Raw genomic sequence first — 69,657 nt, forward strand, 5'->3', positions numbered from 1 at the left:
GTTGGGCACTAATGAATTTTGTAGATTATCTTACCCTGGCTCCCAAATAATCACACGTTGGCAACTACTAGTATCATGTTGTTGAATTCTCTGTATACACAGTGCACAAAATTACGTCTCCATAACGAATATAAAATATTTCATGTCTTCTAATGCTTACAGGCAAGCTCACCGCAGGTTGTTTTTGCTGATTTTGTACAAAAAAAACACTTTCATTAAAATGAATTCGATTTATGTCATTTATTAAAATGGCGGTTTAAACGTGAACTGATTATCAGTTACGTAAAATATAGTAATGGGTCTCTCAAAAAAAAATACAACAAGGCCCTGGCCATCAGCTCACGTGAGCACATCGGGCTTGAATTACTCCCCCCCCCCCCCTCCAAAAAGGCATTCAGAAAAAAGAATCTACACTACCTGAGGATGATTCCATATAAATATCAATAATCATAGCTTTGAAGTACTTGAAAAGAAGATTTTAAAAGATTTCCCTATATATCCCTATGTAAAACTTGGGTCGGCCAGCCCCACCCTTCCCGGGGGTCATGAAAACAAACTTGAATCTACAAAATGATTTCACATGAGTTTCATCTTTCCTGGCCCCTTGAGAAATTTTAAAAGATATTTCCTATATATTCCTACGTAAAACTTAGTTGCCAGGTTGGCCCCACCCTTGCCCCGGGGGTCTTTTGAACAAATTTTATTAATTATTTAATTCATTTTTTGGCCCAAGAACTGGAAAAAAGATTTTTAAAGATTTTTCCTATATATTCCTATGTAAAATCATTTACAACGAGAAATGAACAAACTTGAATCTGCACTACCTAGGAATTACAGTTTTCATCTTTCCTGGCCCAGCGGTTCTGGAGAAGAAGATTTTTAAAGATTTTTAATTATATTCCTATGTAAAACGGAGTCAGCCCCACCCTTTGGGGCATGATTTGAACAAATGAATCTACACTAAAGGATGCTTCCACATGAATCTTTCTTGGCCCAGTGGTTCTTGAGAAGAAGATTTTTAAAAATGCCATTAATTTTTTCACTAATTTTGATAGAGGAGAATTGCCCTTCATTTGAACAAACTTGAATTTTTCACCCAAGGATACTTTGTACCAAGTTTTTTTTAAAAGAAGATGAAAATGTGAAAAGACTTAAACATAACAACGACAACGACGACGACGCCAACGCCGAAGAACTTTTTGCATCAGAAAAGCTCACTTGATGTGCTCACCAGAAAAAAGTACATGTAAAACAAGACAATCGAAACATCATCAGAAAAAGTTAGCAAAAAGATGGCACATCAAAACAGTCCCCAAAAACAAATAAAAAATATTACAAAATTAGATCGACCCCTTCAAATTAACAAAGTGCGTTGTACTAGTAGTTGAGATTGCTGATTCTTTTCATATTTTATTTATTTATTTATTTATTTTTTGTAAAGAACAAAAAAGGTAAAACACTTGTAAAATCATTTACAGCGAGAAATGACGGCTTGGTAATTAGAATTACAGTTGGACTGAGACATTCAAGAAGGGACTCTTCTAAGTTTAATTTCCCCGGAGCCAGGTTTGGGGCTTCTCTTTTTTTGGCCAAATCTAGTTTTATATGATGAAATGTATATTTAAAAATGTGAAAACCTTGAGTAACAATAAAAATATTTTTCATAATTTTGATAGAATAATTTGCTCTTCGCGATTTTTGCAAAGTGTTCCCTGTCTCGTGTTTTAAAAAAAATAAAGAAGACTTAAACATATGTGACAAGATTTCAATGCGAAAACTTTTAAGTGCATCCTGGGGCCTTGACTCTGCATGTGCTCAAACTGCGAACAACAGCAGATGGAAAATCATCAAAACTGTTTTTTGAAAAAAAAAAATAAATTACCACCTATAGTGCATTTGGCTCTTATTTTTTAAACTCGATCTAAGAAATTTAAATTTTTGAAGCAGACGTCGGTCTTTCTGTTATTTTCACTGTTGTTACTTGTATTTATGAAGGTAATGCACTTACATTTTTTTTTAATTGAGACCCCACTACCCTAGCATTTTTCCCACTCCAGTACATTCAAATAAAAGAAAACATCATTTAGACTTCTGTAAGCACTGAAATTATGAGGTACACATTATCATGGTTTTTCTTGAAACTTCGTGCAGAAAAGGGCAAACTTTAAAAAAAATGCTTATACGTTGGCTGTATTAAATCAAAAATATATTTACTTAATTTTTATTAAGTTATGTAGCATAGAAATTAAAAGGCTCTAAGAAGACTGTTCAATAGTCATTAAATGGAGATTATATTTCATTAAATTGGACGAATCATATAGGCTTTGTCATATAATGATTTTATGTTATTATACCCGTCGCCTGAAAAGCGGGAGGGTATTTACATGTAGTATTCGGGATGTCCGGATCCGTCCGTCCGTCTTTTACGCTTTGGGGTACCCATCTCTTATCCGCAACTCCTCTCATACCACTGAATGAAATTTTATGAAACTGTCACAGAATCTTTATTACATATTGCCATTGTACACCTCCTATTTTACTTTTTATTACACATATTTTGGGTTTAAAACAGCAAAAATAGAACCATTTTTATATTCATTAGAGAGAGAGAGAATTTTCAGTGAGCTCATTGCTCACAGTACCTCTAGTTTCTTTATATTTGATAAATACTATTGACTTATTGACGAAACGTTTTACCTTTAATGGTTCCATTTCTCTAAAGGTAATGTAACTGATAATTTTTCACCGTAAACATTAATCTTATGTTATACTTTTCTATAATTTGTATGTACTATCTTCTGTCAATGATATGAAATATTTAATGAATATATCCATTGTGAAAAAAGAAAAAGAAAAATTCAATGTGTCTGTTGCCCCCCTTTACAACACATAAAAGACTATTTTTAAAAAAGTATGAAATGTTTAAATCATATTTTAACTCTGAACTATTATAGATCAACTTTGCATCAATTTCAAAATTGTCCAAAATGTGTATGTTTTAAACTTTGAGATCCGTTAACATTGTAACAATTAATCCATGTCATCCAAAAGTCCTCAAATTATTAATCATACCGATTATTTGTAAGAATATTCGTCAATCTTGTGTTAATGTTTGACACTTCCATTACATATGAAATCCGATTTTCAAAAATAATATTTCTTACATGTACCATGCAATCATTATACCCCTGAAATGTGGAAGGGTATATAATAATTGGGATGTCCGTCCATATTTGGGGTGCCCATCTCTTATTCGCAACACCTCTTTCACCATTGAATGAAATTTAAAAAAAACTTCCACAAAATCATACATGTTTTGGGTTTGCAAGAGCAAAATATGGACATTGCCATTATATTTATAATATTAAAGGGTATCCATCTTTTATCCGCAACTCCTATACAACTGAATATATTCCAGGTCTCCCAGAGCAAAGCATGAATTTTGCTATTATTTCTGTATGGGCGGCGGGGGTATCATTTAGTGATGTTATTGCTCATAGTACCTCTAATTTCTATTGGTTTCCTATAAACATGAATGATAACAGTAATTGTTACCAAATTATAATAAAAACAGTTCGTAATGTACAATAATTATTCATGGTAGTTAAACAGAATCCAATGTAGCTTCAAAACATTAAAACTTTGGCGATATGATATATAACATAGCGCCATTGTTCATCACGTATTTATATCCCCGCTTGAAAAGTGGGAGGGTATATAGTAATCGGTATGTCCATCTGTCTACGTCCTTCACATTTTGGGGTACCCATCTCTTATCCGCAACTCCTCTCATGCCACTGAATGAAATTTGATTCAACTTTCACAGAATCGTTATTACATATTGCCACTGTGACATCCTATTTTACTTTTTGATCCGGCACATTTTTTCTGGTTTCCCACAGCAAAACATGGACACTATATTCATATGGGAGACGGGGTTATCATTTATTGAGCTCATTGCTCATAGTATCACTAGCTTACTTTATGATCGGATACATTTTTTGGGTTTCACAGAGCAAAACATGGACACGTCCATTTTTTCTATAATATTGAAGGGTACCCGTCTTTTATCCACCGCTCATCCTATATCATTGAATAAAATTTAATGATACTTTCATAGATTCTTCATTTCGTAATGCCATATTGTTCACCTTCTGTTTTACTTTTTGATCTGACACTTATTCCGGGTCTTCATAGCAAGACGTAGACTTTTTCATCATAACCTTATGAGAGGCGGTAGGGGGTACGGTTTAGTGAGTTCGTTGCTCACGGTGCCTCTAGTTATGTCCCCCGCTTGAAAAGTGGGAGGGTAAATAGTGATCAGGATGTGCATCTGTCTGTATGCCCATATGTTACGCTTTTAGGTAGGCATCTCTTATCCGCAATTCTACTTCTACCACTGAATAAAATTTAATGAATCTTTTACAGAATATTTGATACATAATGCCATTGTGCAACTCCTTTTTTACTTTTGATCTGACACTTATTCCGGGTCTCCCAGAGCAAAACACTGACTTTCCATTATAACCGTATGGGAGGCGCGGGTATCATTTAGTGATGTTATTGCTCACAGTACCCCTAGTTTCTATTGGTTTTTTATAAACACGAATGACATCGGTAATTGTTATCAAATATAAATATACACAGTTCGTAATGTGCAACAATTAAGCTTAACTAATCTGAAGCCAATGTAGCTTCAAAACATTATAACTTTGTCGATATAACAACTATTTACCGTCTGATACGCTTTGGGGTACCTTTCTCTTATCCACAACTCCTCTTATACCACTGAATGAAATTTGATGGGACTTTTAAAGAATCTTTGTAACATAGTGCGATTGTGCACTTTTTAATCGGACATATATTTTGGTTTCCCATAGCAAAGCATGAACACTTCTTTTCATTCCATAATTCTTAAGGGTACCAATCTTTTATCCGCAACTCCTCTTATACCTCAGAATAAAAGTTTATCATAATTCCAAAGATATTTATTACAAAATGTCATTGTGCCATTTTGTTTTAATTTTTGATCTCACAATTATTTCGGGTCTTTCAGAGCAAAACATGGACTTTGCCATGATAATCATTGGGGTGAGGTTATCATTTAGTAAACATAGTGCACACAGTACCTCTACTCCCCATAAATGCTCATATTAGGACGCAACGGTGTTGATGTGAATTAACAATGTTTTACTCATGTAGCTTAAGCATTTAACTTAAAGAAGATTCATGTTCAATAGATTCTGTACCACTTACCTCCCTTTCACTTTTAACGTCTTTCTAAAATTTACTTAAGTTATCTGATTCACAATTAAAGCAATAGTATAATTTATGTATAAGGGATATTTAGTCAATAGCCAGAGAAGATTGAAATATGATTATATTGTTCAACTAGTGCAATACGAGCGAATTTAAAATATGAGATTATTTTATGTTTGCGATTATTTACGATAATAAATTTATCTAAATTTGAAAAAATAAGTTGAAACTTGGTAAATATGAAATCCCTGGAGTTAACTTTTTATGAGTTATGGCCAAAGTAAGGTTTTTTAAAATTAAGCGGGTCCATATTATTTATACCTATAGAAAGGTCTTGTCTTAATATATAAGTTCATGAATTGTTTATTAGTCATACTATTTTTAGGATGATTAATACGTAATATATTATTAATTATATAAAGATGTAGAAAATATAGGTTCAAGAATTGTTTAATAAATATACTATTTTGAGAATGTTTTAGGTGTAAAATGTATAATTGATAATGACGAAAATCCTGTGAGAATACTAGTGAAAGTGTTTTTTCAAGAGATTTTCAAATTTTAATGAGTAAAATCGTCGTTTTTTTTCTCAGATACTTACTTTTGATCTCGTCTCATGAGTAAAAGACGCGTCTCCATCGGACACCCACGGCTGGTCTCATGTGATGAGTAAAAGACGAAACCATCCGTTGGCATCTGACGTTTTTCATTGAACCTGACGGTTGGACAGATCGATACTCTAGACGCGCTACTTTGTTATAAACTAAATAACCCATATACTATCATCTCCGAAAAGTATTTAAAAAAGAGCTGTCAAAAGTAGCATAATGTCAATGTACAGTACACAACTGAAAATTCCAAATAAACCCGTTTGTTCCTTTAGCTTAAAATTGCTAACAAGAGTAAAACGGTCATAAACATTAGCAATAAATTACTAGTATTATACGGAACTCAGAAATGTTCATATCATTTGATCGGTCATCTAGAAAATTGTACAAACCATTCTCATTCTGATTCTACCTACATGTACTCCGAAGTTGGTATCAAAAAGATGCTTTAACTCCCGTATAGTATTCGGAGACCAGGGTTTCCAACAATCCATTGGAATTCCCGTTCATTTCATTCAACCAACCTGTTTTTATATTCTTATGAAGTGTAATTTATTCGAAAGCTTTTTTCACAAGAAGGAAAAAGACATATGTTGTAGTCTTCAACTCAACATTTAGATGTATAGATAATGTTTTATCATTTAACGATAATTACTTTTATTCACTTATCGACTCGATACATCCAACTGAACTCAAAGGAAAGACACTACAGAGTATGTCAATTTTCTTTAATATTTGAATATGTTAATGACCACTAGAACGTAACTGTATGACAGATGAGATAATCAGCTTTACCATCGTCATCTTCTGTTATTTACAAAGCAATCTTCCAACTTCACCTGGAAATGGTGTGTGTCTGTCTCCAAATGATCTGATACAGAAGAGCATGCTCTGAATACGATCATCTATTTTTAATCAAGGCAAACAACTGACAAATAAGTTGATGTTACAGGAATTTCAACAACTTGGTTTAATTTTGCTAATTCTACAGCTAATAATGACCTTGTTTGTGCCCTACCGCTGGAACAACCTTGTTTAATTATGCAAATTATACGAGGTTATATTAACCTTGTCTGTATCCTACAGTTGGGTCGTATTTTGTCTGTCATGTTTGATATCTTTTGGTAGATCATGTCTTTTATTCTAAATTTTACTACAGTGCGTCCACCTGATCAATATATCATAAATGAACGGTTGACATAGGATGCTTACTCCTTCTAGGCACCTGATTGCACTTTTGGTGTATACAGGGTTTGATCCGCATTTTCGCCCTTTTCACGATTTGTTTACTGGATTTACGATATTGGTCACTGTTCTTTATCTTCACATTCATGAATTTTCTTTAAATGTTTTCATTATTATTTAATATTTCAATCATTTAAACAAACAAATTAATAACTGATGTAAAATCTAACCTTTATTCAATAAATATAATTAATGAAAATATAAATATATCCAAAATATCACAGAACTTTGAACTACTGTACAAGACGTGGAATAATAGTTTTAAATATATAAATCATTTACGATTGTGCTTTAGTTCTCTGCTGATATATCACATCACATACAAGTTTATCAGGCACCTTTCTTCTTAAATTTCCAACATCTTTTCACACAGATTTAATCAATAACTTTAAGTATATAATTAGTATTTTTCTCACATTTTCTTGTACAACAACGTACGAATATATATTTTTCCTTTTTTAAATTCTAAAGCTCCTTGGCGAAAAAATGAGAAGAATATACCTTCTTAAAATTCTAATCTAAAACAGACAGAATCAAATAAGACAAAATATCACAGACTATTACATGGACGTCTATCGAATGTTGATCAAGGAAGTCTATTGTAGAACAGTAAAATTTGTGTTCCATCCCCTTAACTATTATAATACAACTTGAACTCTCTTTTGATCATTCCAGTAGCCTTTGGGAAAATATAGAAAGTACTTTGAATATGTTTAAATGTATGATATACTTCACGATTAATTGTAAATCAAAACCTTGACCATAGATTCCAGTTGCAATAAGAGTAATATGCATTCAACCCTTTTCCCTATTCCATATGGCAGTATATCAATTCAAAAATATCGAAATTTTTTGTAAATCTGTTGATATACATTCTGGAATGTTATGTTCATTACAAAGTTATACATTTGTTTAAGTGGACATGAAGTGATGACATCAGAAATGACGTAATGACAGAGACATTCTATGTTGTTTGGCAGCACTGACAATCTACAATTCCAAAGGTTATTTCATGTACCATGTTCTATCATCTCCTAAGTCGTTCAGGTATCTATCAATATCTACTTGGTTACGATCGTTGCTATGTCTTTGAGCAAGTCGATATATGACGTCATATGGTAATCCCATTCTGGCGTTTTCATTGTACTTCGTCGTTTGGTCCACAATTGTCTCAAACGGCAGAACTCCTAATTTGGAATGATTATATGATTAGTGCACAAATAAGCAGAGGAGTATAACTGTATCTGACTTATACAATATTCTCAGACATTTAACATCTTTTCAAATGTTTAATTTAAAAAAATCATTTCAGCTATCTATCATTAATATTCATCCATTGAAGATTTGAATTTGTTAAAGTTTTAAACGTCACGTCAAATCCTCTTACTGTTGATATGAAATTGCAGACACTTTTGAATAACCATAAAACAACTTAATAAAGACGTTATTTCGACGTTTTATTTATGGTATTTCCCCCTTACCACTAGATCTATAGCGTGTTTCGTTCAGGCGATACAGCTGCCCTGCCAGTTGGATGAGTTTCGCCTCCCAGGAATCACCCCTGGCGTTTGACTCGATGCCTTGTCGCAAAAACTGCAAACAGTCACAGGGAAAATGAACACACCTCGATCATGATACAATTAGTTTAATATTTAATTTAAGATTTTTCATAAAAGGTTTTCGTCTTTAAGATTATTTAAAATTTTGAAACAAATATTACATTTTAATTTTGTAATTAAAGAAGTCTACAATCTATATATTTGGTTAAGCGGACTTCAGATTCTTGTTAATAAAACAGAAATAAGAGATGGAGATGGAAAGATGTTAGAAAAATATTTCTTATCAGATAAAGATTTTTTAATCAAAATTTAGCCACAAACATTGATTTTTTTATTTAAAAAAATAATAGCACAAGACATAAAACACGAATGAACAAAAGCATGAAAACAAGATGATCCTTAATATTTTACCTGGATACCTGGAAGCTTTTCTTAAACGGTTTTAACTTGCAATATACCATTAATCCGTTACCCTCCATAAATAGGAGAAGAAATCAAGACAGAATAAAAACAGGAGACCTTCAGAAAACGTGCCTCAAAATCCAAACACATGTGCAGAGAAAAGAACACTTAGCAATGGAGACAAGTGATAAAACAAGGACAGGTTATAAGATAATTTCAGAGACCACAATTCTTGACCTTTCGAAACAATGTGCACACACTAGACAAAGACTTTTAAGAAAATACAAAGGGCCATCCCAAAAGTAACAGGCATGTAACTCAAATTCTTTCCCTTTCAGTGAACATATTTGTTGTGATGATATTCACTTAAGGGAAAAAAGGATATAAAATCTGTTCTTTTATTTAAGACACTTTGTATTTTCTTAGTTTGTCAAGATTTCAAAATGTTTCTTTGGGTCAAGGTGTAGGGTGTTTCTGAAATCAATCTTCTGATAAAACTGTAGGAGCAGGGTATACAGATCTAGGGCTAGCCTTGGCTAGGACTACCTTATTGCTGAATTCTAACTCATTGATTTCATCCTGGACTGTAGCAATGCGATGGGAAATATCCTTCTGAGATTGGCGATTTGTATTGGGCTGTGGAGACATAAGATATAGGGATGTACAAATTAACAACTTATGAACATTGTGATGACATGATGATATTGTACCTGATTATTTTGCTCTAAATTTTTTATTTCGTCCTCGATATCCTGGATTTTTCGCCAGATATCATTGCTGGGGCCCGAGGGACCTCCGAACCGAGGACTGTTCGAATAACTCATGTTCTTTCTTGGAGATAATGGCGATCTCTGTGAAATTTTTAAACATAATTGATATCTGCATTGAAATTATCCACTAATATTGAATCAGAGTCCTTAACTCTACGTCTGTTCACAGATATCTGTAAACAATATCTTCTGATCATTTTAAACTATATTGTGTTCATAGTATCACATTGTCTCTTAATGCATCTAATTCTACTCATTAAATCAAAAATCGTTCCCACTGATCCCATGCAGCAATTTCAAACGGTGCAAATATCAAACATTTCAAATAATTCATTGAAAATTGATGTATTTATGCATTAAAATAAAATGATAAAAATAGAAATCTTCTTATCCGAACATGCAGTTTAACTTTCCGTGCTCAGTAATATTCATAAACATGTGCAACCATTCAACCCTTTGTTTTCACAAAACTACCAACCGGTCCGTAATTATTGACTGGAGGGGGAGATGAATATCGAGGAGATTCCCTTGCCCGGGGCCAGGACTCAACAGGCTGGGGGTACTGTTTTGCGTATTCAAGGGGTCGTTTGTTGTACGTGATTTCCAGTCCCGTTCTGGCAGGCTGTACGCGTTCTAAGAAGTCCACAAACCGTCGCCAACTAAAACAGAAAACAACTCTTAGTTGCAACTGTACCTTTATCCGACGTGCACTTCAATCAAGTAAATGTTAATACGAATTCTGCCTTAAGAAGTATTGGATCCTTAGTAAAATTATCAAATTTTAAATTCTGACATAACATGAAAAACATTATCTTACTTGTATTTTCCGTCCCGGTTTGCATCTGTCATCTTTGCCAAAATATCGTCGATTAGTGATTCAGTCAATTGAATTTTATTGTCAAATAAAACGTTCTTAATCTGAAAAAAGACAATAGTTGACTATGTGAATAACGAATTATCTTCAGAATTACGGATGAAAATATTTTCCAGCAGTATGTTATATCTGCATTATATCTGAGATGATAAAGAATATGTAGATGGTCTGAATACTAAAACTGCTCTTGTCTGAAGACATGGGGCAGCCCATTCACAGCTGAGAGAAAATGTGACAGAACAGTTTACATTGACCAATAGACATATACCTCAAGAGCGGACAGCATTTCTGTGCGCTCGTGGTCGTAAAGTTGAAAAGTTCTGATTAAACTTTCTATGTCGATTTTACTAGTTCCCAACTGCTGGGCTGTTTTTTGAAGCAGCATCGCTGTTTCTTTCTCTCTGGGGATCGAAATGTTCGTTTTGACTCTATAAGAAAACAAATCTAGAAGATTAGAATAGAATACATAGAAATCTAATGAACCATAAAAGATGGGGTTTTATCCATTGAATTTTTCGCTATCGTTGACATGTTTCATGAAATTAATAATAAAATAAATTGGAGGCCGTTGCCATATAACGTTATTAATTTCTAATAGCATCCTGAAAATGTTACTGCATTATTATTAGTAATAGTTGGATTCAATACGATGGAATAAGAACATTATTAAGTATAAAAAAATAATGTGCTGTCTGAACATACAACCCACACCAAACCTGTGCAGTTATGAACACAAATATCCAACACCAATCACTTCTAAAACTTTAAGATGTTACTATAATTGAAATGGTTGTTAATCGAAGAAATATTTGAAGATCTATAATATTTTTTGAAGAGTTATCTGAAGTTGTATTTCTTTGCTTAATGGTAACCAAACAACCAAGCTATATGATAAACGTGACGACTAACTTTTCTATCGTCAACTTCCCTTACTTATGCAGCAAGATACCTTCATCACCGGCATACGGAGTGTATATACCTCAGTTGATTCGATACGCAAGAGCTTGCTCTACGTATGAACAATTTCTAAAACGAGGTAAATTATTGACAAGCAAGTTGATGAAACAAGAATATCAGCAGTCTCGTTTAAAGTCATCATTTCGTAAGTTCTATGGTCGATACATTGACCTTGTCAGCAAATACAATTTATCATTGAGTCAAATGCTGACTGACGTTTTTCATACGAATTCTTAGTCCATTATTTATACACTGAATTGACGACGGATTTTTCCGTTATTTTCCGATCATGACAAGGAGCACACGGCGGATGTGACCGGTCAGCAGGGGATGCTTACTCCTCCATGGCACCTGATCCCACCTCTGATGTTTCGGAGGTCCTTGTTTGCTCTGCTCCCATTTAGTATTGTTTTATGGACTTTGACATCGAATACTGTTCGTTATCTCCATATCCTTCTTCTGAAGAGATACCTGAACATGTATTCATTTGCTTTAGAAATATCTGAACATGCATTCCTTTACTGAAGAGATATCTTAACATGCATTCCTTTACTTAAGAGATATCTGAACATGTGTTCATATGCTGAAGAGATATCTGAACATGTTTTCATATGCTGAAGAAATATCTGAACATGTTTTGCTGAAGAGATATCTGGACACGAATTCATTTGCTGAAGAGATATCTGAACATGTATATTTGCTGAAGAGATAGTAATACATTTCCTAAAGAGATATCTGAAGATGTACTCCTTTGCTAAAAAGATATTTGAACATGTATATATTTGCTGACGAGGTAGTAAATATAAATACATTTGTTTGATTTTCTAGGTAGATTTGCTATTTTTTTTAAAATATGGTATTCTATTGATTCACTGAAAGTCATTGTCATTAAGCATTCAAAGACACCCTTGTGATTTTTTTTTATTTTTCAACCTTGCAACCAGTGCTGATTTATGCATAAAGAAAGAAAGGAAGTTTATGGGAACTTTCAATTTCCAAATCATTTTAAAGGCAGTATATCTTTATGGTTTTCCTTCGAGTTCCTCTATATTTACTACAGAAATCTTCTGAACCATTCGAGTTCCTCTATATTTACTATAGAACTCTTCTGATTAGATAAAAAGCATCACTACCAAGACAACCAATTAAAACAAATCATTTTTTCATTTGGATATAAATTTGTCGTGTTTCCAAAAAGACTTTATCATGGTTGCTATGTAGTGTGACTGTTTTTATCGGTTGATATACTGTTTTCAAAATGACGAACAGAAAGAGTGGAAATGCTAAGGAGGAAAAACACAGGACATGCAGAAGTCAGTGGAGGAGTGTAGGAGGCTAAGGACTTACGAGGGCCCTCCTTGCTGGTAATACTGATGACGACTAGAGTCGGATGGGCTACAACCATACAAAGCCAGTAAGCGCCATGTTACTAAACATACATTATTCTGATATGAGTATTAATGAGAACAAATTTTCGTCAAACTCTTGGGATATTTTTTTCCATTGACATGTTGGATTTATACAAGTACCGAGATTTATCTCCTTTTGTTGACAAAAATTCGTCCACACAAACATTTATATGTATACAGAACAGATAGCAACAGTTAATCTGCAAGCAGACAGTAATACAGAAGGATATCTCTGCAATATGGAAAAGTGTAAACTAAAATACAGACAAGAGAGATTGGGATTTTTGCCAACAATTATGCTTCGTTATTTCGAACATTTAAAAAACGATTAGATTTCACCTATCGTTGATTTAAAGATCGCGAATGTGCAATCAAAAGATCGAAAGACAGGAACAGTTGCTATTATTACTAGTTTTATGACAGATTGGTTTTAACAGAAAATGGAATCAATGTAACATGATTTCAAAGAAGAAATTATATCTTCAATATACAAGTACATTTGCAAGGTTAAGAAAAAGGATTGTCTACAAAACTTGAAGATATCCCTCAATTAACGTTATCTATTGATCAAAATATAAAAATTACACTCCCGATCGATGTGTCAATTACACAATATTATATTATACCACCGTGATCTTAAAGACATTAACTCCTCTTTTTAGAATGTATACTGTAAAGGTCTTTGCTTTTCTGTTAAAATGGTTACACGTCAATCTACTTAGGGGGTAAAGCTCCAATGATACAACGCAAGTATTAAATTGTCTAACAAGTCATACTCCTGACCAATCAACTTTTACATCAATGCTAGCTTCAAAAGCCTATTATATCAAATCTTCTATCTTTGTCAAACTAAGGTACAGATATGGAAGACTTTTGAAAAATTACTTACCCATTCTGTGTAAGTCTGACTGCATCGTTTAAAAATGTAATAATGTCTTCATAGTTAACCATATTCTGCACTTTTGGAACCACACACATGGCTGCTATAAGCCTCAAAGTGTCTTGAGTTGGGTCAGCCTTCAAACAAAACATATGTTACACATTATCCTCAGAAAGAATTAGAATGTCCTAGGACTGTATTCTTTCTATTTTGAATATATACAGGTATTTGATATAATGGACAGAACAAGAAAAGATCAAGGTTCCAGAATGCCATTATATTATATATTATTCTGAGCACATGTTCGGGAGTAGGTTTTTACCCAGTAAAGATGAAATTCACTTACCCTCTCCTGCTTCAAGATGTCTTTCACGTTTTCAAACTGACACAATCCATTCAGCTGTCTGTCGATTCTGGATAAGAGGTGGTAGGCCCCCTTCAGCCTGTCGGTGGTGACTCCTCTCATTTCTTCTGCCGCCATATCTAACAGCCTCTGACGTTGTTCGCTCGTATATTTCACAGGGTCAGAGGGTAAGAATGGTTCTGGTGGTAACATTTGTAACATTGAGTCTTTAAATGATCTCTCCATCGTTGGACCGCCTACCTCGCTGTACGATTTTCTAGGACTGTTCTGAATCACACGGTCAAAATTATTTTGATAAGTGGGTTGGTATCGTTCACTGTTTGGTCTCCCTGGTTCAAAATGTTCTTTATACTCAGTATCTGTGGATAGTTTGGGTTCCAGACCATTCGATGGAATCCAAGCCTCTTTTTCAAAAACGGTAGATTTCTGATTTTTGCCGCGATTGGCCTCTATGGGAGGTAGATTGGGGAAAGGATTTAGTGTTTTAGAATCTGGCCTTTGACCTCTGTATGTGACTGGATTTGAATATGTAGGTTTACCATGCACGTGGGACGAGAATTGGTCCTGCAAGGAAAACATGGAATAAAAAATATACAGAATTGCTAACGTGAAACATTTTATTTTGAAATTTTATTCTTAAACTCTAAAATTGTTTGATGTACAGCTTATTGCTTAAACTTTTCAATGCAAAAACTGAAATAAATTATGAAAACTGCTGCAGTAAATAAGAAAATAGAAAATCACGTTACGTAGGTATTACTAAATTGCTCATTTTATAGACATAAAGCGTTGATGTACTGTCATTAAAATATCATTAAATAACAGAAAAGAGAAATTCAACTGCAAAATCAATTGGGTCATAGCAGATGTAGATGCAAAACATTGAAGTATATCAAATCATCAAAAATGCAAACCAATGTTACAAATATGTCTGGATCTGATTAAAATAATTTAGTGAAATAAGGGAAACTGTGAAAATTAATAGAAATAATTATGTAAAAAGAATTTTGAAAAGATTACTTGAATGATTGACAAACTTGGTGAAAACTACGCAAAGAAAGCAGTGAAAGTCTACTACAATGTACTCACCAAAGTCACTAACTTAGGAAGCCCAGTGTAATTCTAAAACACATATAACCGTCAACACACCATCTTGCTCCCAGTTATTATTATATTATTAGGCAAAAAGCAGTCAATTTCAAATTGCAATGTTAGCTTTTTATTTTGGGACATTTTCTTTATCTTTTTTTGATTTCATAGCTGCATACTTAGTGCATATGTATCTTGATATGTATATGCTTGACTTTATTTGTGCTATGCTTTTATGAATGAAATAAGTAATTTTTTGAGAATTGAAAGACCAGAAGAAAAAATATGAAGGGATGTATAGAAAATCTGACAGTAGGAAATGTTAGTAGCCAGTAGATACCAAGGTTAGAATTGATTTTTTGAGGGTAAGTTTTAAATGCCTTCCTTTTCTACCACTGATAAAGATCTTGTCTATTGAGAATTTGAAAAAGTATTGTTAACGATTGGAATCCTTTTATAAACATTCCTGTCAGAAAACCAGTTGCCTTGGAAGAATCTATTTGTTGATTAATGACTAAACATATCGGTAACTTTAATACTATTGATCGTATTATCAAATATTTACAAGCTAGGTGACATATGCAATTGACCACCCATAACAGGAAAAATATCGTGAAACCATGCTTTCGCTTCAATTTTTTATCAACCAATTGACATGACTCCCTAGGAATCAGTATCTAAATTATCACGCCCAAGCAGTAATTAGTGCAAATAATATAATGATGCATGTGGATATATGAGTATACGCTACCTCCTCGGTGTAACCGTCATGCTGGGAAGAAATAGCGAGGTGAACAAGAAATGATTTACAAAGCAAGAAATAACAGGCAGGGCCCTTTCTGAACGATTGTATAACATTTAAAACAACAAAAAAGTTAATAATGTCAGAGAAGCATGTAAATGTGTTAATTCTTCATGAAACAATGAACATTCAATTAAAAACATAACATATTTTCATGACTTTCTTCACTAACACCGGTTTCATGCTAGTATATAGGACAAAATGCATTCATACAAAGCCTTTTGTCCTAAGCAATGAAAAAGGGTCTTCCAAAATGTTTTGAAATATTTTCCTTTACCTGTTGTGCACTATAATATCCCTTGGCTTTCTCGTTTAAAATCCTTGGATTAACCTGGTTTGGTTTGATTGTAACTCCGTCTAAATTATGAATCCTTGGCCCTGTGTAAATTGTTGAATCTTCTGGCCTTGAATATTTATGACAGAAATATATATTAGTTAAAGGAAATTTCTATCCAGAAACGAATATGGCGACTGTCAACAAGGTTCCAGTTGCCAAGAAGTTGAACGATTCGTGAAAGTGTGGAATGGGTGTAATTAAGGTCTTAAGATTTTTTTAATCTTTTCTGCAATGCTGACTTTAAAATAGGGCTAATACCTACTTAAGCATAAACAGTGGTCAAGGGAAATCAAAAGCTAACACTATGTTTTAAAATGATTTCATTCATGGCTGTGTTCCATTTAACTTTTGGTCTCTAAACTTCATGCAAGGTGATTTGATAATTCCACCTTATAAAATATTTCAATGCACTGTACTGCATATCTTTAAATATTAAATAATACAGTAGAAAGGATAATTTTCATTAATGATCAATGATAATACACACCTTTGTGGCTTCAAGCTTTCTATAACATGAACAGGTTTACTGCCAATAATTTTGTAGGATATATTTGGAGTATCATTGGTACCAAATGGCGCCGTAAGCGTCGTGATGTTGTTGGAGTGCATGAAGTCATATTCCTGACGTTCACTCTGGGAAAAAGTAGAAGAGATAATTATTCAGAATTAGATATACAGTATCTAGATAGAAACAGTCCGCGGGTAATGAATATCATCATACATAAATCTATTCTATACGCTGGATATGAAATTCACAATTTTTAAAGGATATGACATGGAGTACGGAAAAAATGAAATGCCCTAAAAAGTCACTTTAGCACTTTTAGAGACTAATACACACAATCATGATCTCTGAAATAAAGTAAGTGACCATTTAAAATCTAATGCTAGCAATAGGTAGATTCATATCGGATTAATATATATGAAAGCTATAATCAAGGTATTTTTTTAATCTCATGTATGCACAATTGAAAGAATATGATAATTGTACATATAAAACCAACAAGTAGTCGATAAGATGAATCATTTTCATATCAAGTGCTGTTCAATAAAAGTATTTTTTCTCGACCTTTAATCATGACACTAAAGTTGACTGGGGTTAAATGGACACATAATAGGTAATAGTTATACTTGATAAGAGGACCTCCTTTACCACACCTAGATTATCATTAAACATTCTGTTTTACCGAGTTTGAAATGACAAAGATACTTAACTTGTCAAAACTATGTTTAATGTCAAAGACTGAGCGATCAGTGATCTATTACATTACAATTATACACCCTGTTTGGCGAGGTTTGTACCCTTTTAAGAATGATTATATTAACTTATAATAAATCAAACATCTGTCCTGATGTTAGTTAATTTAATAGTTATCTCTCCATGGCGACCCCGTCTAGTAGTGAGAATAACAAAATCAAGTAATGGCAAATTTTAAGCCTGACTTCAATATGCTGTACATTATATTACTTTTCATGAATGCTTTTGCGAATATTGCATTTGGTGAAAGGTTTTCGAATTCAACCGTTCGGCCCTCTCATTATTGAACACCATTGATCTACGAGCACCGAAACATTGATATTTGTGTTTTTTACAATGTAAAAATGGTTTAAATTTCCTAACAGTTCAAATCGATAACAACGTTGTTTCGAACACTTAAATAGATCAAATTCGAGATAACAAACACTTGTCGTAAATTTGTAGAAAAATAGTTTTTAAATTGAAAACCCTCTATTAGTGCAATCTAATTGAATCCTATTTATGGACATTTGCTTCATGTATATGTCAAAGAGTATGTATCATATATCAAAATTATCCGCGATTTGTAGTATTAAATGTGACATATTTAAATGAAATGTTCCAACTTGCACAAAGACGTCAAAATTACCAGTATCGTTGCAGTCGAAATGACAACTTTTGTTGTCACTGACACTGGATTTCCTCTACCAAACATTTTAATTTGGCAAAAGCTTGAATGCGACCATTACCCAAAAACCCATCTAAAAAGAACACGTCTAAAGATATTAAAGAAAATAAATGATTTTGACCATTCTTGTGGTACACATCCAAGAGTAATGTGGCACATTATGACGTAAATTCGAATTAGTGCCATCTATTGGCAGAAATCAGATCAAAAGGGACATCATTGACTTCTGTGATACTGTATGACGATGCATTTTATTCAAATTCTTTGGATTATATAATCTGTTTTAAAAATAACATCATTATGACGATTCAAGTCTTGACATCCCTCCATAGAATTGCTAGTAAACTGAAGTTATCATTTATTGTACATACAGGAAGGGCAACGTATTCAGATCAATTGATATGGAACTCGTGGTGAATACATTTTGCTTACATTATTAATGGCAAAGGAAAAAGATCCATGATTAAAGCGATAGGGCTTTATTTTTTATAGAATTTAAATTTCAGATGTCTTCGCTGTTCAAGGCTTTTGGTTCTTTTTAGTTTTACCTCTTTTGTTCACCCTATATTGCCGTCATGGTAACGAGCAAAGTTATAGGAATGGATTCATGTTTCTCTTCCTATAATAGGAATGCAGCAAATGTTCTCAAATTATCGACGTTCAATTTTAGCACCAGAAACGAAAAGGTTCAAATCAGTTATTTGTCTGATCGATACCTACGTTTCCATCCTAGCAACCGAGAAGAAAACTACACTTACAAGTCACCTCTCCATAATGTCAGATATTACTAGATACACTAGATTTTAAGTTTATTTTCAAATTTTAGCAGTGATAGAACAAACACAATTGATATAATGGTTAAAACTCAATTATATAGTGTACGTCTATGTTGTGGAAAAAGTGTTAAATCGTATTAATTTTAAGAACAATATTTAGACTCTCAAGAGCAAGGCAAACAGGCTGAACGTGCTCTTGAAAGAAGAGGTATGTCGAAAGGTGAAGGTTTAAAAATTCATTGTAAACAAAAGGATTTCAATAGCATGGTAACGAACAAAATTGTTGAATTTTTTAAAACTTTGGTCTTATTTTCTATTGAGTGCAAACAAGCTTTATTGTTCAAATTAATTTCCTTACTGAGTTAATGTCAAAATACAGATTTCCTCTTGGGAAAAAAGTCGTAATAGAAAAGAATAGAAATATTTTGTCAACAATGGAGCAAATAAAGACTAAACATTGCCCTGCAATAAAACAATTGACGAGTGGAGTACAAAAGGATGAGCTCAGATTTCACATTGCACACCAAGGAATACACATGCTTCAATAGCTGCAAAGGAACAAGTTTACATACAAGACCCAAAACCAGAAAAAAATATTACTAGAACTTCCACAGAGGCAAAAGTATTTTCCAAATATATTCATAACTAATGTTGTACTTCTACATTCCCATGCACTGAACACTGCTACAAGGTCAGTAACATGCAAAACAACTCACCAGCCGTGCTTTCTCGTCCGGTATATACAACTGTAAGATACACTTTTTAACTATATCACATCTTTACACAAGTAAAAAATTGATTTTCGTTTCAATTTTACTAAAAAAATATTGGAACTCGCGTGGCTAAATATATTTTAACAAAATTAAAGAACCAACCTTTTGAATATCATTTTCAGACTTTAAGGGTGACCTGACCTTCTCCTCTGGAGTGGGCCATGTCGCCTGTGTGGCGGATTTAGGGCGACTTTTGGACCCCACTTCCTCCGGCCAAACCCAAGCCATGATGGGTCGATTTCAGTCACAGACACAGCAAGAAACCTTCCCTTTAGCAAAACTTCTTCCGTGCACGAAGACAAATTTAGATTTAAATCCCTTTAAAAACAGTGCCAATAGCAACTACCTCAAAGTAGAGATACACCATTCCCTAATGTCATATTAGTACGACAAGCAAACACCTTCTGACAGCTCAATAAACAGAACGAGGCGCTCAGTTCCTTTCCAATGCTTTTGTAGGTCCAAACCAAAGGAGACAACCAGAAATCTTTCAAAAACCACGTCTACTTTCTCAGTCACTGTAGACCCGTTTAATATTGTATTTAGATCGATGTTTTTGGCAATTGCTTTTTATTGATTAGGGGGCCCATTGCCAAACATATATGCATCTCGAAGATCATATGTATTGAAATCGCAAAGAAAGGTATTGAAAACCATAGATTTGAAGCATGCATTTGAATAATTTGGATTTACCAAGAATAAAGAAAAGAGAAAGCCCATTGAAGACGAACTTGAATAATGTCACCTGAACGCTCGCCAAATTGACAAATAATAAAAACAGATTTTTTCAAAGACTCTTTATTATTACTTTCAATCACAGATAGACTTCTCAACATTTCAAGATTTAAAGGAATTTAAATTTAAAAAAAAAAAAACAAAAATATTTTCGTAAGTGATATTTTAAAAAGCTTTTGAAATTTAATTTGAAAACTATGGATTAAATTATGAAAAAAATTATAAATTACAATCGACTACAGGATATTCCGTCTCCTGGTCAATACATAGAGCTACCGACGACTGTGACGAACTGGAGGACAGGGATGTTTACTTCTCGGCATCTGATCCCACTTTTGGAATTTTCAGGGGCCCTTTTTAATGTCCTGTTCAGAGATTTATGCTGTGTTTATTGTTGCCATCATATTTTTAATCCTTGTTTTCACGTTATTTATAGATTATTATAACATTATAGATTTTTTTTCTACTGAGGATGGAAGCGTTACTTGAAAACCATAAGAAAAAATCATTGGCAAAAAAAAAAAAAATTTACAATGTATACAAATTTTTTTTATCACAAAAAGTGAATCGGATTGGGCAACAGGCATAGCTTTATTTATCCCTCTCACTATAACGATGAGAGACTTTGACTTTTTATCCCAAAAATGAAAGCTTGGAATTTTAGAATAGATATCCCATGTCTCGTATACAAAATCTCTTTAAGGCAACATAAGGAAAGCCAGTCATCAAGAACTTATTGAAATGAAATCTTTTAAAAATTTTCTTTAATTGATGTCTACACTACGAAAATTGCATCCTATTTCCGGCTTCGCTGATTTTGATTGCAAATATTACAAAGAAACCTCAGCCTTTAAATATACAGGGATATTAAACTTAAATTGGGATTTATACTATTAACCGATTGGATGCTTCTGTAATGGTTATGATAACCCCCATAATAGACTTCATATAAAACTCGTACACAAACAAAATAATACTTTCCTTTAGATTAAATGCAAATTATTTGACGCCGAAGAAGAATATTTCAATCCATTACAAAAATAATTTGTGATTTCTTTATATCATAAAAACTCCAATACACATATGAAATGAAGGCGCTTTATTTAAATTTAAGATATGTCTTCATTATACCAAGTACAAATTCAGTTTGTGCTTAAATACAACCTACCCGGACATTTAAACATAAAGGAAACACTTGTCACTCTCATTCAATAGAAGATTAAATATCTTAGGTGACAGTAGAAAAATATACCAACTTTTCTCTAAACATTCGAACAATATTTCAGCATTTCTCCCCCACCCCTCCCCTCCTTCCAGTTTGACAAGATTTCTCCACCTTAAAATGAAACACAAAAAACTAGAGTGTATATTACTTGTATCCATGTAGATTTCGTATCCCAAACAGACGATGCAGGGACGTTTAAAGACAGGGGGAATAAAATGTAAAGGTAAACGAAAAGTAAATGTGCCAAAAGTTATAAAATGACATAAGCTGAACTGATAAAAAGACTTCATAGAACACGTTTACGAGAAATCTGTCGTGAGACCATGGAGTGGGGATTTTAAAGACTTAAGGGCAGGTCCGAACAGGTTAGGCGGTGAGGGCGGAATTTGATATCTAACGGGGGGAAATATCACGAAAATATTCCTTACATACCAAATTTAAACACCAACGGGTGATTATTTCGTTTAATTACCGTTATTCGATATCTGTCGCTTTTGAAAAATGAAACATCATATGCCATTGTGTTGTTGTAGAAAATACCTGAAACTACAATTGAAATATTTTAAATAAAGTTCTGTGTTAAAGGTGAGGGATAAAACTGAAAATAGCTTAAATAATCACATACATTGGGGGTATAAAATTATTTCTTTTCTGTCATTCAGGTTAACGCCAAATTGAATTGAAGATATGCTAAGTATTAAACCAGAGATACCTACAAGTGTATAATTTCGTTCCAGAGGACCTTTAATAAGTCTCTAGTGAGAAGACATGCAATGCACATATGTTTAATAGAGCTATTACAGTATTACATGTATTACTATAATCTATTTCAATACATTTTCTCTTTCTACTTCGAAGATGGTTAAATCATTGTATTGACCTCAAAACACAGCAATAATTGTTTTATTATATGATTCACTAATAAAATGATAAAACCCATCACTTGTTTGCATTTTATTAAGTCCTATCCAAATACAATTAAGAGAGAAGCAAAATTAAAATGTTAATCAACCTTACAGGTCGTATTTATTATTTTTTTTTATTATTCTCTGGGATAAATTTTAAAGGAAGGAGTATTATCAGGGAAAACCGACTGCCAAAAAAGGAAAAATTGTTGTTCAGTGAAAGTGTTGGAGGAGTGTCCCTGCATCCCCTCTTACCACCCTCACCCGAAAATATATATTCGCTTATGTTTCCTTCGCATGAAAAAAAGTTTATTAGTTTAAATAGCTTTCCAAATCAATTTGGAAGAGTATCCCGATCTATTTTTAGATCAATGTAGAGGAAAGATGGAACGTCACGTCCACAACGTAGTATTTTTCTAACAACCGCAGTGGAAAATTCAGTCATATAATAATATAATTTATTTCAATACATTTTCTCTTTCCTGAAAGGTATGAATGTTGGTACTTCGTGTTTCTTGTATTATTTTATAAGTTCATATTCCTAATCCGAAAGATCGGTCTCCACGAACCGCAGTGGAATTCGAATCCGCGAAGTAGATATCAATTCCTTACTCTGCAACTCTAAAGCAAACGCTCTTACCATTGAGCCATTTAGTTAGGATTGAAAGAAAAACTATTTGATTTTGAATTTCAAAAATGGTGCAGCGGTTTCTCCTATTCTTGAACATACCAGTAATTTAAAATATCAGAATTATAGATTACACTGTTTTCCCTAAAAAGACAGGGATGATCTCTTATCTTTTTGAGTGGTACTATATATTAAATTTACAGGGCATAAATATTTGGCATTGATCTTGAAACCATTAGAAAAATGTTTTCTCAGAAGGTATTGCACCTTTGATTATAACACGTATCTCCAGCTGAGCATCCTTGGTAGTGAACGTAAGAGTCTTCAAAATATGTAATTGAAAATTGTGGGGATCAAAACTCCCCCTCATTGAAAATCAATATGGGGGACACAATTTGTTATCTTCTGGGAGACAAAAGTTCCCTTTACGTGTCTACTAGGAACACTCTAATGAACTACATTATCGCTTGCTTCTACTACAATAAAAGGCAACAAAACAATTGAGATGATTTACATAGTTTCAATCAAATAACATTTCCTGTGATGTTGCAAAATATTAAATTAAAACCATGACGAGCACTTAAAATTTGGCTTGTTGTTTTCTTTTTTTAAAATTAGTTACTTCCATGTCGACTAGTGAACTCTAAATAAAAGACACGATAGAGTCTGCCGCATCTATTTCATATCTGAATGTTTTACTGACTATAGACCATAACGGCCTAACTAACATCTAAATTGTATAACAATGAAACATATGGAGATAACGAACAGTATTCAAGATCAATTTTTTTTCATGAAACAATACAAAATAGGAGCAGAGCAAACACAGATCTCCAAAACATCAGATCGGGTGCTATGGAGGAGTGAGCATCCCCTGCCGACCGGTCACTTCCGCCGGGTGCTCCTTGTCATGATCGGGAAATAACGTAAAAATCCATCTTGAATTTAGTATATAAATAATGGGCTAACAATTAGTATGTAAAACGTGAGTCAGCATTTGACTCAATGATAGATTGTATTTGCTGAGAAGGCCATTGTATCCACCATAGAACTTACGAAATGATGACTTTAAACGAGACTGATCATATTCTTGTTTCACCAACTTGTTTGTCAACAATTTACCTCGTTTCAGAAATAGTTCATACGTAGAGCATGCTCTTGCGTATCGAATCAACGGAGATATATAAACTCCGTATGCAGTTAATGAAGGTATATTGCTGCATAAGTAAGTCATCACGTTTATCCTAGAGCTTGGTTGTTGGATTCAGTATTTCACGTCAGCTTTCCTTATCAAAATAGTAATATTCCGCTATCATCTGAGATACATGGAGAAAATGTATAGTATTAGAGCTAAAAAGTCCATTCAACATTACAAAATAGGAGCGGAGCAAAAATGGACTCTAAAAACATCAGAGGTGAGATCAGGTGCCATGAAGGACTGAGCATCTCCTGCCGACCGGTCACACCCGCCGCGTGCTCCTTGTCGGGAAAAAATGGAAAGTCCGTCGACAACACAATGTGTAAATAATTGCCTTATAATCAGTATGAAAACGTCAGTCAATATTTCACGTTATGATAAAATGTATTCGCTGACTAGGTCATTGTTTAGACAATAGAACTAACGAAATGATGACTTTAAACGAGACTGCTGATATCCTTGCTTCATGAACTTGTTTGCCTGTAAATTATCTCGTTTTAGAAACTGTTCATACGTAGAACATGCTTTTAGACAGAGATAGGTTACTGACATATAAGTTTATGTTACAAGGTTTGAAAATCTCAGATAACCCCGCTTAAAGACAGCATTTCGTAAATTCTATGGACGTTATAATGATCTTTTTGTTCTCAAATATTACCGTTTGTAATGTCGTATTACATGTTGCTGACGTGTTTCATCTCAATTATTAGGCCTTTGATTTTATACTTAATCTGACTACGGAATTCCCCGTCTACCTGATTAATACATGTATATAGGGCTTACAGCGGGTATGACGGTCGGGGGTGTTACTCTTCCTACATTTTTGATACCACTTTAAAATTCAAAGTTTTAAGAAAAAATGTTAACACTAAAGAGAAATATTGACTTTAAACCACGAAGTAGATATTTAAAAACAGTTGTCAATACGGTTAATTTAAGAGACTAAAAATTCTTAATAAAAATTTCTTGAATGCCATTAACCTAAGTTTGCAACGCGTAAAACTTGATTTAAAAGAAAATATTTTTAAATAAGATTATCTCAACTTTTGAATTAAAAATATTCTCATATGACATTCATAAATGTCAATATCACTCAAGAAGCACTTTTTTTTCACCGAGAAGAAATAACTAAACCGAGACCCCTTCAGACTGAGTAAAAGATGTTATAAAGCGGAAGTGACGTATATGAGTTCTCGTCAAAAGAAAAGACATGTAAAAAGCGCTCAATTTCATGCAATATTACAGTGAGTAATACTTAAAATCTGAATGGATATGTAGGTGAGGGGGAAAACATCAACTTTTTCTCAAGGGATATGCATGAAAACCGCCTTCTAAAAGTAATAACTTACAGAGAGAATTTTGTTTACTCTGTAATCTTATATTTTGTCACATTACGTATGGTTAAAGTCAGTAAATTTTTTCGCTTTAGGGTAAAAATTAGCGTTTATACAGGTTATCATACACAATTTCTTGGGCAATTATAAGCCTTAGGGGAAATTTTCAAAAATGTAAAGATGCAACACCAACCCCATGGCAAAACCGATCAGTATTCAGATTTATTTCCAATATTTTCACACTAACATGACATTTAGAATGAAACATTCCCTTTTATCGGTCATCACACTTTATAGCCAAAAGATCTTTTTCAGAAAATAAAAGGATTATGAAAAGCATTTACTGTCATTTTCTATGATTGTATTTTCTTCTTTTTTAGATTACCGTCAAGAAAATTGTTGTTTATTCCAGATGATGATTAATAATTCAACATGGGATTTTTTTCCTTTGCAGGAATTCTGCAACCATTAATGAGACATCTAAAAGCACATGATTGACATATATGTACAATGTAGCAGGAAAAGCTAAAGGGTCCCTTATCATCTTGTTTACAACAGTTTCTTTTCCAATAAATTACCTTTGGCAATATAATTATATAATCTTTTTTCTTTCCTTTAAAAAATGCCAATATTATCAATGACATACAAGAAGTCAAGCAAAACCTTATAAAACATATGAAATGCAAATAACCTTTCAAAATTTAATTTTAAATATTTAAAAATATAAATGTAGACAGTCAAGAGAACTTCTTGTTGCATCCGTTAACAAATTCGCCCCCGACAAACCCAAAACGATTTAAGATTGTTAATTTGTAATATCATTATATACGATAAAATACGGGTGTATTGAGGACTTTAATTCAGATTTCACATATACAGTAAATTACATTTCAAGGCAAGAATATTTTTAGAGATAAGAAACAATAATCAAGCTCAAAAAACCATTTAAACAATACAAATCAGGAGCAAAGCAAACACGGACATCTAGAACGTAAGAGATGGGATAAGGTGCCATTGAGGCATAAGCATCCCCTATTGATCGGTCACACCTGCCGTTTTCCTTATCGTAATGGGACAGACGGAAAAATCAGTATATAATTCATTGTGTCAAAATGGTCTAATAAGTGGTATGAAAAAACGTCAGTCAGCATTCGACTTCAAATGATAGATAGTACATTTTGACAAAGTCATTGGACCGAAACACAGAACTTGATGTCAAAATGATGACATGTGAAAATTATACAATCGCAAAACTGTACACTTTTTGTATATTTTATTTATCCATTTTTTTTTCATTCATCAACTTGAATAAATCATTAATAGAATCATACAAACGTTTGCGCTATAGGTTACCTTCGCACATGATATGAAAGCGCTTTTCTTACGTCGATGGCGCATGCAATTTGATACATCAAAATGATGACTTTAAACAAAACTTGCTCGTTAATAGTTTACCTTTTTTATAAACTGCTCGATAGGCATAAAGCACCTAATATGCAGATAATAAGGGATATTGCGACACAAGTAACACATGAGTAAGGGATTTGATAATCGAAAGATTGAAGTCATCACGATTTTCATTAGTTTTGTTGTTAGAATACCATTGACATCTTTTTCTAGTAAAATAACTCAATATAAAATAGATTATACGTCATCGAGATATCGGAATATCAAGTTGAAGGCCAAAGCAAGTGCACTCTCTAAGTCCCTGAATAAATTCTGCTTCACATGAATTTAAAAAAAGGTTTGTTTATAAAGTATCTGAACACAACAAGCGACTAAATTCTGGTACATTCTACTATGCTTTTAAATAACAACCAACATTATCAATCGAATATTTTGAAACTTGATCATTGGGATTATAAAAAATAATTTTAAAACATCCCCCATTTAGATTATTTGCAAATACCAGTTATGGCAAAAAATAACAAAGAGAAATCGTTCTCCAATATGAGCAAACATAATTACTCAACTAACCATATAATACCTACTGATCTATAGAACTCTTTTTTCCATTAAGTTCTATTGTGGTGATGAGAACCAATAAAATTTACAATTCTCGATTGAATTTTTTGAGATGATCATATTATTAAAAACGATATTGAATTTGTTTTCGTATTCTTCTTTACAAGAAAGACTTTTAAAAGTGCATTAACTTAGGATAAAGGGCGATATCTCCCGAAAGTCGAGTATTGCTGAAGTACTCGTGTACTACCCAGGGTAGAAAATCATTTCACGGGATATAAAAGAAATAGAGCAGTTTTCTCTTCTTCAAAGGAAAGAAAACGGCTTTAGAGTAGTCATGAACCTCTGCAATTTATATCTAATATTTAATAATGGTGCATTTGGATTTAACTTGAACTTATAACTAGGAATTTATTTTTCTTGATCTTAGACTGCGACACCTTTTACGTCATTGAAATGTTGTTTTATCCCCTTTAATCGATACCTAAGAGAGATTTGTCGCGTAAAAAGTATCTTATCATGCACTATCTCTGAATTAGAGGGTGTTTGTTAGAATTGACATGTCCTGATTGACCGATGGTTCAATAATTTAGGATTTCCACTTTAGATAAACGACAAGGTTTAAATCTATATCTTGAATATCAATGTTTTGAAAAATGTTTTATAACAAACATGAAAAAGTTTTTTTTTCTATATTCAACTTCCGCGTACAGGTTGGTTTTTGAGTATGAAAATGTAATTGTAGGATTTTCTGTTAAATGCAAAGAATTGACTGGATTGATAATAATAATAATAATAAATCTTATGATTGATATTGTTTTTGTTTTATTATCAGTGATGAAGTTCCTAATAAAAAGAAAGGGTCTCCCTTTTAATTTTTGATGCTAAACGTAAGAAAAACGTAGAATGGCCTAAAGAAACGACGAACCTGTCGCTTTATTTGCAGTATGAATCTAGGACACTAGTTTTTCTTAATATGTTTTGGAAGTTAAAACTTTAGAGTATCTTATCCAACTATAAGGTTTTATGATACTTCACCAAAGCAGTATGGTTAACGAACAAAATTAAATATTAAAAGGTACATTTATATTCAGAAAGCTACATGCATAGCAAATGCAGAGCCCATTTAATTAAAATCAATGAAAACCATTCTATTAATCTTTTAACAAGGAAAATATATATAAAAGGTTCGAAAGTTAAAAAAAAATCAAATTTTCTTTCTATTCTAAACTTACGCCAAGATAAAACAAAATTTCATAGACGTACAACAAAACAAGGATTTGCGTAAACTGGTCTCAATTTTTTTTCCCAGTTTTATTGAGCAGTTTATCGGTAAACGATATCTGTTCTCCTCAGGACTATCAAATTTGAATTTTATAGAGAAAACGAAAAGATGTAGCAAGTTGTCTAATAAGCGGTACTAAGTTTAAAGACCTTATTCTTAAACACCAAAAGATTCTAGCAATTTCTATCTTTCAAAACTACAACTTCTGTAGCTGGTACTAACTATGGGAAGGTTGTCATTAAAAGATATGGAAACTGGCATTTTAAACTATATTCTGGTGGAAAGTGAATAACTGTATCAACAGAAAGTAACCATATTGTATAATTTTTATTTAAAACACTTGCTGCCTATCGTGCATGAAAGCATCATACAGCGATTATGTAAACCTCTAATGACGATCATGGAAAAAAGTGCTTCAAAATTTTTGGAACAAATAGTTGTTTCTCTGTCGAAATATTCGTTTTGTTTACCAAACATTCTGTTCATGGAGTTAGTTTTGTACATGTATGCATGTTCTTCGAAGTTGCAGAAAATGGTAACCTTCAAAAAATATCCCGAGAATTATTGAAAATTTCTCAAACATGCCATTAAGTCATTCAGTCTATCCATAGATCGGACAATGATAAAAGAAATTTTAAATTTTATAGCAGAATACACATCGTCTTCTGTTCTCAAAAATGTCTGAAATCAGTAAATTGGTCTAAAACCATTAAAAGTGGCGAAAGAAGTTGTCAGAACAATAGGGGAAAACTAACAATAAAATCAACATAACGATCACCGCTTAATGGCATATGTGTAAAACAATAGCTGAATGCTGTTCATTTATCATCCAAACCTTCATTCAAAGAAAAGATGATGTTGCAGAAAATATCAAACGAAACAAAAAAGCCTTTTCTCCACTTAATGATTACTTAAAATGAGCAAAAGCATTTAGTTTGATAACCATTATAACAAGACACAAAGAAACAGTTTACGTCAATCAAAATGGCTCCTGAATTCCATGAGAATACATTTACCTTTAGTATATGATATAACAGGTACATGTTTCATACCAATTGTTAGGCCTTTGTTTTTATATTGAATTTGACTGCGGGTTGGCCCGCCTGCCTGATCACAGCGGGTGTAACCGCTTGACATGGGATTCTCAGTCCTTCATCGCACGTTATCCCTCTTCTGCTGTTTTTAGGGGTCTGTATTTGCTCTGCTTCTAATAGAGCATTATTATTGTAGCAAACCTAATTTTATGTTCATATGAAGCAGAATTTGTCCAAAATCTTAAACGTTAAGAGAAGAAAGCACTTGTTGTGGCCTTCAACTCGACATTTAGAAATATCGACAACATTGTCAATAAACAATGGTAATAAACAATGGTAATTTCCATTCTTATGTCGATACGATATACCCCGGTGAGCTTGAGATAAAAGATACCATAGAATATGAAACATCTGTCTCACATTTGGATATTTTACCTGAAAAAACGTCAATGGTAATCGAACAATCAAGATCTATGATAAACATGATGACTTTAACTTTTCAATGTCAACTTCCCTTACTTATGCAGCAATATACCTTCATCACCTGCATACGGAGGTTATATATCTAAGTTGATTTGATACGCAAGAGCATGCTCTACTTATATTATGAACAATTTCTAAAACGAGATTTATTATTGACAAACAAGTTGATGAAACAAGAATATCAGCAGTCTCGTTTAAAGTTATCATTTCCTAAGTTCTATGGTCGGTTCAATGAACTTGTCAGCAAATACAATTTATCATTGAGTCAAATGCTGACTGATGGTTTGCATACGTTTTGTTAGTCCATTATTTACACACTGAATTGACGACGTATTTTCCCGTTATTTCCCGATCATGACAAGGAGCATATGGCGGGTGTGACCGGTCGGCAGGGGATGCTCACTCCTCCATGGCACCTAATCCTACTTCTGATGTTTTGGAGGTCCATATTTGCTCTGCTCTTATTTTGCATTGTTTTATGAACGTTTGATCTGTTCGTTATCTCCTTATGTTTCATGCATATATCTATCACCTGCCATGCAATATATGATACATTTATGTTCAAATAATGGTATATTAATTCAAATTTTAGTTTGCGGTCTACGCCTAATGAAGATATGTATGCCACAGAATAATTGGACAGAATTTTAACACTAAAAATTTTATTTTTATCTACCTTTCGTTGCAGACAGAGTGCTGATTTGCTACTTTATTGATACAATGGAATCTTGCGTTTCCTTGCCATGGTGTCCCCCAATACATTAGGTTAAGTATCATTATCAATATGAGGTATCTAATCCTTCTTGGTAACCGCTGATAAATTTATCATGTTGACTATTTTATGCGTAACCTCTTTGATTTTTAAAGTGTACCAGGTATAAGAGGCCAATTTTCTCTCCCTAAACTTCCAAAAATTTGTGATCAAAGTTGCTATGATGAAGATCAGCATTTTGAAAAGGTGAATTTTGAAACACTAGATTTACAGCGGATATATGAGAACAGATACAGTTCTTGATTTCTATCACCGTCCAACATATTGTGTTATGCTGGTAGGATTATAAAATATATAAAATTTCATTCATTGCATTGTTATCAACATGCGGCATGCTATTTCAATTAATAATTGATGCAATGTTAAAACACAAATTGATTTGTATTTTCTGTCCACGTTTGATGTTTAAAGGCATATTTTTAATAAAGCTTATTAGGATTAAACCACAGGAGAAAATTGAAAATCGTAATAACGGTGGAAAGGCTTATAACAAAAAAAGACATTTTACGGCAGAAAAAAGTTTCTTCTTTTATTCTTTTCCAAAAATGCAATATATGGCACAAGGTAAAGGAGAATATGCGGATCTATATTATGTCTAAGTATGCAAAATAAGTGGGGCTCAGTCCCCAACCCCACCAAACTCAACCCCCGCCCCCAGTTCCAACGCTGAAGTAGTCCATATGAACAAATACTACCTTTCAACGTTTCAAAGAACACTCAAATATCACGATATATCAATGTATAAGTGTTAAGTAGAGGCTTACATCAAGAACTATAATTCATCACCATACGGCCAGCAGATAGTGTTTGAAGTAGGAAAACATGTATAAATTCACTTAGATATTCTTTGACAATGACTTGGAAAAGACAAAATTGTGCTTTACGCTATCTAAGGTATGGACTTGCCTTTTACACAAAAGCTAAAATCAAATACAAAATTGTTCCTTGTGTCATTGTCACGGTTTTGTTTACAAACATCAACTGTTTATTAATTAACAAGAAATTAAGAATTATATTGATCCAGTGCACAAAATAAGAATAAAGTGGATCTTTACTGCTGGAAAATTTAAACAAGAAAACCATTTAAACAGTCTCTCTCTCCCTCCCCCCCCTCTGTCTCTGTCTCTCTCTCTCTCTCTCTCTCGTGATTTACAATCAAATTTTAAATTCATATTTTAATAAAAGCTTTAAAGAGCTTAAAACATTTACCGGTACTCCAACATAAACTCAATTACACAAATGTTATTTCTAAGTTTTATTATTCTGAACAATCGATATATGTATATTGAATCGATCGTTCACTCTTTACATACCAAAAGTAAAAGACAAGAAATGCCACATAAATGGAATTTTGACACATTTAATAAAGAACTTTTCACAGTACTAAATTAATCAAAATTATCGACATGCATTGCTTTATCAAAATACAGTATAGAAATATGGTCACAGCAGAAGAACCACAATAATGTATTAAGCCAGTGGACTTATATATACCAAATGGGGTTGTTCTCTTTGAAAATCATAAGACAGGTACAAAGTATGTATATTAAAACTTTAAAGTGGTATGAATCAGAAACTTGCACATTTTTGGCTCTATAACCCTCATAATAAGGGTATATGAGTTCAAAAAGAAACAAAAAATAAAAGAGCCTGGATCACCACATCGATGTAAAAGCTCAAAGGTATTGGAAAAGACAGTCGTTTTCATTTCTAACCTAAATTTCATAATGATTTGTAGCAAATTAAAATTAAGTTTAAGATCAAAGTTCTACATAACAATTTTCTCTGCACCCTCTAAATCCCTTAATAGTTTTGATTATCTGATATGGGATCTTCTATACATTGCATGTTATCGCTTGTTGATGATATAACGTTTCAGGATACTCTACAGTCACTGTATTTTTCTTCCTGGTAAGGCAGTGAAAATTTATCAAGTATATTTGAATTTTTAATTATAAGTGAAAAAACATTAAATCGGTGTCCGGTTGAGAATTTGTGACTTTATTATCAACTTGACAAACGATTATCAAATATTAATAAGATTAAAATCTGTTTTCTGTGTATAGAATCGCGTTTCCTCTGTTTACCGGAGATTTTAAGAGCGAGATACACTTTTCCACCTGTCATAAAAACCAGTAGCAAAGGTCTAATTGTCGAAGCAAGAATCAATGATGTTTATTCAGACAAACATCGGATTGAGCAGATATGAACCCCGACCATCCAACCTGAAGAATGCCGGCTAATCGTATATAATAAGTGCCCCAACCCCTTCAAATATGGTAATGGCTTCTTTAAAAACCCTCGAAGTAAACATTCTTCAGGTGCGAAACATTTTCAAGGACTTACAACAAATATCATTGGAATTGTATATCATTTCTTCACCACAAAGCTAAACAAAACTTACTTCTCCCCAAGTGTAAAATATTGTTGGATCTTAATGTCGTATTTTATTTTCCGATTTAAAATTTTTGAGGTGCCAATAGTGTTCCGGTGTAAATAAAAATGGGAAATCTACCACACGGGGCATAATACCGATTGACAAAACTCTCCCGGATAAGCTGTATCTTTATTTATTTAAAGAATTAAACCGGGACCTACACAGTGCAAAATGCTTAATTGTCCGATTATTCTGGATTAAGGTATAAATGGTGCATGCTATTCTTTTACGGAACACCTGTACAAGACAGGTAGTAACGACTTGATATATTTCACATACGCAAGCAAGGATGTGAATTATTTATCTGGGCATAATTGCGAATTAACCCATCTAATTCCATGTTACGGTCGCGATGGCACAAAATTCCTTTTTTGGAACGCGTGTCTATGATTGCACCTGCATCGTGCATATCGTAAACTTCTAAGGACATTCAAAGGGATTTTGAGAAACATATCTATATCTTGGAACTTTAAATGGGAAATTTACATATTTGCCAATAAAATTCAATAACGTGGGCAATAAATCATAAAATTCAAATACGAATACGTGTCAATGTGCGTTCACTTAAAAGAAATGAAATATGTATCAGCTTAAAATGGTCTTGAGAGGGGATACGCCTCGTGGCGGTAGAGACTTACAATTCGGCAATCAGAGACAAACCACACATTAGGTTGGTAAGAACCAAATCCTATCATCGGAGGCAGTTAACAAAACTCCAATAATCAGGGAAAGTTGAACACAATGAAAGGGAGAATTGATAAGGTCCCCCTGAGTGTATAGGCCATACGGGCTTGGCTTATCAGGTTTGGTACTAGTCCTTTACAAATTAAAGAAAACGAAAGGCAACCGGGTGACAAGGCCTTAACAACAGCCGAAGCAGCCAAAACGTTTGTTAATTTGTCAAGTCTGTAAGTGACAGTACGATCCATTTCTAACAGACATCTAAACTGAATTTAATACTGCTAACGTCCATAAAAGCAGTCTTGTATACTATTCGACATGACTGTAGCTCCTTTAGAGTTTTGAGATTTCCGATTTGAATCGTTAGAATTCAATATATAAAAACTATAAGAACGCCAGACTGTCAATTTGACAGATATAAATGTCCTCTATTCAAATATATTCCCCTTGAATAGCGCATGAATTGATCTTTTATAATCTTTCATTGTTAAATACATGTTTTCTTTAACGCCACATTTATAAATACAATTCAATTTGTTCTGCATTTTATGCGTATGTCATAATACCTACATACATACTGCTGCGATTAATCGTGCCGAGATTATTATTTAACTAGGTTAATGAAATGAAATACAAAAAATAATTTTGTGTAACAAATCTATTAATGCGATTAATTTAAATCACGTAAATAAAAAGTTTACATACCCTTCTTCCAAGTTTCGGCATAGTTCCTTATTTCCGTCACAAGAAAGACATTTAAACTATAAAATTTCTTTTCTTAAATTGTCATTTTTTTTTTGGAAAGAAAAAATATCCTCTTTAAATACACTCCTTTTTAAATAAAAAAAAAAATGATGTCGAAAATTCTTAAGGGTTGTCAACTATTAGCTTTTAACGACATCCATTCACTTTTTGTTAAATTAGCGCACGGTATCAGTTCCGAATCATTTTCCTTTCGACTATTACTCCATATGATTAAGCGAGCAGTCACCCGTGGCCTCGTCTCTGTTTACACTGTCACTCCGTTTCCAACTTGGAGTCAGCCGTAGTTTCGTATTAAAAGTTGAGAACTTTCACGATTCATCAACAGAATATTCTGTTTTATTCACAGTTATCCAAATTTCAATGAGAATACCTTCAAAGACTGCAAAACTCAGGTGATTTAAAGTTTTAAAACGGTTGTCAATGCGGCCGTTAGCAGAGGGAGGGAACTCTTACCGTACAATCGTTATAATATTGAATAAAAAGCTCCCACGAAAAGTCAATATGCTTTATAAACAATGCTTTATAGTCACATTGATTTTTCATATACATATGGCCAGAATGATAAGAGTTTTGTTTGATCTACAATGAAAGTATCTAAGTACTCTTTGTTTACCGATTAGAGAAAGTTTCTCCATAGTTCCATCTGAACAGTATACAATGCAGCCTGCGAAGCATCGATTTTTATTTCAGAATTAAAGTATTTTAAAAAGATTGTACAAATAATAGCAATTCATGAAAGTGTTGAACATATCCGAATTAAATACCATTTGTATCTTTTATAAGACTGTATGGCATTTAGAATGAGGTCAAAGTATCTAGCTGGAGCCTGCTATTGGTTCACGGCGAGATACTTTTGACTTGGCGCCCTATATAAGTCTCTTTCTTATAAAGTAAGGTCTGATGGTTGAGAAACTTAAAAATCACAGAAAATGATCTAAAATTAAACATACAAAACAATTCTAGGGTCCCTAAAGAAATCGAAAAGAAAAAAAAACAAAATTTTGGAAAGTAAGTAAAAATTCACGACTGAACCAAACAAGCTTTAAAGGTCTATAATTTTGTTCCTTTAATAATTTTGAAAGATTGTATTTTAAAAAATCTGAAATTCTTTTGTTCACATTGAAATTACAATTGAATTAAATAAGTATAGTGAATACAAAATAGTACAAAATTGTATTCTGATCTTTTGCAAAACTTGACACAAAAGTTTCCTAAAACCGTGCTGAGAACCTTAATGAAATATCAGATTATTGGAAAACCAAATTGGCAGTTCTAATAATCAATGTTTCAAAGTGGCATATTAAATAAAAATGAATTGTACAGCTTTTATCAATCACAAAACAATTACTTCACAATGGTTAATAAATATAATCAAAAAATTGAAACATCTATTTGTTTGGATTGAACTCAAGCGGAAAAATTCCATTAGTATATTTCGTTGCTAGGCACAATAATTACTTAATTTTAATTTGTTTTGCATTTGACCTTTTGCATAGAATATTGGTTTCCCTTGGTATTACAAGGTAATGTACTATACTTTGGCTTATTTTAGAATGATATATACGAACAAGAACACAGTAAAGCAAATGCATTACATTAAATAGTTAATGTATCCAAAACCTTCTGGAATTTAAGAACAATCGCTTGAAATCATCATTAACGTTTCAAATGACTAGTAGGCATAAAAAGTAATGTAGAAATTTAATCATCTCTGTTTCAAGATGACTGACCAAACGTTTACAACGATCGCTTTTTAATTAAAAATGTTATTTAAAATAAAATTAATCATAAAGGGCTTGGCAATGATTTTAAAAATACTTGATGTTACTAATGATTAATTAAACAAGGATATCTGCAGTATCATCAAGTTTCATGGTCAATACAATGACCATGTTAGTAAGGACAACTTTCTAGTATTATATAGTTGATTGCTCACAAGAAGCACATGGTTTTTATGAACGGTCCACGGGGAATGCTTATTCCTCCATGGCACCTGATCCCACTTCTAATATTTTTAAAGTCCGTGTATGCTCTGCTCTCAATCTGTATTGTTTTAATGGACTTTTGATCTTAAATGCAGTTCGCTATTCCTCTATATTTCATATAAACAAATATTCAAAAAGAAACAGAAATACAGCTGATAAACGATTTAAACTAGAGATATTGTGAGCACTGAGCTCAGTAAATGATACTCCCCGTCTCTCATATGCTTATGATGGCAAAGTCCATGTTTTGCTCTCAGAGACACGAAATACCAGTAAGTGGCAGATCAAAAAGTAAATAAAATAGAAGATCACATTAGCATTATATTATAAAGAATCTTTGAAAGTATCATTAAATTTCATTCAGTGGTATAGGAGGAGTTGAAGATAAGAGATGGGTACTCTACAATATTATAGAAAGAATGGCAGTGTCCATGTTTTGCTATGGGAAACCCGAAAAAAAGTAGAATAGGAGGTGAACAATTGCAATATATAAAAACAAGAGGCCCATGGGCCTTATGCCCTTATAGGTCACCTGAACATTATGCAACAACTTTCCAGTGATTGAATTTGATTCATGTTTTTTAAGCCAGATGCTATGGCATTCACAATTTTGAAAGGGGCACCATTGCTAATCATAACTATATACTTAACAATTGCTTAGTTTGGTTACTTAATACCCATAGGCAAGATAGGGGAAAAAACTGCATTTCAACCAATCAGTAATATTCAGCAATAATCAGTAGTGCCCCTATGAACCCCTGACCCTAGGTCCACACATTGCACAATTTTTGATTAATACAAACTAACAGATTTCAAACAATTCATTTTCAGTATATAAGAGTAGAAGCCCTCCCCCCTCTATGGTACCCCTGATCCAGGGGCCTTGAAATTCAAAATTATGGAAGGGTTCTTGCTCATCATAACTATATAAGTAGTTCATCTGCTTAATAACCTGGAACAGGGATATTTTCAAAGAATTCATGTACATGTATTTTCACTATATAATCAATAGAGCCCCGCCCTAACACCAGAACCCCTAACCCTGTGGCCTTAAAATTCACAATTCTGGAAGAGGCCCTTTTGGTCATCATAACTATGTACTTAATTAGTTTATTTAATACCCAGGAGCAGAGAAGACAATTTTCAAAGAATTCATGTATTTTCACTATATAATTTATAGAGAGCCCCACCCTAACACCAGAACCCCTGACCCTGGGGCCATAAAATTCACAATTTTGGTAGAGGCACTCTTGCTCATCATAACTATGTGCTTAATTAGTTTATTTAATACCCAGGAGCAGAGAGGAAGATTTTCAAAGAATTCATGTATTTTCACTATATAATCAATAGAGAGCCCCGCCCTTACACCTGAACTCCTGACCCTGGGGCCATAAAATTCACAATTTTGGTAGAGGCACTCTTGCTCATCATAACTATGTATTTAGTTAGTTTATTTATTACCTAGGAGCAGAAAAGAAGATTTTCAAAGAAATAATGCATTTTCACTATATACTCGTTTTAACCCCACCCTAGCACTAGAGCCCCTGACCCTGGGGTCATAAATTTCACAATTTTGCTAGAGGACTCAATGCTGATTACAATCAGGAGTAAAGAAGAAGATTTTTAAAGATTCCACTAATTTTAGTGGTTTTGGCCCCATCCCTCAGGCCCCAGGGGAGCAGGGGTCATGAAATTCATAATTTTTGTTCCCCTTCACCCATAGATGCTTTGTACCAAATTTGGTTGAAATTGGTTCAGTGGTTGCAGAGAAGAAGCTAAAAATTCAAAAGTTTACGACCGACGTACGACGTATGACTGACGACGACGGACGAAAAGAGATTACTCAGGTGACCTAAAAAATCTGTGAAAGTATCATTAAATTTCATTCAGAGGTATAAGAGGAGAAGCAAGTAAGAGTTGGGTACCCCAAAGCGTTAATTAACGGACTGACGGACATATACAGACAAATGACAGACGGATGGACGGACATCCTTATCACTATATACCTTTCCACTTTTCAAGCGAGGGGGTATAATGTCTTTACTTTTTGGGGGAGGAGGAATATATGCAATGTACATTCTATCTCCTTTTTCAGTGATGACTGATGTGGAATTTTAGATCGAAGGAATTACTTCAATGAACAGTTGTACATTCATTTTTCATGGCATGACAGTGTACTTCTTTTCATCCAATGAAACTATAAATTGCGAAGCTAAATGCAGTCTATGCATCTGCCAAATGATTTATCTGCTTGCCTTTGCTCTATCTGGAGTGACGGAGCAGAAGTTTAAAATGTCCCAGCTGATCTTATACTTCATTTATTTATCAGATATTAAGCTTGAATAATTTAAAGAGGTGTTTATGGAGTATCGACCCCCTTTAATTTGCCTTCGAGAATATAACATTATTCTTGATATGTCAAAGTCGCATGGCTCCTATGTTTTACTACTAAGGGGGATATGATAAATTTTATCGCACATGTCAAGATGTTTAAGATATATGTTAGCGTGTAAACGGTTCTTAATCATATTTTAAATGTCTTTCAATGAAATCATTTCGTATAAATTTATTTTGATAATTAACAAAAGTAATACCATTAATAATTAAAGATCTGTTTTTGTCAAGATCAAAATAATCCAGAAATTAACAAAAAATATTAAATATTACTACACGTATAGTTTTGTTCATCAATATTCTCGCAGTCTGGAAACTTCATAGTCTAGTTCTCTTTTTACTATTTTAAATCAATGTTGCCGTGATTACTGACCAAGTATGAACATTTTCTCCCAACCCCCCTTAAAACTAAGGTACTGTGAGCACTGAACTCACTAAATGATACTCCCGTCTCTCATATGATTACAATTGCAAAGTCCATGTCTTGCTCTGATAGAGACCTACAATAAGTGTCATATCAAAATAGGAGGTGCATAATGGCATTATGCAATACACTGAAAGAAAAACCTAGTGAATTTAACTAGTGTGTTTCGTAAAGCGTTGGTCGTGATTAGTAAACTTTCAGTTTACTGGTTAAGATAGTGAGTTGTAAGGGGTCGTATAGATACTTAGATACCTAGTGAAAATTACTCATCAATTTTTTCTAAATTTACTAATCTTATCTAGTAAATATACCAATATCTGGTTAAACTGCGATCAATTAAGGAGGTCACCATGGCACTATATTATAAACATTCTGTTAAAGTCTATTAGCTTAACAGATGGAAGACATCCCTATCACTATATACCCTCCCACTTTTGTAGTGATTGTATGGACAGTGAATCTACTAGTTTTCTTCGTGACATTAACTAGTTATTTTTTTACAGTGTAATAATCTGTGAAAGTATCATTAGATTTCATTCAGTGGTATAGATGGAGTTGCGGATAACGGATGGATAGCCTTCAATATTATAGAAAGAATGGCAGTGTCCATGTTTTGCTATTGAAAACCCGAAGTGTGTAACTGTGTCGATCAAAAAGTAAAATAGGAGGTCACCATGGCACTATATTATAAACATTCTGTTAAAGTCTCATTAAATTTCATTCAGTGGTATAAGAGGAGTTGCATAATATGTGTAACCATTTTTCCTTTCAAAACATTTTATTTTAATAAATTCAATAGTTAGATGAATTAAAAAAATCTTCCTCGGGCTAATTTAATATCAAATTAGCCTATGGAAGATTTTTTATCTGTGAAAAACATACTTGTATCCAGGGAGCATGATCGTATTTAGGCGTCTCCTGAAAAAATATAAATTTGGTAACTTATCATGTTTTATCTATTAACTTGAATTTGTACTTATATATTTTCTCTTTTTTACAGGATTTAATTTCCTTGTCATTTTAAAATTTTTGTTGACTATACAGGATTCATGCAAGCATTAATTTTAAAAAGTGCGTCTGTTTAGAGTATGTGCAGTTGTATGCAGTTGTATACATACTTGTCTACGAGGAACATCGTCTTGCATGTATCTAAACGCCTGTTGAAAGAAAACTTTTCGGTAAAAGAACATTATGATAACATTTATACTTTACTTTGATGGATCTCGATTTGTTTTTATAGTTTCAATATATTTTGGTCGATTTGTTTTTTTAACAGATTCACATTAATTATTCAATGATGATGTATTAATAACGAGTTCTGCTGTAGTTTGAGTTAAAATATTAATATCTCAGAACATTGTAGAGTAAGATAGACAATGCATTTATGTGCTGCATGACGTTAACCAACAAGTAACCATTTGATGTGCTGGAGCCAATCAACAAATGTGCTGGAACTTATCAACAAACAACCATTGTAGATATGCTAGATCAAATCAACAAACAACCTTTGTAGATGTGCTTGATCGAATCAACAAATAACCATGTGTAGATGTGCTGGAGTAGCTGCAATAATGTAGCCCTCTCCGATTTTTATATCTGACATTTTCTGGAGAGGAGCCCTCCCCCCAAAAAAGGGAGAGGGCTACATTATTGCAGCTAGTGCTGGAGCTAATCAATAAATAACCATTTGTAAATGTACTGGAGCTAATTAACAAATGTGTTAAAACTAATCAACAAATAACCATGTGTAGATGTGCTATAGCTAATAAACAAATGTTCTCGAGCTAATCAACAAACAACCATTGGGGCTTATCAACAAATAACCATTTGTAGATGTGCTGTAGCCAACCAACAAATGTGCTGGAGATAATCAACTTACAACCATTGTAGATGTGCTGAACAAGGAGCAAATCAACAAATAACCAATTTTGAGCTTATCAACAAATGTGTTGGAGCAAATCAACAAACAGCCATTTGTAGATGTGCTGGAGCTAATCAACAAATGTACGTGCTGGAACTTCAAACAGCCATTTGTAGATGTGCTGGAGCTAAGAGTTAAACAGTGCTTTATCAGTTTGTTTAATTCGTATACCTACTTGTTTTCGAGGCGAAACGTAATTATATCTTGATGACTGCTGGAAAATAGCAAAATTCTAAATACAAAAATTTGTTCACTTTCGTATTTTTTCTAGCATATTCCATACAAGTTCTAATTAATTGAAGAAAACTTTTTATTTTACTTTAAACAGTTCATAACAAGAAACATACACTATAACCCTCTATACAAATGAAAAGGCTTGATTTTTTGTATTAAAGTACATTTAAAGTTTACTCTTCAATTTCTTAAAACACAGGAAGAAAACACATGGGGTGGCCTCCAACTCGACATTTAGATATATCGACGTCGTATTGTCAATTAACAATGGTAATTTTCATTTCTTTGTGGATACAACATATCCTGGTGAGCTTGGGATAAAAGATACTACAGAGTCTGACACATCTGTTTCATACTTGGAAATTTTACTTGAAAAAGACATTAATGGTAAATCAACAACCAAGCTCTATGGTAAACATGATGACTTTAACTTTTCTATCGTCAACTTCCCTTACTTATGCAGCAAAATACATTCACCACCTGAATACAGAGTTTATATATCTCAGTTGATTCGATACGCAAGAGCATGCTCTACGTACGAATAATTTCTAAAATGAGGTAAATTATTGACAAAAAAGTTGATGAAAAACGAATATCAGCAGTCTCGTTTAAAGTCATCATTTCCTAAGTTCTATGGTCGATACAATGACCTTGTCCCAGGATCATGAAACATCTTAAGCTTAAGTCAAAATCTTGATTTTATTATAAAATGTTGTAAGGTCGAGAAGAGCAAAATTAAAATATTTTTCAATATTGCATCTCAAACGAGTTGTTAGCTGCAAATTTCTAAATAAATTCCTCAATTAATGAATATTTTATAGGCGATAGAAAATTTGACTTAAGTCTAAGTTTGTTTCATGATCCTATGGCCAGGTCAGCAAATACAATTTATCATTGAGTCAAATGCTGACTGTCGTTTTTCATCCTAATTATATCTATACACCGAATTGGCGACGGATTTTTCCGTTATTTCCTAGTCATGACAAGGAGCGCACGGCGGGTGTGACCGGTCGACAGGGAATGCTCACTCCTCCATGGCACCTGATCCCACTTCTGAAATTTTGGATGTTTGTGTTTGCTTTGCTCCAATTTTGTATTGTTTTATGGACTTTGATACTGAATACTGTTTGTTACCTTTATATCCTTCTTAGAAAGTATCTTGATAACTTATACATGTTACCCAAAGGAGTTTTCTATTCCGTTAATATTTAGTCTGGCGTACGTCTATAAATGATTTATAGGCGTGACTTTAAAACCTTTTCCCTCTGAAGATTTTTGTGTGTTTTTCTACTTCATTTCAACATGTTACCTGCCACATTTTACGAGAAAAATTTGTCTCCCCCAATAATGCAGCAATAGCGAAGAAAAATCACTGTTTTATTAGCCGGGCTTATTGCTCAAAGAGCAATTGCCGGCTTATGTGATCCTGTTCAAGGCAGGATGTTGACCCCATAGTCGCCATTTTAAAGTTACATGCAAAAATATAGTTCTTACTCTCAACCGCTTTTGTGATAATACAAACGCTAAATAAAGTAACAAAAATAAAACGAAGTTTTATCTATATAAAATAAACATTAGTAGTAAAACTTCATAAGTCAAAGAACATAGTTCATTAGCGTAAGGATTTTTGATAATCAGTGTTACCGTAGTTCTCTACACATACGAGGTAAAGCAGGAGAGGGAACCAGACTGACCTGTTTGTTTACATTCAGCTGCGGTACCAGATTAATTCTGATTCTGACAAAATCGGACCGTGGTATTAGGATTGAAAAACTCACTGTCAGTGTCTTATCGTTTATATTGATAGTTTTAAAATAATTTTTTCATTAGAATGTAAACGTGATTCATGTTAGAAATCCATTCTACTCTGTAAATGAGCCCGGCTCTCTGTACTTCTGAGTACTTTGATTTTTTACTTAGGTTTAGAGAAAATATACAAATATTGTGATTTTACAATAATTTTTTCGTACTCTAATACTTGCATAACGTCAACTCTTCTTTAATCATTTTTCAAAAATTTGTTCATTCGCTGTAAACTTTTTGCACCAAAAGGTAGGTCACTCTAACTGCAAATAAACCCCAATAAATTAGAACTATTGTGCAATATTTAGAGCTTCCTAATAATTTATCGGAAAAGGTGTAATGTAATGCTCTGAAAGAATATTAGGTTATGAACAACGTAGCCCTGAAATTATATTTTAATAAAACATACATCCTTATAGCCATTTTTTGAATCAGTTTTAACTGACCACATAATAAAAAGGACCAATGTTCAGTAATCAATATTTGACAGACAGGGTGATTAAAGGCAAACATTAGATATGAAAAGTATTGAATTTAAGTTAATTTTGTATTTCACGACATTGATCAGGCAAAATTAGTTGTTAAAAATTTTGTAAACAATGAAAAGGGACCCTTTTGTTTATTTTGCAATACATGGGATTATTTATGAATTCTTTTAAAGCCACTTCAAATGTATTTGCTCTACATATGACGCTCTCAGAAATGTGTTCAATTGCTTTAAATCTGTAATAAGGCGATTTTTAAAATGCGATTTGGGGTACATTAACCAATCAAGGAATCCTTACTTAACCCCTTTTCGTTTAGAATTACTGATTCAAAATCAGCTTGTTTACGGTCTTTGAACGGCCACATCAACAAAACACTTGCCCATTCAAACGAATACATTTATTTTATAGGAAATTGTTCCTTTAAACTTGACATTTGATTTAAAGGTAAACCATCATTGGGAATTGGAACATTTGGTTGTGTTAATGATAACACATAAAAGTTAAAAATAATTAAAAACTTGTGTGAGTCAATCAGGTTTTGACGAAACATTCATTTGACATCCCAAACAACAACCCAAATGAATAATGACCACAAGAGCAAATGTCCATACTACAATATCGCCCCAAGAACTAAACAAATACGAAATTATTAACTGTAGGCATTATTTCTAAAAATTAACAAAATATGTTCTTCATTGAAATCATATGATATTTCCAAGCAGTGATGGACTGCATGAAAATCGTCATACTGCAGTTTGCCATTATAAGTAAAAAAAAATGAACTTACGTTATCCCAGATAGGATTTCGTTTCTGACGTCTCTCCGGCCAGTGATGGTAGCGGACCCTCTCTAGATCCTGGGGGCTGATTTTGTTGTCGAAGCCCACAAATTCCCCGCTCACCCCCTGCAGCATTTCCTCCGGTGCCGACCGATGAGTCCATCTCCCGGGGGACGTATGCTGCCGGTGCCAAAAATCCTTCTGTGATGGCCAGTGGTGGTATCGCCAAATGTCTCGGGCAACAGCGCTCATTTTTGATGGTCACTCAATGAGATCACTTCATTCCAAAAAGGTATAAAATTTCCAAAAAGATTTCCTGTATAAAACGAATAGTAAAAATTCCTCTTAGATTTAGCATAGCTGAATAGACATAAATGGTAACTATGAAGACAAGAGTGCTACAATGTGGTGTTAAAGCAAAGACAGGTCTTTGAATACATCTTGATCAGATAGACATACTTCGTCTGGCTGCATAGAATCCTTTAACTGATTAAAATCGAATAAATGTGTAAACACCCGCCAACCAAAAGGATTGTCGTCGATTCGGCTCAGGTACTCGCTACAATGTGTTGTGTATATTTACAGGTTTGGGAATTAGAGAATTAAATAAACCCCCTATTGACAGGTTGGTTATCGGATTTATGTTACTATTACCTGCATCGGGTCCTTTTTCTGAACTTGTTATGTGCAGCAAAACAGTTTGCTCAGCCAGATAAGGAACTTCAGAATTGGCAGCCGGGTCGTGTAACGAAGTATTGAAGAACAATCAATCTTCATCGATCGAGTTACTTTAATTTTTTTGGTCAATGTCAGTTTTGTTTTGGGTGTTTCATAAATTATCAAAATTAACATTCGGTGTAAAATTTACATTTAATTCTCAGTGGGAGAATTGTTTGTAGTTTGGTTTATTTGACAGTTTTATTAAAAGAGACACTTTCATTGTACTGTGGCTTGGGTGCAACGAAGTAAAAAGTTTATTTTTTAAAATAAAAGATAGCTGTTAGATAATGAAATCATTATAACAATCAAAGAATGCCTGTTTTTCTGTTCTCGTCTCCTAGATATCAGAATTTGGTCTGATATAAGTATAAACTAATTTAAATAGTCCCTTGCAAAGATTTCATCTTATTGATGCATGTGATGATTAAAGAGTGAGTATATTTTGCAAAGTCCATAGAAACTCAATATCCGTTAAGCATATTGTATTTGTTTAACAGCTTTTCAAGCATAAAGTTATGATCATGACAAATTAAACTCAAATGCACTTAGAATATCAGAAAAATCGATCTGAATGGGGATAAAAAGATAGTTATAATTGATTTTTTTTGGGGTAAATTTTATAAAATATTCAGAACCTAACGCATATCAATTAGCATTTGATCCTTTGCAACTGCAAAAGAAAAATTTCCTATCGCTGGGAAGGAATGCTTTTTAATTTATAAATATAAAAGCATATATTAGCAGATCTCAAATGGAATATACGCTATTGCAGGAATATTGATTAAACATATTTATATTATACAAAATTATACAGAATATCGGGTACAATGAATTCTTAATACAAAACTACAGTGTACATGCATTGGAACAATAAAAGCATTTCATAAATTAAAAATCTTATCATAATACATTTTATATGTGTGGGATTTAAACGTAAAATATGAAATGCACAACACCTCTAAAATGTAAAGTTTTGGAGATATTTTCATTAAGTTACATGAGTTATCGAAAGATACCCATTTTTTTAATGCAAAAGTTAGTAATGCTTGGACAAAGATATTTTGATATTCTTGTGAGAATTGAATTCTAATTAAACAATTTTGAATAAAGTTATATATGATATCTAGATCTTACATGTACCTACATGTACATATATATGGCCTTAGGAAGCATTTGGGGTGGGGGGGGGGTGGTGGGGGAATTGGAATTTCAGTTGGGAGGGAGAACAATGAAAGAAAATACGCCTTGAAATGAATAAAGTGGAAAACTAGAGGTACTGTGAGCAATGAGCTCACTAAATGATACCCCCCGCCTTCCATATGAATAAAATGGCAGTGTCCATGTTTTGCTCTGGAAAATCCAAAATATATGTCAGATCAAAAAGTAAAATAGGAGGTGCACAATGGCAATATGTAATAAAGATTCTGTGAAAGTTTCATCAAATTTCATTCAGTGGTATGAGAGGAGTTTCGGATAAGAGATGGGTACCCCAAAGCGTAACAGATGGACAGACGGACATACTGATTATTATATACCCTCCCGCTTTTCAAGCGGGGGGTATAAATATAAAGTAGGTACATTTAGGTTCCATGATCATTAACGTATATTTATTCTCAATTTTTTGATGGGGTTAGCCTTAGGGGTTGTCATTGTTCCGTTTTCTTTAAATATCCTTGAGTTTTTAACCAATAAATATATTGTCACCAATTTCTTTTTAGACTTTATACATGTTTCTACTGTATAATACATACAGGGTTATTTTCCCTTCATGTTATTTTCGACCTTTTACACTTGCAAACAATTTTGCCCCGTTTCAAATTTGCCCAGTCACAATTTTGTTTAAGAAATTATGTTGTATATTTTGAATTTGCCCATTTTAAATTCGTCCACTTGAGAGTTTGGCGAAAGGGGTGAAAATAAAACGTGGGCGAATTTCCCACCATACAGTAGTTGTCTTAAGATTATGATAGATCTTAAGATTATCATAAGATATTATAGTTTTGTGAAACGGCTATGGTGCAATCTTAAGACAGTTCTTAGTCATAAGATAGTTTTGAGAAACTTGTCCCAGGTCAAAAAAATTATTTGTAATGGCATTTTGTAAAACACTAAGTTCTTATTTTTTGCAGTGAAGTGGACTGAAGTTGTGCAATCCAGAGACTCTGTCATTGAAGTCAGTGAAGAAGAAAGCATGGGATTATTTTAAAATTATAAAAATCCCCATCAATATCTTCACAAAAACTCTATACTGAGCGGTGATGGGATTTTCCAATTACAGTGTAATCATGTTTTAATTGACAGACTCTGTTCATCAAATTGTTATTGTTTTTTTTTTTAAATAATGTTAGAAAGAACACTTTGTATATCTGTGTTTAAATGATTTTCTTTTTAATGATTCTCTCTTTTTGGTCATACTTTAAATGTGAAAATATGTCAAATTTTTGTTTTTAGGTGTTAATCATCGGGTTACAGACATGCTTTATTCGATTTCCTCTTTAATCCGATTTGAGTGCATTGCTTCATTGTGTTCATATTTATTTTTCTGTATTATGTAATGATTCAAAGAACTGTGTGTTTATAAAGGAGACATAGAACAAGTTTTAATATTGTTTGAAATGTGTTTTAAAAGGGCATAATGGTATTTGTCGAAAGTGCGTAGGCTCTACATAACTTCATTAGTTATGCTCATTTGACTTAACTTGTATATCAATGATATTTTTCAGACAGACCCTATTGAAAAACACAATTTTTTGTTTTGAAGTCATGACAATACAAAAATCATGTTTTCAAAATCCTCTATTCAGTTTGTGTGATTTTAAAAACATTTTTTCATATTGCTGAAAACTGCTGGATCAAGGAACATGGTTGTACTATATATTTATTTTCTCAGCTGTTCTTAAGGTTATCCGATCCTCAGGTTCTGAAAATCAGGCATTGAGTAATTGAAAATGCTCACAAAGATGTCTCTAAATTCTCAAAGTAAAATGTGTTTACCCACGGTGTTTCTTAAAACTTCATCTTTAAATTCAATCAAATTATATAGGGAAAATTAGTAAATCTCAAATAATTTTTCAGGAAATCCGAATAAAACTATCTACTGCATATTTTCTAATTGCAAATTGATCAACAAATACACTTTAGGAATAAAAATGATAGGTATCCACTATCCAGGCTCTTAAAAAAAATTGCATGAATTTTATACTCAAATAATTGTAACTTTCTCCTGCTTACTTCCATCGTTTCATAATGCATAGCGTATAAAGTGTTTCCTTTCAAAGAAAACACCATAAATCACTTCTAATTTCAAATCATGCTTATAAAAATTGGTAACTAAGGCTAAATTAAAAGAACTTTGATTTTTTTTAAATATGCAAGTTTTACTTAGTTTTATGAAGTACAAATGTCAACTTTTTTAAAACCGTTTGTTAAAACTTTAAAGAACATTGAATCATACGTAGAGGCACAAAATGAAAATTGTTGCATGAAAAAATTTCAACTTCAAGCATTATTTTAAGACTTTTTGAATTAAATTATAAATGAAAGAGTTATCCTTCCTGGCTGAGGATCGGATATCCTTAAGAGAAAAATTTAGTGAACATAATCTCCCCATTTTATCTCTTTAACTCTGCATGCTCTTAATTTTACATCTGCATATTGACACTTTTTCCCACAATATTTGATAGAGAACTTTCTTATTTGTACAGTATATTCATATTTAGAAGTCACTGATAACCAGTTGTAAAGTTTCGTTTTTTTCTAAAAATTTTTAGTGTTTTCTTCTTTTAATGATTCTTCGCCCGTGTGGCACAGTGGCTAGTGTTCTAGGGTCGCGAAGTAAGAAGATGATCCTTACGTTGTAAGTTCGAATCCCATTGTGGGATGTAGAGACTGATTCTTCGAATGAGACCGTGTCGCAGTAGGTGCTGGCACGAAGAAAGATCCCACCCTGCTCAATGGCCCTAACTAGTAAGTGCCGAGTATAGGACAAACTTTGCAGCTCTCCAACAGCAAGTGGTGGCGTCTCCATATAAGTGAAAAATTACGAGAGGGGTGTTAAACAATATACAATCAATCAATCTTTTGAAGATTTTATAGTATACTTTAAATGTATACTTTAAAAAATCCACAATTTAAAAGAATTCACGAGGTGCTTTTATGTGAATGTGCAAAATTTTACACATAAATGAAAGTTTGTGTTGAAATTCACTGTAGTTTTAACTTTACAAGTCAAACTTCTTAAACTAGTTTTTTATGTACCCGAATAGATAGATTGTTTTTATCCAGTCGTAACTACTCGGCCATTTCCGTGAACGATAAATAACTAATTATTTCTCTTTCGGAAAATGGTCGAGTAGTTACGAATATGTTTTTGTCCTATTTATCTGTTTGTATGTCTGTTGTCAACTTTAACCTTCGCCATACCTTTGAACCATGAAAGTAGAGACTTCATATGGTATGCATACTCCACTAACGAAGTTCTTACAAATTACACCAAGGTAAATGATCTTGTGACCTTGCTGTGACCTATATGATAAAAATAGCTTTTTAGAACTTTCGCCATAACTTTTGAACCATGAGAGATAGAGACTTCATAGTTGTTTGCGTACTTCACTAATTAAGCTTTTTCGAATGACATCAAGATCAATGACCTTGTGACCTTGACTTTGACGTATATGCTCAGAAAGCTTTTTCGAACTCTGTTGCCGCCGGTTAATTTTGTTGATTGATTGATTGTATATTGTTTAACGTCCCTCTCGAGAATTTTTCCACTCATATGGAGACGCCACCACTTGCCGGTGGAGAGCTGATATGTTGTGCAAATGTCAAAGAAGAATCACATATCTCAAAATCTTGAATAGATTTTTATACAGTCTTCAGAATTCTTCATTCATTCAATGATGGCCATGAAAGCTTAAAATATTTTTATACATTTAATTATGCTTAATTTTCGTTTGGTTCTGACTAAATGCAATTATATTCATAAATATTTTCAATCTGATTAAATTGAAATATCTTTTATTATATTTTTATGTCCCAAACTTCATAGGCGTCGGAACCGGGGGGGGGGGGGGGGGGGGGGGGGCTTAGCCCCCCCCTCACTTTTTTTCCAAATATATATTTAGTATAGACATTGAACATATCTTCGTAAGTTTAGCCCCCCCCCCCACTTTCCACTGATACGTCTTAGTATAGGTTAAAAATGGGGAAAGTGGTGGTGTTCGGAAGGAAAAGTTTGGTACTCGGATCTTACCCCTAACCCCCCCCCCCCCCCCCCCACGAAATAGGATTTTCGTGTTCGGGAAATAGACATATCCTTTCTTTTTTTTCTTGTCAGGTTTTTTTGGAGGTACAATTTTTTTTTACACTTAGCCCCCCCCCCCCCCCCCACTTTCAATTTGCTTCCGACGCCAATGAACTTAATTAAGTGATGTTAGCTTATATTTTAGATTTTGCATAATGATTGATTATAAAGCTTAATTCATTACAACCAATGCCTTACCAGGTATTTTGTGTGCTGTTTGCAGTGTTGATTTTATTTTGGACATTGTTGAAATGTGTCTTACCTCTATGATAAGTTTGCTACTTCTTCTACCGGTGAATATTTTTATGATGTAATGTAGGACAGTGAATTTTCTTTTCTTTTTTAAGATTACCTCAGTAACTCAGGTGCCCGAACTCAATCTATTTTAGTCTGTCGTCATCTTTTGAACGTTTTTAAAGCGGAATTAGCAATGTACATTGACCTGATTAGCTTTCCTACAGTGATTGAGATGAAGGTAATCCTAAATTTACCGAGTGCCACACACTGAAATTGAAGTCTGTTCCCTTTTTTTGAGGTGGAATTCTCGGAAACATTAGAGTGTCTGGAGCAAAATCAAATCTAGAAGTCCCTGACATAAGTCAAATGAAGCTGAGTGAAAGGTTGGGAGATAGATAAAATAAACAGATTAAATAAATAATGTGCCTAGAATTAGGGTGTGAAAGGTAGTTGATTGACCGATGCTGGAAAGTGGAGAAATTCTCCCCAAAAGTGCGCAAAAATATTGCGCTGTAAATTGCACCTTTTTCCATTAAGGGATCTGTAGCGATATGGTGAAAGACAAATATATAAAACCATAACGCTACAGCATGCTCTACGTATGAACAATTTCTAAAACGAGGTAAATTATTGATAAACAAGTTGATGAAGCAAGCATATTAGCAGTCTCGTTTAAAGTCATCATTTCGTAAATTCTATGGTCGATACAATGACCTTGTCAGAAAATACAATTTATCATTTAGTCAAACGCTGACTGACGTTTTTCATACTGATTGTTAGTCCATTATTTATACACTGAACTGGCGACGGATTTATCCGTTATTTCCCGATCATGACAAGGATTACAGCTCACCCCTCCACCTGATCCTATCTTTGATGTTGTGGAGGTCCGTGTTTGCTCTGTTCCTATTTTTTACTGTTTCATGGACTTTGGTATGTTCAAAGTTCGACTTTGAAAGTTGACTTCGTTATCTCCATATCCTATATATATATATATATATATATATATATATATATATATATATATATATATATATATATATATATATATATATATATATATATATATATATATATGTGCTTATATATATATATATATATATATATATATATATATATATATATATATATATATATATATATATATATATATATATATATATTAGCTAGTTCTAAGGCATCGGGCTTTTGAAATATTTTCGTTTTTTATGCCAATAATATTTAGAATTTGTAGCTCTGTGATTACAGCAATGTTGAATGATCAGGAAATTACTTTCCAAGACTGTTATCCTTTACAAAATATATGAAGGTATACTACCCCCCCCCCCCCCCCCTCCGATATTACGTGCTTGCGATTATGGAAATTGTTCAAACACAAACATAAGTGGTACATGTAATAAAATGTATTGTACGAATATATCATGGATTTAATACCTAATGAAAGGTCAATGTTTTAAGGAATGGCGTAGTGGCTTACTGATGCAGCATATTTATTAAGTCGATTTTTGTTCTCTGACTGCCGCCCCCTTTCAGAAACGATGCTACGTCCTTGCATTAATTGCTTGCTCAATGAAATACATGTCTCAAATTAGTATTCGGTGAAATGCATCTATCGCTCTTTCGATCATCCATCCTCATTTTTTTTCTCTTATTGTTTTCTTTTATTCATTCCTTCATTTTCTATTAATTGTTAATTTCATTGAATATTGCCAGAATATTAGATTTATTAGTTTTATCATACGATGCGATGAATTAACTACCCTTGAAGTTTTTGAATTTAATCAAACACGGAGTTTTGTTGTACTCCATCGTCTTCAAGGATAGCTAAATTTATCATCGTATTGAACAAAAAAAAAAAAACCCACCATTATTATCATATTTAAAAATGAAACAAACCATATCCTTCTTGATATTTTACATTTGATAACGACCTTGCCAAAAGAAATTAAAAAATGAAGAGTGAACATAAACCTAAAATATATTAATCTAGAATATCTTAATCTATTAATAGATGAAACATTGATGTTATATCCTTCGGGATTTTTCTTTTTTTTTAATGAAAAACATGGTAACTAGTGAAGCAGTTCAATACTGCACAAAACATAGTGCAGACATACTGAAACAGAATTTTGAAATTAAAAAATTAGAATCAAAATAATTAACCTATCAAGGTGTCTGAAGCAAATTGAAAGTGTGGGGGGGGGGGGCTAAACCAACAAAAAAAAAAGTAAAACCCCAATTTCCAATGCCTATATTATGTATATATTTTTCAAAAAAGTGGGGGGAAAAGCCCCCTAGCCCCCCCCCCCCCCCCCATTCCGACGCATATGATTTAGATAGTTTGTAAGAATGTCAATGTAAATTGATTAAATAAAATTAATACTTCAGAAAATTTCGTATCATTCATATGTGCTAAAAATAAAATGTGATTCAATCTATGTATAGAAATTTAAGTAAGGGTGTGAAAGAGAGCATAACTCACAGTTAGGTCAATTCACTTTTGATATCTATAAATAGAATATATTGATTGACGAACCGTGCGTTTCATTGGGTGCACTTTGGTCGTTTGATCTTCAGTCACGTGTTCATTTTGGTGGGAATTTTTTGTTGTCTTTTCGTTTGAAAGTCGCTCAACTAATTGTGCATGTGGGATGTGTCCGTTGAATCCTTTGTCTTGTTCTAAAGTTGAAATGGATTTTTTTTTAATTTTCACGCCAGGTGAGTTGTCTTGAAATAAATGTATTTTTGTTCCAAGTTTGACAGTTTTTTTTGTTCTAAACTTGTGAGACTGAGTTTATCAGTAACGTGAACACAGGAGAGTTGGGCAATGTTTCAATGATTTTTCCTTGTTTATCAGATGTACATCCTGGACGATGTGGTGAAATGGGATATGGCAAATGGACAGCATCTCTTCATTCCAGAAGTGGTCCCCTAGCAGTCCTCAGCAGCGGGTAAGATCGCATGACAGTTACTGGTTACGAAGTGAACAAAATCGTCACTGTTTTTAGTAGTTCTTGGCAGTTACTTGGAATATGAAGATCAGGCCCATAGGAAATCATTTTACTTGGGGGTGGGGATGGGGGTGGTATTTTATATTTTCAGTTGGATGCAATATAAACCACTAAAAAATCCTTGGCAATCATACAAAAAAGGTCATCAAACGTTTAAATTGAGGGGGCAAAACATAAAGTAGCAATCTTTTCTATAGTATTACTACATGTTTTAGAACTATTAATAGTATGTTTTCTGTAGTATAATTTATATCATCAAAATTATTGGGGGGAGGGGGGGGCTTTCCTACTGCCATGAAGATAGCAAAGAGTACACTATGGTCAGGCAAAAGAATCAATTACAGAGGTCTGTTACAATCACTAAATTTGGTCACATACATTGAATTACCTCTGGTTTATCCAAAATAGATTGATTTATTGTTATTAATTAAGTCAGTTTTTTCCTCAAACAAGCTTTTAATTTTGGAATGAAATTGCAAGAATATACTACTAATTAATATTTTTAGTCAGGGATTTCAAAAAGCCAACCCAAAGTCGAATATTAAAAAAACCCATTCCTTTGCTCATCTTTGAACACTTTTAAGCAGTAGAATTTAAATTTCTTATTAACAGTTTACTAGATGTGCAGTAAAGCTATGCAAATCATTATTATCAAAATTATTTTCAAAATTAAGGCCTTTAAAACAAAATTATAACACTCTTAAATATGAAAATGAGGGAATTTTTCCAGAGGGGTCCACCCTACTTAAACAAAATCCAAACCAATATTTGTTAATGACAAAAGAAATATAACAACTTAATTCTTTCTCAAAGCTGAATATTTGAGAAAGGGGAGCCATGTATATTTTTACTTTAATTTCTTTGGATCTTCATTCCCATTGTAAAAAGTGGGTATCTATCAGCAACAGTCATTTATGGCATAGAAATCAAAATCTTAATTTTAAAAAAGGAATATTGAAAAGAAACTGTCTAGTCTAGCTTGGGTAAAGAAGATTCTTAATTATTCAAATCAAGGGTCAAATTTTGTCATTCCAAGAGGAGGAAAAAAAAGGAAAAAAGGTGAAGTAATCAAGAGCCACTGGACAATATAAGATGAAATGGAAGCTTCCTGGGAAAGTGATCAATATAAATTCAAAATTTTTTCAAATCATGAACCCCTGGGGACAGGTAAGTGTCACATTGGGGGATTAAAATTTTAAAATTATAAATTTTGAGAAAACTTTAAAAATTTTAATAACCATGCAACATACCTGAAAACAGCAAATTTTTTAAAGCTATTTAGCTTCCTTATAGGTATTGTAGATTGTAAATTCTTCAAATCATGCACTGATCTAGAGGTAGGGTGGGACCATAATAGGGGGTAAATGTTTTACATGATACAATGAAAGAAAAATATAATTCTCAAGGGACATAACAGAACTGAATGATAAAGGCAATAATTTGCTAAAATTCTCAATTAAGTTATATGGACTCACATATTAGCTCACCTGAGCCGAAGGCTCAAGTGAGCTTTTCGGATCAAAATCTGCATCCTTATTGTTAAAAATTTGTCTTTTGTCTGTTGTGGTCATAAACTTTTCATATTTTTATCTTGTAAAGATCGAAAAACAGGGCCATGCAATTTTTAAAAAAGGATGCCTGAATGATGCTAAATAAGGGATGTACACAATCAGGCTTGCTCCAGATAGGGAACCTGACCTAAGTGATTAAGTTAAATAAAATCTTTGGAGAAAATTCATTCTCAAGTAACTATATATTAGCTTTAATATGGTGACTAAACTTGCCTGGTTATTGGTTAATGCATCTAAGGATGGACACTCATTACTAGACTTGCTTCAGAGACTGGATGGATTTGATTCTTTTTTTAATTTGGCAACAAAAATTTTAAGTTTCTGAAACAGTTCAATTCTCATGCAATTAACTTGAAACCTGCATTGAACCCTAAGTTAATATTTGACCAATATATCCTAACATCTAGTAATTTAATTCTATTAGACAACATTTTTAAAATCAAAATACCAGGTACGTATGCAGTTTTATTTCACAATGAAATACTAGTACGTGTATATAAACATCAGGTCATTTTTCCTGTGTTTGTGACATTTAACTATGCATCCCAATCCCGACCTTTATTAAATTTGAATTTAATGCTCAATTTTTTTTCAAACTGTCATCTGGACCGACGTTTTCTTAAATGCTATTGGTCCAGAGAAATTTTTACCAGCTGATAGGACTGACAGATTTCAACAAGTCTGATGATGACCAAAACTTGCATGGATGATATATAACTATCGATGCACACTTCTGGACTTGCTTCAGAAGCTAGATCTGACCTACATTTTTCAGATGAATGAACAGATTAATGTTTTTGGTACAGTTCTCATTTCCAAGTAACTATAATTCATATTATTGATTTAAATCAATGTAGGTATTTAATCTGACATCTTGAGTTTTTATGTGACCTTGACCTTACTCTTTATTTTGTGTTGAGTCCAGTTTTAAATATAACTTAGTATTCAAGGTTTTTGTTATCAGAATTCACTGATACATATTGCTGGGAACTTTTCAATCAATTGTCATTATTTTCTGTGCTGAGACCTTTCCCTTTTTCCTGGTCTTACTATGCCCCATTTTATTAAACTGTGTCAGACTCTGACATTCACCATAAAGTTGATCCAGTCATTCACCATTTTGAATGTAACTTGTTTACAAAGAAACTAGCTGTTTCACTAAAATAAAATTAAAAATATTTAAAAACCTATTAATTTGTATATATATAATATCTGACCTTGACCTCACTATGTTTAGCTCTACTGGACAGAGACCAGAAGAGCTTATGTGATAGTAATGCATCCGTCGTCTGTCTAGCTGTCTGTCTGTCTGTAAACAATTTTTCAAAATGCTACTCCTATGAAAAATACAAATTTTGACTAGAATGCAAAATAAAACAAAAATGATTGAACCCATAAAAATTAGGGTTGGGGGTGTTTTTTTCCATCGCACTAACAGGCTAACAGAAATGGCTCAACAAAAACAAAGATTTTGATTGGATTAAAAGTATTTTTAGTTTTCCGTTGATTTCTATAGTGAAAAACACAAGTTATCTCTCTTTGTTTTCCCAAATAAGTAATGTTTTATGAAAATCCATGTAATTATCGATAAAAAAAAATATTAAAAATCCTTTGAATATGTTAACTTTTGAAAATTGACTTGGCGGTAAGCAAGACTTTTGATATTTTTGTTTCAGAAATTTGTTTGCCAATTATTAAATATATGCTACAACAATTATGTATAAACAGTAATATACAAAAAGTCTTGAAAGTTACTGTTAAATTTATCAGAGACTGTTTTGATCTTAGAAGTCAATTACTTGACAATTCTTGAAAAAAATATGTAAACATTATTTAATGTTGTTCAGTGGGCCTTTGCCAATTATTGTAATTGTGTTTGTGCCAATAAAGTATTTGTATTTGTATTTGTATTTAATGCGTATTAAAAACTTTTGTATTTTAAAGCACATGTATATACCGTATATACTCGTCTATATGTCGGTTTTTTGGGAGTTAATATCTGGTCAAAAACTCTGTGCTCAACTTATAGGTGAACTATAAAAAGAATGGTATATTATATAAGATAAGTCCATCTGAAAAAAAGCTTATTAAGTACAACCGACTTATAGGCGCGAGTATATACGCGCGGTATATTGTATATCGTACATTTTAATTTTTTTATGCTGCGCGATCAGATAATATTTAAGGAACACTTTTGCACTCTAGTATGAAAATGAATTGAAATATTCTTGTTTCAGCAACTTGTTTGTCAATTATTGAATATGCATTAAAAATTTCTGTATTTAAAGCACATGTATATCCTACATTTTAATTTTTTTATGCTGATAATATTAATTGTAGTCCCCCGCTTTCGGTGTCTTTATGGGTGAGATGTTATTTTTATGACATATTGTGTCTAATATGAACATCCTATATCATATATCATATATCATTTATTTAGAAATAATCATTTATTTAGAAATAATCATTGATGTTGATTTTTTTGAAGGATGAAAACCCTAATCCCGACAGTAAAAAAGTTATGTCCAAACTTTAAGTTTATTAAAAGTAGGTCAACACCAAGGTCAAGATCAAAGGGTCAAAGTTGTTGATATCAAATGAAAGGTCTTCTCACAAGGATTACATGTGAAGTATGAAAGCCCTAGCCCTTACCGTTCAAAAGTTATGGTCAAGGTTAAAGTTTTTTCATAAGTACATAAATCTTTACGGTCAAGGTCAAAAGGTCAGAGTTGTTGATATCCAATTAAAGGTCTTGCCACATTTCTCGCTGCCCTATATCGTTGCATTTTTACTATCGTCGCTGCAGCCTCATTGTGACGTCACGTTAACGCGCGTTTCTCCATGTATATATCTACGCGTGAGTATACAGGAAAATGGTTTTCAAATCAATTTCACAGTTGGCTTACTAGAAAAACACAGCGAATGTTAATATTCTAGTATGAAAGCAAATCAATAAAATCTTATAGTTGAAAGCAATAATAATGTTAAAATTTTATACATGTCTTCAAGTGGACATCTCCTACTGTTTAAAATTTATAAAAATATAAATGATAAGAAATGTTTCAAACAACATTTGAACATGTATATTATGATTTAACAGAAGTTTGAGAAAATAGCAATGGGGTTGACAGCTAACTTGATAATATGCTATCCTAGTATAAATGTAGTAGATGTATATTTTATTAAATAATTTATTAATGATATCATAAATAAAATAAATTTTAAAATAGTTAAATAAATTAAAATCTAAAGTCTTTCTATTACTAATAAGGTATAAAGTATTACCAACCATCCCTCTTGATCCACCTATACATTTCACACAGACACTCATTCATTGGTTGAACATTTACATTTCATTGGTCAAGAGTTTTACATTGTCTAGTGAGTGATGATCACTCAGTTTGAAAGATCTCAGAGTTTTAGACATGTAGAAAGTTAGATCTGGTGAATTATTGAAATTAATTTGAAATATCTTACTTACCTACTGACAGAGACAGTACAGAGACATGTAAGCTAGTACTAATATTTTAACATTTTAATCTATGTTAATTAATTAGAATATGAATTATGATATACATAAGAAACTAAGAATTTGATACTTTATAAAAACTATATGTGTATAGAATATTTTATGTCTAGATCAGTTGTTGATAAATCTGATAATTCCATACGAGTTAATATTTTCAGATCGTATTAAATATATTAAATAAGAAGCATTTTGGTGTGAATACAGAGTTATTGTAAAGAGCATATCTTTAGGAATTTATTTATTATTAATATAGTGTAACACCATATCTGAAAAATCCATACAGTATATGTCAGATGGACTTGGTTCCACAAACCGGTATGGCCTTCAGGCGCAGATCCAGAAATTTTTCAAAGAGGGGGTTGAAGTATTTTTTAAAAGGGGGGGGGGGGGGGTTGAAGGCGAAAACAGTTAAAACGTACGTTATACACATACATATAGTTAAATAACTCAATGTCCAATAGAATATCGAAACAGGGTGGAGTATAGTTTTTGAAAGTGGGACGTTGATCAATCTGGGAAAAAGTACTTGTATACATTACCAGAAAGTCTTTGAAAAAGAAAGGAAAATGAATCTCCGAACCTGAAAATCCTATTTTGTAAAGGGATGGGGTTTTATTTTGTTTTTACAACCGAATTTCTTTATATACTACAACCAGAGACATATAAAACCAACATTAGCATTTCACCTTACATTTTCTATAGTAAAACACAACAAAAAATTGAAACTTTCTTATTTCTCTTTCTTTTTTGGAAATCCAAAGGGGGGGTTGCAACCCCCGTAACCCCCCCTCTGGATCCGCCACTGGGCCTTAGAGTTAGAGTTGGGCAGCCATAATATATATATCACAGTTTTAAATGAGAAAATATTAGAAAAAGCTGAAGGACATTACTCAGGTGAGCATTGTTGTTCATGGTCCCTATTATCATTACATTAGTTCAGATATCTCCTGGGGGGTCCTTTCCACAAGTTCTTGTGGGAACATCTTGAAAAATGATGTTTTCGTGTGCATTAATATATATGTTTTCAGAACTGTTAAAAGTTGAAAACTCTGTATTAAAAATTTATAACTTGAATACTGTAAATCACTTTTTGTTCGCGAGAACTTTATTTTCGTGTAATTACGCGAGACGATGCGTTTGCGAAAATTAAATTCTCGCGTATAAAGTATTCCTTGTGATTATATAGAAGAATAACAACTTTTTGCGAAAATTATGTGTCGCTTACAAAGAGTCATTGACAATCTTGCGAAAATAAGGTGTTGCTAAAATTGAGTGATCTACAGTAGGTCAAGATGAGAACATGCTATGCTTCTCATGTTACTTATGTCATCTCAATTTAAGTTGAAGAGGAAATTTATTCTCAAGCAACTATAAGCCTTAATCTAGATCAAACCTTCATGGTTGATGCATTTGGGGATGTTCACTATCAGGTTTGCTCTGGATGCTGAATGAAGGATATGGAGATAACGAACAGTATTCAATCTCAAAGTCCATAAAACAATACAAAATAAGAGCAGAGCAAACATGGACCCCCGAAACATCAGAGGTGGGATCAGGTGCCATGGTGGATTCCTTGCCGACCGGTCACACCCGCCGTGTGCTCCTTGTCATGATCAGGAAATAATGTAAAAAATCCGTTGTCAATTCAGAGTATAAATAATTGACTAACAATTGGTATGTAAAACGTCAGTCAGCATTTGCTTCAATGTTAAATTGTATTTGCTGACAAGGTCATAGTATCGACCATAGAACTCACGAAATGATGACTTTTAATGAGACTGCTGATTTTCTTGTTTCATCAACTTGCTTGTCAATAATTTACCTCGTTTTAGAAATTGTTCATACGTAGAGCATGCTCTTGCGTATTGAATCAACTGAGATATATAAATTCTGTATGCAGGTGATGAAGGTATATTGCTGCATAAGTAAGGGAAATTGACGATAGAAAAGTTAAGGACATCACGTTTATCATATAGTTTGGTTGTTAGATTACCATTAGTTTTTTTTTCAAGTAAAATATCCAAGTATGAAGCAGAAGTGTCGGACTCTCAAGCTCACCAGGATATATCATATTGACGTAGGAATGGAAATTATCATTATTAATTGACAATACGTCATCGTTATATCTAAATGTCGAGTTGAAGGCCACAGCAAGTGTTTTCTTCTTTCACGCATAAGATTTTGCATAAATTCTGCTTCATATGAATATAAAGATAAGTCTGCTAATAATGGAGCGAAATTTGTACCCATGGGAATTCCAATAGATTGTTGGAATACCTGGTCTCCAAAAACCACATAGATATTGTCAATCAGAAACTCAAGCATCTTCTTCATGTCAACTTCAGAGTACTTATGTGTGCATTCAGAATCTGTTTTAACAAAATTTGCAAATGACCAATGACGAGGTAATTAAATTTACAAGTTTTTATTGAAGAAGCAGCTGTCAATGATATCAAAAAGCCTGGATTTTAATTTGTTGTGGGAAATTGTTGCTATCGCTATTCTAATGCTCCTATTGCTATCCATTTTCGTGCGTCGTCGTGCGTCATCCGTCATGTGTTAATATTTGAACATTTTCAGCTTCTTCTCTGCAACCACTGAACCAATTTCAACCAAATTTGGCACAAAGCGTTTATGGGTTAAGGGGAGCAAAAATTTTGAATTTCATGATCCCTGCCCCCCTAGGGCCTGAGGGGTGGGGCAAAAACCACTAAAATCAATGCAATCTTTAAAAATCTTCTTCTTTACTCCTGGACATCAAGCAGTCAAACTGTTTACATGATTGTAATAAGCATTGAGTCCTCTACCAAAATTATGAAATTCATGGCCCTGGGGTCAGTGATTCTAGTGCTAGGGCAGGGCTAAATAAGTATATGGTGAAAATGAATATTTCTTTGAAAATCTTCTTCTCTGCTCCTGGGTATTAAATAAACCAACTAACATAGTTATGATGAACAAGAGCATAGCTGGTTGTATTGCATCCAAGGATGGACACTCATAAGCAATCATGCTACAGATGCTGGATCAGATCAACATAATTTTTTTTGAATGACTTCATGACCAATGTTAAAATCTGGAACAAGTCCATTTTCATTAAATTTGAAACTGTACGTTTTGTGACCAATCTACATATAGTCAGAAAACCCACAGATGCATTTTACATTTTAGGGTTAAGGTTAAGAATTTCATAATATGAAATAGATATAGAAATAATTTTAGACACTCCATTCCTGACAGAATCTGAAATAATCAGTGCTATATAATTGAAAATGCTCACCAAATTAATGTTTTTGATTTCATAAAGTACATGTTCAATAGACAAGATGTGATGCAAGTTTAGAAGAGACCAGTATACATATTACAATTGATTTCATGGTGGTCTTTAAGAAAGTTTTGATTGTTTGCTACCTTTGACATCACTTTCTGGAGAAGTGCAACCATTTCTGCATGGTCTAACGACATTGAAATTTGAAATAGTAGTTTAATTAAGTTTAATAGCATAATACCTGTTCTCATGCACCATTCATTAATGTGCCAGAATAATTAACAAAATGAATCATGGCAGTGTTCTTATAAATCTTAGAGTTTCATGATCCTATACTGTACCCTGTAAATAATTTTTTGCAGTTTATACTGCAACCACAAAAATTAAAAGCACAAAGATTAATTTGCTACCTTTTAGGGGTACAATCACAAAAATTACCAGTCGCAGAAAATACCCGTTTTATGGCCTGGTAAATTCCTCTTCTGTGAGACTTAATTTGACTTAAGTTTGATTATACATGCATTCATTGAGTTGACTTGTGTGCTTTTTAAAACTAGTTCATAGGATTGAAAATTGTGAGTAGATAATGGTTTAAATATCAGTCCTTGAGAGAATTAAGTTAGGGTGTGTGGATGAATTATTATGGAGATAACCATCAGCATTCAATTGTAAAAGTCCATAAAACAATACAAAAAATATGAGCAGAGCAAACATGGACCTCTAGAACATCAGAGGTGGGATCAGGTGCCATGGAGGAGTGAGCATCCCCTGTTGACTAGTCACACCTGCCATGTGCTCTATGTCATGATTGGGAAATAATGGGAAAATCTGTCATCAAATCAGTGTGTTAATAATGGCCTAACAATTACAGCAAAACTCGTTTAGTACGAACATGGATATAGCGAATTTACGGATATAGCGAAGTCATTTTGGATCCCCAGCTATTTAAATTTAAAGAATTTCTTTTACGGTTAAAACGAATTATGGATATAGCGAAGTGATTTCTTAGGTCCCTGTGACTTCGTTATAACCGAGTTTTACTGTAGTATGAAAAACGACAGTATTGGACTCGATGATAAATTGTATTTGCTGACAAGTCATTGTACAGCGATCTTAGAACTTAAGAAATGATGACTTTAAACAAGACTGCTGATAGTCTTGTGTCATCAACTTTTGTCAAATTTTTCCTCATTTTAGAAATTTTACATATGTATAGCATGCTCTTGCGTATCAATGGGGATTTCTGGTGTTTATAGATACGTTAGATCATCAGTTAATCTAAAATGATTTTAATGTAATTAAATATTGTTTATATAAATAGTAATTATCTAGCTGCAGATCTGTAGCTCTCCGAAAAAAATATATTGATAGACCGGAGAGCTACAGTGCCACCCATTGAAAAACTGTATATTTATTGCATACAAAAAAGTGCGCTTGGTTCTCAATTTATTTCTCCATGTTTTTAAAACTGTAATCTCAAAATATTACTAACCATGTGTTCCTAACATATTCTTTCGCTGTTTCCACATGCAACCAAACATTCCTCATAATTGTTGTTAATAGTCCTCCTGACCCTGATATTGTAGTCATCGAACATTTTTCTTATTTATACTGCCATTTTGGTTTCGAAGATAATTCGGTCCAATATGCTTCGTTCAGATGTCAACTACGAGAGTACTTGATTGAGGATAAAGGAATTTTTAAAAATCTCTCCATTTTTAGCTCACCTCAACGAAGTTGGGGGAGCTTATGTAATACCCTCGGTGTCGGCGTCGGTGTCGGTGTCGGTGTCGGCGTCCCAGGTTAAGTTTTTTGGAGCAGTTTTCTTTTTAAGTACTTCTATGTCCTATATTGATTAGACATGCATGAAAGATGCTTCTAGTGTGTTTCATTGTACCAGTCAAAGTTTCAGATGCTGCAATTTCAGCAGAGGAATGACCAGGTTAATGATTTTGGAGCAGGTTAACATTTTTGGTGCACTTTTTGGTGTAGGTCTCATTTCCAAGTAACTATAAGCCCTATGTTGACCAAACTTGCATTGATGATACATCTGAGGATGCACACTACCGGGCTTGCTTCGGATGCTGAATCTGACCTACATTTTCCGGTTGAGTGAACAGGTTAAATTTTTGGTGAAGGTCTCATTTCCAAGTAACTATGAGCACTATAATGACCAAACTTGCATGGATGATACATCTAAGGATGCATACTACCAGTCTTGCTTCGGATGCTGAATCTGACCTACATTTTCTGGTTGAGTGAACATGTTAAAGTTTTTGGTGCAGATTTCATTTCCAAGTAACTATAAGCCCTATGTTGACTAAACTTGCATGGATGATACATCTAAGAATGCATACTACCAGGCTTGCTTCGGATGCTGAATCTGACCTACATTTTCTGGTTGAGTGAACAGGTTAAAGTTTTTGGTGTATATTTCATTTCCAAGTAACTATAAGCCCTATGTTGACCAAACTTGCATGGATGATACATCTAAGGATGCATACTACCAGGCTTGCTTCGGATGCTGAATCTGACCTACATTTTCTGGTTGAGTGAACAGGTTAAAGTTTTTGGTGCAGGTTTCATTTCCAAGTAACTATAAGCCCTATGTTGACCAAAATTGCATGGATGATACATCTAAGGATGCATACTACCAGGCTTGCTTCGGATGCTGAATCTGACCTACATTTTCTGGTTGAGTGAACAGGTTAAAGTTTTTGGTGCAGGTTTCATTTCCATGTAACTATAAGCCCTATATTGACCAAACTTGCATGGATGATACATCTAAGGAAGCATACTACCAGGCTTGCTTCGGATGCTGAATTTGACCTACGTTTTCCGGTTGAGTAAACAGGTTAAAGTTTTTGGTGCAGGTCTCATTTCTAATATACTATGAGCCCTATAATGACTTAACTTGCATGGATGATACGTCTAAGGATGCATACTACCAGGCTTGCTTTAGATGCTGAATCTGACCTACATTTTCTGGTTGAGTAAACAGGTTAAAGTTTTTGGTGCATTATTCATTTCCAAGTAACTATGAGTTCTTTAACGACCAAACTTGCATGGATGATATATCTTAGGATGCACACTAATGGACTTGCTTCGGATGCTGAATTCAACATACATTTTTCAGATAATGGACCAGGTAAAAGTTATGGGTGCAGGTCTATTACCAAAAAGCTATAAGGCTTATATATAACATTGTATAAACCAAACTTGCACAAATGATGCATCAAGGGATGAAAACTCTCAAATTTGCTTCAGATGCTGGATTTTAATTACATTTTCATGAAGAACTAGTTTGAATTTTTTATATAGGTCTATTTCAAAGTATCAGACCAAAATTGCATGAATATTTTCATTTTTGGAATCTACACTTTTTGTTGGTCAATTGTGTGACTTTGCCTTATTTAAAGACAACATTCGTTGAGGTGAGCTCTGTAATCTCTGATTACCTATGTTTTATTTTTGCAATTGAGGCAAGAATTTGGAAGAATTAATCAAGAACCGAGCGCACTTTTTTGTGCGCAATAAATATACAGTTTTTTCAATGGGAGGCACTGTAGCTCTCCAGTCTATCAATATATTTTTTTTTCAGAGAGCTACAGATCTGCAGCTAGTAATTATCCAGAGTATCATATTTACATCACATGACTTAGTTAACCAATCAGATGAGGCAAACAGTTTAGTGCCATCATTCTCAAAGTCAGAATCCACCACCACCTTAATTTGATCAGGGGAAACTACTCATAATTTTCAAATACAAGGGTTACAATTAGATTTATTAATGTTCATTATTAGGGCTACTAAGTACTTACATTTATCCTCCCCCAATCCTAAGCACTTTTTAGCTCACCTAAGCCAAAGATCAAAATTTGTCCGTTGTCTGTCGTTGTCATAGTCGTCATTGTCGTTGTTGTAAACTTTTCACATTTTCATCTTCTTCTCAAGAACCACTGGGCCAATTACAACCAAACTTGCTACAAAGTATCCTTGGGTAAAGGGGATTCAAGTTTGTTCAAATGAAGGACCACACCCTTTTCCAAGGGGAGATAATTATGAATTAGAGAAAAATTAATGGCATTTTAAAAAAATCTTCTCAAGAACCACCGGGCTAGGAAAGATGAAACACATGTGGAATCATCTTCAGGTAGTGTAGATTAAAGTTTGTTCAAATCATGACTCCCCGGGGGTAAGGTGGGGCCAAAATGGCCAATCAAAGTTTTGCATAGGAATATATAGGAAAAATCTTTTAAAATCTTCTTCTCAAGAACCACTGGGTCAGGAAAGATGGAACTCGTGGAATCATCTTCAGGTAGTGTAGATTCAAGTTTGTTCAAATCATAACCCCTGGGGGTTGGGTGGGGCCAAAATGACCGATCAAAGTTTAACAAAGGAAGATATAGGAAAAATCTTTAAAAATCTTCTTCTCAAGAACCACTGGGCCAAAAAGATGAAACTTATGTGGAATCATCCTCAGGTAGTGTAGATTCAAATTTGTTCAAATCATGACCCCCGGGGGAAGGGTGGGCCAAAAATGGCCGATCAAAGTTTTACATAGAAATATATACAAAAAATCTTTAAAAATCTTATTCTCCAGAACCACTGGGCCAAGAAAAATGAAATTCATATGAAATCATCTTTAGGTAGTGTAGATTCAAGTTTGTTCAAATCATGACCCCTGGGGGTAGGATGGGGCCAAAATGGCGGATCAAAGTTTTACATAAGAATATATAGGAAAAATCTTTTAAAATCTTCTCCTCAAGAACCACGGGGCCAGGAAAGATGAAACTCATGTGGATTTATCTTCAGGTAGTGTAAATTCAAGTTCGTTCAATTAATGACCCCTGGCGGTAGGGTGGGGCTAAAATGACAAATCAAAGTTTTACATAAGAATATATAGGAAAAATCTTATTCTCAAGAACCACTGGGCCAGGAAAGATGAAACTCGTGTGAAATCATCCTCAGGTAGTGTAGATTCAAATTTGTTCAAATCATGACCCCCAGGGGTAGGGTGGGGCCAAAATGGCCAATCAAAGTTTTACATAGGAATATATAGGAAAAATCTTCTCAAGAACCATAGAGACAGGAAAGATGAAACTCATGTGGAATCATCTTCAGGTAGTGTAGATTCAAGTTTATTCAAATCATTACCCACAGGGGTAGGGTGGGGCCAAATGGCTGATAAAAGCTTTAAATAGGAATATATAGGGAAACCTTTTAAAATCTTCTCTTCAAGTGAACCTCAAAGCTTAGTGATATTTATAGGGAATCATCCTCAGGTATTGTAGATTCTAGTTTGTGCAAATCATGACACCCTGGGGGGTTAAAATTCAAGCCTCCCCCCTCCCCCATCCCCTCTTTCAGTTAACTTTCAGTTCTGATCTGATATGTGCTTTTTTCTAGCCAATTGCTCAGGTGAGCGATGTGGCCCCTGGGCCTCTTGTTTTATCAGTGTTGTTAGTTTTGTTGCTGTTCGGGGGTTCTTTATTATTATTTTTTTTTTATTTTCCAGAGATCGGCTTCATCATTTGTCTAATCTACCATGAACTCTCTTTGCTGGAACTAATTAATCATTGTTGAAGATGGTGGACTTGTAGGCAACTGGCTCTTCATCATTGGAGGAACTGGAGGATGCTGGGCATATTGGATTGGAACAGCATGCCAACAACGCTGAACTGCAGGTATTTCTTGGTCATTAAGGAAGAGAAGAGGTAAGATGGTTTCATTATTATTTTAGCACTCCTACTAAGTACTAACATTTCCCTCCCCTTCCCCACTCTCTGCACATCTTTTGTAAAAGTGGTTTTGTTTTTTGTTCTGTTGTTTTTTCTTTGTCTAATCTTTTCTGTTCTCTCTTTGCCGGGACTTCATCATTGGAGATTGTGGGACTTCATCGTTGGAGATGGTAGACTTGGAGGCAGCTGGCTGTTCATCGTTGGAGATAGTGGAATAAGGACTTGGAGGAAGCTGGCTCTTCATTGTTGGAAGACTTGGAGGAGGCTGGGCACATTGGATTGGAACAGCATGCCAACATGCTGGATTGCAGGTACATGTATTTTCATTTTATCAACATTGATATTATTCCTGTGAAGCTGAAATTTTCACAACACATGAGTAAAGGTGCTAAGGAAAAATATATTACAAATTTGAAGATGAACTAGAGGTACTATGAGCAGTGAATAATATAAATGATCAACTGCCTTTAATATGATTTTAATGACAGTGTCCGTGTTTTGCAATGGTAAATCCAAAATATGTGTAGGATGAAAAAGTAACAGAAGGTGCACAACGGCAATATGTAATAAAGATTCTTTGAAAATTTCATACAGTGGTGTAAGAGGAGTTGCGGATAAGAGATGGGTATTCCTAAAGCATAACAAACAGATGGACGGACATCCCGATTAATAAATACCCTCCCGCTTTTCAAGCAGGGGGGTGTAAAAAAGGACTAATGTAGGCAAGCAAGCATTATGGCCCATGCATTTTTTGCTATTCAATGTCTCTGAATGTCTT

The 69,657-nt window shown here is 33.4% G+C and overlaps 1 protein-coding gene across 12 annotated transcripts; it reads right to left on the minus strand.

Annotated features, from left to right (window-relative positions):
• Nucleotides 1-7,262: 7,262 nt before the first annotated feature.
• On the minus strand, nucleotides 7,263-46,044 carry LOC134260607 (uncharacterized). 12 transcript variants are annotated; one of them, XM_062743157.1, is made up of 16 exons: nucleotides 45,963-46,044; nucleotides 45,513-45,819; nucleotides 17,043-17,188; nucleotides 16,496-16,622; nucleotides 16,168-16,188; nucleotides 15,417-15,449; nucleotides 14,310-14,891; nucleotides 13,973-14,100; nucleotides 13,022-13,069; nucleotides 10,986-11,145; nucleotides 10,661-10,761; nucleotides 10,322-10,502; nucleotides 9,784-9,924; nucleotides 9,620-9,709; nucleotides 8,594-8,705; nucleotides 7,263-8,299 (listed from the first exon to the last, which is right to left on the minus strand). In XM_062743157.1, exons 2-16 carry the CDS (start codon nucleotides 45,753-45,755, stop codon nucleotides 8,118-8,120), a joined length of 2,295 nt encoding a protein of 764 aa, XP_062599141.1. In that variant the 5' UTR covers nucleotides 45,756-45,819; nucleotides 45,963-46,044; the 3' UTR covers nucleotides 7,263-8,117. The 12 variants fall into 12 exon arrangements, with proteins under 12 accessions (XP_062599141.1, XP_062599146.1, XP_062599140.1 ...); XM_062743162.1 differs by lacking the exons at nucleotides 45,513-45,819; nucleotides 45,963-46,044 and adding exons at nucleotides 19,973-20,002; nucleotides 20,132-20,548; XM_062743156.1 differs by having other exon boundaries at nucleotides 45,513-46,017.
• Nucleotides 46,045-69,657: the final 23,613 nt, after the last annotated feature.

This window comes from Saccostrea cucullata, unplaced genomic scaffold (genome assembly GCF_032062105.1).
Source record: "Saccostrea cucullata isolate Sc308-1 unplaced genomic scaffold, CSIRO_AGI_Scuc_v1 ctg2473, whole genome shotgun sequence".
Classification (NCBI taxonomy): Eukaryota; Metazoa; Mollusca; class Bivalvia; order Ostreida; family Ostreidae; genus Saccostrea; species Saccostrea cuccullata.

Excerpts from the sequence above, each read along its gene's own strand:
- LOC134260607 (XM_062743157.1), bottom strand. The coding sequence starts at position 45,755 with ATGAGCGCTGTTGCCCGAGACATTTGGCGATACCACCACTGGCCATCA. Across the intron at positions 10,762-10,985 it reads AAATGCTGTCCGCTCTTGAG|ATTAAGAACGTTTTATTTGA; the intron begins GTATATGTCTAT and ends GTCTTTTTTCAG. Across the intron at positions 9,925-10,321 it reads CAGTCAATAATTACGGACCG|AGATCGCCATTATCTCCAAG; the intron begins GTTGGTAGTTTT and ends AAAATTTCACAG.